The 56,805-nt window shown below is 48.7% G+C and overlaps 2 protein-coding genes across 2 annotated transcripts; one reads left to right on the top strand and one right to left on the bottom strand.

Annotated features, from left to right (window-relative positions):
* Positions 1-18,998: 18,998 nt before the first annotated feature.
* Positions 18,999-48,989, bottom strand: CEP250 (centrosomal protein 250). Its single transcript, XM_030963585.1, is given in 25 exon segments — positions 18,999-19,602; positions 19,604-19,731; positions 20,756-20,806; positions 20,968-21,081; positions 21,473-21,628; positions 23,281-25,797; positions 26,744-26,898; positions 27,515-27,635; positions 27,899-28,026; positions 28,454-28,766; positions 29,333-29,492; positions 30,913-31,193; positions 31,656-31,799; positions 32,075-32,209; positions 34,346-34,478; positions 34,937-35,127; positions 37,589-37,687; positions 38,168-38,264; positions 38,850-39,077; positions 40,773-40,879; positions 42,245-42,410; positions 42,978-43,060; positions 43,766-43,822; positions 44,413-44,677; positions 48,985-48,989. Coding segments are annotated over 25 exon segments (5,994 nt in total). The 3' UTR covers positions 18,999-19,442.
* Positions 48,990-49,068: 79 nt separating this feature from the next.
* Positions 49,069-53,558, top strand: GDF5 (growth differentiation factor 5). Its single transcript, XM_030963145.1, has 2 exons — positions 49,069-49,965; positions 51,479-53,558. The coding sequence occupies exons 1-2, from the start codon at positions 49,332-49,334 to the stop codon at positions 52,345-52,347; spliced, it is 1,503 nt and encodes a 500-aa protein (XP_030819005.1). The 5' UTR covers positions 49,069-49,331; the 3' UTR covers positions 52,348-53,558.
* The last annotated feature ends 3,247 nt before the right edge of the window (positions 53,559-56,805 follow it).

The following is a 56,805-nucleotide window of genomic DNA, read 5'->3' as shown; positions in this document are numbered from 1 at the left end:
ACATCTCTCTGCTGCCTTCCTGATCTCCCCTGCCCTGGCTTCTGCTGCTCCTGTCTGCTCTTCTTATGAATGTTTTGATCAAATAGTCAGATAATATAAAAGGGTTATAAGTAGACAATTGTGAAATATAAGGTATAGAAATATCAGGAGTGCTGTGTTTGGAATGTAACTATAGAAACCTCCCCAGGAAGTTACTGGCCCCTTCTGTTGCAGTCATGCTTACCAGTAACACTGCTTGGAAATCACTATCCTTCCCATCTACATTTTAATATTAAGGATTCCAGTCAGTAGACCTCAGGAGAGATGACCAATGATTTTAAGAATATTGATGACTTAATAATAAGTACAATGATTGTTTTAGAATAAGAATATTGATGAACGTCTTTTATTAACTATATTTTTTATACTAGTGTTAATGAACCAGATCAATGTAAACTTCATTGGTTAAATTTAAGTAAGCCGGTATCTTAATATGCATTATATGTAAAACAGCAACAGTGCTTTACGATAAGTTTGTTATTTCACACTGAACTAGATGCTTTTAAAAAGTATATAAAAAGGATGATTCATGTGGGTTTTGTTTGTTAAGTGGAACACATTTCCAGAGGAGTTATCTCTGTGTTCCCAGCACCTGAATAAAGAAGTATCTGCTTGTTCACATGAAATTGGTATTCGATAAGTTTCTTTTTTCCTGTTTGGTGACACTCTCACTTCCTACCCCTTCTTGGCTGGATTTGGTGAGATCTCTGGTGCCCATTCCTCCAGCCTGTCTGCTTCCTCGGGGCAGCTTTTACACTGCAGAGCCCTGCCAGCCTCGCTCTTTGCACAAAGGCAGGAGACAGGCAGAGCAATCTGTTGGAGGTGCAGTGATTGATCACCACGGGGCTCTTGGGAAACAGCAAGGGACGCAGCCGTTCTTGGGCTCCCAAAGCCATTTCTGCCACACGCTCCAGCTGCAGCTCTTCTCCATCTTGGCCAGGGGAGGAGCAGCATCGGCTGTGCCCCAGCTTCCCTGTGCCCCAAGTCCTGCTCAGCCCCCGGGGCCGTGAGCCCCGCAGCGTGTTCACAGCACCTGCACCTGGGGCAGGGCTCAGGCAGCTCCAGCAGCTCCAGCGTGCGGAGTAGGAGGCCCTGTGTGCAGTTCCTCAGCAGCTGCAAAGCACAGGTGCTGAGGAATACACCTGGTGCAGGTAGCTCAGGGTGCAGCTGCACTGCCAGCTCCAGCCTGAGCTCTGGCTGGCAGGAGCCCGAGGGAAGAGCCCATGACCTGCTGACCCTTGGCAGGACAAAGAGCCCGAGGACCTGTGGCACAGCCAGGTCAGTGGCCACTCAGAGACACGGCAGATGCCAAGCCCTGGGAGGAAGAGCTGAGACTTTGCTGTGCTCAGACTGTGGAGGCATAACAGCCCAGGGGTTCAAAGTCCCTCACTGGAGGCACCGGGCAAGTGGTTTTAGGGTTTTTGTCTGGGAAAGGAAATTTTTTGTGGAAGGAAACACGGCCCGTTTTTTTTTTGTGTTTTCACCGGAAATATTTTTTTTGGGGAAAACCTTGAGACTCTGTTGTAGTGTGTTCCTTTATTTGTTCTAAGTTATCTGTTATATCAGTTTTATGCTCAATGTAATTTACAGTTGGTTGTTTTTTCACTCCCAAATGTATTCTGCTTTTTTATGTCAATCCTTTGCCCCTCCTTTGTTGCTATGGATTCACCCAAGCCCCTCCAGTTCCTTGGTGACTCTTGGTTCTCTCCTCCAGGTGGCCATCCTGGTCCAGCCAGCCTTGTCTTGGGGTGGGACGTGACTTGGGATCAGGGACTGGAACCCTCCCACCTGCGGTTTCCACTGGTTTTTTTTTTTAAGAGTTCTTACACCTTCCCTTTATAATCTCAGTGCACCCTTTGCTCAGTGCAGTTGCCTGCTTGCTCCTCCCTTGGTTATAACAATCAAACTCTGCAGCGGACTTCTGCCTGTCTCTGCATTTCTGTCGGCCAGTTGGGGCTTCTTCAGCTCATGTCCAAGGGCGACGCCTCCCCACCTCCAGCCGTGGGAGGTTGCCCTAGGTGGCAGCCTTGGCGAGCCAGCCTTGGATCCAGAGCAGACGCTCCTGCCTGCAGGCTGCCACCCCACTGACTGCTGGCTTGTGCTGTCAGCTAGCCTGGGCTTCAGCAAAGCACCCCAGATGTTGCTGGCGCCCAACGTGAGGCCCCTCGTGCCAAAAGTTGGACTCCATTGGACCCCCGGACGAAGCTGAAGAGCTTCACGGCTGCTGCAACACCCCTGTTGTAGCAGATCCCCATTTTAGGGGATTGCATTCCAGGGGACCGGGACCGGGAGCCCCTGGCACCAAGGGGTTGGTCTCACCAACAGGATCTTGTCGTGCGTGGTGTTTTTGTTCTTCTTGTCCCAGTCTGGTGAGTTTCTTTTTCTTTCAACGCCCTGCCTTTTTAATCCAAACTTTTCTCACCGTCGGAACTCTGGGGTGGTAGAGGGGGCATTTTTCTCTTTAAGTTGTTGCGTGGCATTTCTGGCAGGGGCTGGGGTGGGAAACCCTTTTCCCTTCTTAGTGCTCAGCACTTTTTATTTTATGGGTACAGCAAGTTGTTTTGGGCTGCAGTTTAACATCAGTACGGAATGGGTGCCAGTCTGTCAGTAGCTCAGAAGGAGACACTATACCAAGTTGTGGGCATCCTTGTTGGGGGGGGTTTCTCAGTTAATAAAAGAGTTAAAAAAGCTTGTGAAATGGGTCTCCTCGCAGTTCCCAAACGCGTCCCCTGAAAGTTACAGAGACCTCCACTTTTGGGAGAGAGTCTTGATCAAATTGGAAAATTTGGCCAAGGCAGGGGAGGCATTTCTTACTGAACACCTGTGTTGGGTGCTCCAAATTGAATTGGCTTTACAGAAGAAAAAGAAAGAACTGCAAGGATGCCCCAAGGTTCCTTGTTCAATCCCCAGTTCTTCCCACCCCTCCACTCCCAAACCCCATTCCCCTCCCTCTATTCCTAGAAGACCAGGAATTCTGAGAGGGGCAGCCCCTGACAGCACCAGGCAGGGTGTCCACCAGTCCCCTGGCCCCTCTCAGAGACCCAAATCCCCCTGCCGCAAGGGTCCAAGGGCCTGGACGCCCGCAGACTCGTCCCCGTCCCCCTCTTCCCCATTCCCCATTGCCCGAGTTAAAAAATCCCCAAGTTTTAAGTTGAAAGTCCGCTTTGTGCTCCCTCCACAAGATGGCTCCCATAGAGCCCAAGTTGGAGGTGAGCACATGACAGAGCGGCGGGAAAACCCGTCTCTTTCCCACAATCCTTTTGTTCCCTCCACCAGCCCCTTCCTCTTTCCCGGCTCCACCCTGTTTCCTCCTGTCCCACCCTTTCCCACAGCTCCTCCCTCCGCTCCGCCTTGTTATTCTGTACCGCCCCCAGACTCCCCCCACTGGGCAGAGACTGTTCCAACCTCCAACCCCACCCTGTCAGTCCTCCAGCTTCCCGGCCACACCCCCGCTCTTCCTGGTTCCCCCGCTCCCACTTCCCGTTCCCACAGTCCGGGTTCTGGTTCCCACACTTTGGGATCCGGATCCCAGGGCCCAGGACTGGGAGAAAGGGGGAAAACCAGGAACCGGAGCCTGCCCATAACATCTCAGCGGCTCCAGTCTGTTGCTTTCCAGCCATCGAAGGGGGGGGTCGCTGCCCAGTGGAATCCCATTGCTCATTCTACAGTGAAAGAGCTTTGTAAGGCTCAAAAGGAGGTCTCAAGGGAGAATGAATATTTTCGAGGGCTCCTGAAGGCTGCGATTGTAGAAGCGGTTGTTACTCCCTCAGATCTCTGCTCTCTTTTCACATGCCCACTCAACCCAACAGAGTTTTCTATTTGGGAATGGGCATGGGAAAAGAGAGTGATGGAAGCCCTCCCGAACATCTGGAGGGATCCATCGGCTGTTAAGGATCTGAGGGGAGAGACAATCTCAAAACAACACCTAATGGGGCAAAACAGATGGTCAGATGAGCATGTAGCTGCTCAGGAAATTCCATTTGCAGTGTTGCAACAGACAGCTAAAGCTGCTGAGGCAGCTTTTCTCGGGCTGTGGTCAGCAGCCCCAACAACTAAATATTCCAGAATTTTCCAGGGGGAGAACGAGCCCTTTTCATCATTTGCCAAAAGGCTGAGGCGGGCAGTTGAGCAGCAGGTGTTGGAAGAAGGTGTCCGTGCTGAGTTAATAAAGGAGATAGCCTCGTTGAATGCCAACACTGCCTGCAAGGCTGTCATCCTCAGTCTGCCAGTCCATCCCCCACCCATGCTCCAAGACATGCTTGAAGCATGCGCCCTCAAGGTCCCTCTTACCACCGAGGGACCTGACCCGAGGGCAAAGCCATCGCTCCAGAGGGTCGCAGTCCTGGAATCAAGTGGGGACACCCTGGAAGCCCTGGAAGCTGCCGCAGCTGCACCAGCCTCGACGCCCGGACCTGCTAGGAGGACGCCTGCGCCATGCCACCTGTGTGGGCAGGTTGGGCACTGGATGCCCGACTGCCCACTGCTCAAGGAATTTTATTAATTTAAGCAAGGGAGGGGACAAGGGGGTTCATATCAACAGCAACAACATCAGGCAAAAAACTAAATAAAAAGCGCAGCCCCCCTCATGCCAGAACATAAATGTGGCAGGGAGAATGTCATCTAAAAGCAGGGAAGGGGAGACAGAGTAATTCCTGCCGCCAGCAGAGCTCGTTCCATCTCCAGCTGAGCTCTGCCCATTGGCTACTGATTTCGACGACCTTTTACTGAACGTGACAGATCTAAGCTTCTATAAGACAGAACCAATCATAACGACCTTTTCTCGCAATTCTCCCTACAGGTTGCAGCTCACCCGTGCCCTCCATCTATGGGACTCTTACCACCACTTTGTCTCAGTGTGCCCAGAGTGCCCAGGTAACTGGGAAAGTTTCGACCTTCAGTACATCGTCACTGGGGACACCAAGTTCACACCTCTTGACTTACATATTGTACCAATGCTTGTGTCATCCGACTAAGAGCATTTCATGATGGGTCTGTATTGTGTCCGCCCCCTGCTCTTCCTCCCTAGAGGTAAGATCATTGCCCAGGCTATTCCAGTCCCAGAGACTGATGATGTCAAAGCTGAGAAATGGGACCCAGATTCACCCCGAGAATGCTCTGCTTTACCGCGTTTCCGTTTAAGATGGCAATCAGCACAGAGCACCATGCCTTCTGTGGCCTGGGCACAAACTTTGGGAAGTAATAAATCTCGTCTTACCTGCAGGTTATCCAAAGGGCGGGAGAACTTCACCATTAGGGGGTTGCTGGACACCGGGGCAGACGTGACAATCATCCCCTCTTGAGAATGGCCGTCACAGTGGGAATTGCAAAGCGTGTCTGGACACATACAAGGTGTTGGGGGTGTCCAATTGGCAAAACAGAGCAAGAGCATCGTGCAAATTGAGGGGCTGGATGGGCAATTGGCCTCAGTACACCCATTCGTTTTAGATTACACAGAGCCCCTGTGGGGAAGAGACTCTCTTGCCCAGTGGGGAGCCAAAATTGACCCCCCGGCTCCCCAGGTTTATCGGGCTGCGGTCACTGAAAAGCGCCCCACTTGGAAACTTAATTGGCTATCAGACAAACCTATATGAGTGGAACAGTGGCTGCTCAAAAACCAAAAATTAAAGGCACTGAACGAACTCGCAGAGGAGCAGCTGCAAAAGGGCAACCTGGTGGAGTCCATGTCAGAGTGGAACTCCCCAGTGTTTGTCATCAAGAAGCCCAACAAGGATAAGTGGCAGCTCCTCCACGACCTTCGTCGAATGAATGAAGTTATTCAAGAAATGGGGTCTCTTCAACCAGGGACGCCATCCACTACGATGCTCCCCCAAAATTGGAATCTGGCCGTGATTGACATCAAAGATTGCTTTTTTCAAATTCCCCTCCACCCTGATGATGCCCCGCGATTTGCCTTCACGGTGCCCACCTTAAACCGTGAAGCCCCAAGGAAGCGGTATCACTGGCAAGTTCTCCCACAGGGAATGAAGAACAGCCCAGTTATCTGCCAGTGGTATGTCGCTTCCTTGCTGTCCCCAATATGGGCCCAATTTGAAAACGTCGTCATCCATCATTATAAGGATGACATGCTGGTGTGTGCCCCCAGTGATGATCTGCTGACACACGTGCTTGGATGTGTAACAGATTCATTAATTGTTGCAGGATTCGAGCTCCAGAGCAACAAGATTCAGTGGATGCCACCCTGGAAGTCCCTGGGTCTGGAAATAACAAAGAGAACCATTGTGCCTCAAAAATTGGCTATTCAACCGCATATCAAGACCTTGGCGGACGTCCGCCAGCTGTGTGGGGTGTTGAATTGGGTGAGACCTTGGCTAGGAATCACTACCAAAGACCTAGCCCCCCTTTTCAATCTTTTGAAAGGGGGAGAGAAGCTCAGTTCTCCTAAGGAGCTCACCCCAGAGGCTGCGACAGCGCTTGAGAAAATTCAGAAATCTATAGAGGCAAGGCAAGCCCACCGCTACATCCCAGGTTTGCCTTTCAAATTTATCATCCTTGGGAACTTGCCACACCTCCACAGGATGATTTTTCAGTGGGACAAGCCCCTCAAGACCCAACGACCACCCAAGGGTAAGAACGGGAAGGATCGCGGCTTGAGTGACCCCCTCTTAATCATAGAGTGGGTGTTCCTCAGCTACCACCGATCCAAAAGAATGACAAGGCCACAGGAGTTGGTAGCGGAACTGATCCGCAAAGAAAGATCGCAGATCAGGGAGTTGGCAGATTGTGACTTCTCGTGCATTCACATCCCAGTCGATCTCAAATCTGGTAAACTTAAAATCAAAACATTCAATGAACTCCTATCGGAGAATGAGATGTTACAATTTGCCCTTGACAGCTACACCGGACGCATTGATGTTGAGCAACCAGCTCACAAACTTTTCAATCAAGGTGTCCAATTCAAATTATCACTAAAAAGAATTCAAAGTTGGGTCCCTCTCAATGCCATGACAGTTTTTACAGATGCGTCCAGAGGGTCTCAAAAGTCAGTGATGACTTGGAAAGACCCTCAGACTCAGCAGTGGGAGACAGAAGTTACAAATGTTGAGGTTTCCCCTCAAATTGCTGAGTTGGACGCCATCGTCAGGGCATTTGAGAAATTCAAGGATAGACCCTTCAATCTGGTCACCAATTCGGCTTACGTAGCAGGTGTAGCATCTAAAGCAGAAAATGCCATTCTCCAGGAGGTTCAAAATTTGGCCCTTTTCAACTTGGTCTCGAGACTTGTTACACTTGTCTCCCACCAAGAGCAACCATATTATGTGATGCACGTGAGGTCGCACACCGACCTGCCAGGGTTCATCGCTGAGGGCAACCACAGGGCCAATGCCCTTGCAGCCCCTGCTCAGATGGCCCCACTCCCGGACGTGTTCTGCCAAGCTAAGATCAGCCACCAACTCCATCACCAAAATGTGCCTGGCTTGGTTCACCAGTTCCACCTGACCCACGACCAGGCCAAGGCGATTGTGGCCACATGTCCCCAGTGCCAGCGGAACCAGCTTCCATCTCTGCCCGCTGGTGCTAAACCCCGTGGATTGTCCAGCTGCGAGGTGTGGCAGTCAGATGTCACTCATGTTCCCCAATTCGGCCGCCTCACATATGTCCACGTTTCGGTGGACACTTTCTCGGGTGCCGTCTACGCCTCTGCCCACACAGGAGAGAAAGCCGTGGATGTTCAGAACCATCTCATCCAGGTTTTCTCTGTGTTGGGCATCCCCAAGGTCATCAAAACAGACAACGACCCAGTGTACAAGTCCAGGGAGCTCAGGGGCTTCCTGTAACAATGGGGAATTGAACACAAAAGTGGCATCCCTCATTCCCCAAGAGGTCAAGCCGTGGTTGAGAGGACCCATCAGAGCCTGAAGAAAATTTTAGAACACCAGAAGATGGCCGTGAAGGTGGAGTCCCCTCATTCTCGGTTATCTCGGGCACTGTTCACCATTAATTTTCTTAACTGTTCTTTTGAAAATTTAAACCCTCCTATCATAAGACATTTTGGCCACCACAAAGAGCTGCACCTGAGGGCCAAGCCTCTGGTCCTTGTCAGGGATCTGGAGACTTGGAAACTGGAAGGGCCTTTTGACCTGGTGACCTGGGGGCGTGGATACGCTTGCGTGTCCACTCCTTCAGGTCTCAGGTGGATACCATCTAAGTGGGTCAGGCCCTTCCTCCCCAAGGTCGAGAAAAAGGTCACGGCAGTTCCACAGGTAAAAGTGGCAAGCTGGCGGTGGAAGCCAAAACCCTTTGAGTTCAATCTTGATATCCGTTCATTCCCCTGAGGCAGAACCTGCTTTTATCCTTGACTCATGTTGTTTTACCTCTTTATTATTTTAGAAAACCTGGACCCATGGCCCTGACCAGCAACGCCTTCATTACCATCGCCTTGATCCTCGGAGTCGGTGTTCTGTCCATCGGCCCGTGGATCGTCCCCCAGCCCCGCGCAAACATATGGAAAGTCCTCGCGTCTTCCTTGGGCCAGGATCACATCTGCCTGGATGTCCAATCTGCAGAGAGCCCCCTTGCCGCATGCCTCGTGGGCATCCCTCTCCCCTCTGAAAACCTACCCGAACCCCTAGGCTCTGCATTTGTTCCTCTCATGCCAAATCATGGTGCCCCCTCTTTTGGTCATTTTCCCCACACAGCCTGGGTGGCCGGAGTCAAGAAACTAAAACCGCTTGACTCTGAGCCACAAGATTTAGAGCTGCTCGGTTCCCAAAATGCTTCCCTATGCTTTCAGTTCTCCCTGCCCTGGTAGATAGATCCCGCAAACACTTCCTTCCTGGTTATAAAACAATCAAGGAAAGAATACCAGGCTGCACAATGGTGCAAGTCTGTGGTTCTAATTAACACTCCCTCCTCCCTTACTGGTCCCGCCCATCAACTTCCTCGAGGCTTGTTTTTTATTTGTGGGAACTGAGTGTGGGCCAGCATCCCCTCTCGTTACGTCGGAGGGCCCTGTACTTTTGGGCAGTTGACCCTGTTAGCCCCCAGTAAAACACAAATCACCAATTGGATTCTGAAAAATTATACCTTGAATTTGGCCCGCACCAAAAGGGATCTGAGGGATCTCAGTCCTGATTGTGATTCTGAAATTTCGCATTGAGGAAGGTCAAGAACAATTGCCATGACCCTGTTTTTACCCTGGGCATCGGCAGCAAAGGCACTCAGAGAATTGGCAGAGCTCGAGTGCTGGGTGGCTAAACAGGCGGACTTTACATCAACTGCCCTAGCGGACCTCCTCTTGGATGAGGAAATCACGAGGCATGCAACTCTTCAAAAAAGGGCAGCAATAGACTTTCTATTGCTGTTGAGTCATCACACCTGTGAGGAGTTTGAGGGGCTCTGTTGCTTCAATTTGTCATCAAAAACTGAAGACGCGAGGATTGCTGTTCGGAAGATAAAGGACATGGTTCATCAAATCAAAGAAGAATCTTCCGACTGGCTGGGGGACTTGTTTTCAAACATGGGACTGTCAGGCTGGGCCAGGTCAATTTTATGTTCAATTTTAACAGTACCCCTTATTCTACTAGCCATTTTGTTCAGATTTATTATTGTTCAGACTCTGATCAAAAAACTTTTGTGGAAGCTCACAGCAGTCCCATCTGCCAATCAAGTGACTTTGCCAGGATCCCAGCAGCAGATGGATGATGAAACTTACGTCGAGATGGAAGCTGTTGTTGTACATGAAGAGGACCCATTTCCAATGGACCTCCCTTTCCAAGGAATCCCTCCAATGAACGTAGATGACAGTGACTTTCAATCAGAGGCCTCAGTTTAATTTTGAGTTATCTCCCTTCATTTTTTTAATGTAAAGAAGGGGGAGTTGTTTTAGTGTGTTCCTTTATTTGTTCTAAGTTATCCGTTATATCAGTTTTATGCTCAATGTAATTTACAGTTGGTTTGTTCCATCCCCCTGTTTTAAGTCGAAATGGTTCTGCCTAGGGCTCCCATTCCTGCCTTTGCTGTTCCAGTTATATGCTAATCAGTTATCCCCGCCTCCGTTGCTATGGTTTCTCCTGCCACTCCTGTATCTACTTTTATGTCAATCCTTTGTCCCCTCCTTTGTTGCTATGGATTCACCCAAACCCCTCCCCGATCTCCTTGATGACAGTTATGTTCTCTCCTCCCAGTGCCCCGTCCATCACTCTCTGTCCTTGCTCCTTCCCTAGAAGCTTCTACCCAGGACAGAGGGTGATTGGATCAGGGACTGGAACCCCTCCCCACCTGGGTTTCCACTGGTCCTTGCATTTGTCTATCATTTTCCCTGGTAATTTGATTTGTCCATGGAAGGGTTCAACCTTCCCTTTATAATCTCAGTGCACCCTTTGCTCAGTGCAGTTGCCTGCTTGCTCCTCCCTTGGTTAATACACCGAAACTCTGCAGCGGACTTCTGCCTGTCTCTGCGTTTCTGTCGGCCAGTTGGGGCTTCTTCAGCTCATGTCCAAGGGCGACGCCTCCCCACCTCCAGCCATGGGAGGTTGCCCTAGGTGGCAGCCTTGGCGAGCCAGCCTGGGATCCAGAGCGGACGCTCCTGCCTGCAGGCTGCCACCCCACCGACTGCTGGCTTGTGCTGTCAGGTAGCCTGACCTTTGGGAAAGCACCCCAGCTTTCCCTCTGCTGTAGGAAACCTGGTCTGACTGTGTGAGAGTGGGGGGAGTGCAGGGAGTCAGTGGGGGCCCCTTTCAGCTCACCTGAGCCACCCACTGCAAAGGGGATTTGGTCCCCGCAGGAACGGTCTGGTGGTGGGAGTGTGACTGCCAGATTGCCTCGGGGATGCTCAGACAGGGAAGTTTCCTTAACAACAGGGCTGCCTGAGAGCTGGAGCAGAGTCCAGGCCGTGCACCGGCTGGGCTCTGCTTGTAAGAAACTGGGCAAGGTGCCGCAGGGTGCCCTGGGAAGGTCGGTAGGCAGAAAAGGAAATGGAAGAAGTTAAGCCACATCCCCAGTTTTGTCAGACTGCTCTGTCTGCGCGCTCATCCTCTTGGACTTGACCTCAGTGTTTGAGTGGGTGCAGAGCGTTGGGAAAGGGAGGGCAAGGATTTGTCTCATGGCTTAGCGAGAAAAAAAAAAAAAAAAATTTGGGTTTTTTCGGAGGGCCTCGGAAGAAGGGGGGGGAGGGGAGAGGGGGGGCGCGCGCGGGGCCCGAAAAAGAGGAACCCCCAGAGCCAGGGAGGATGAATTCCCACGAGACCACACAGACCACGAAGGGTTTTATAAAATGCACCTGTGAGCGCACGGGCAGGAACCACGAGAGCAAACTGTGACCCACAGCTATTAAATAAATACGAGAGATGCTTACAACTTTGCTTTAACACACTCTGCTCAGATCTCAACTCATTGTGCCCCAAAGAGAGGACTGTTGTGGTTTAACCCCAGCCGGGAACTCCGTCCCACACAGCCACTCGCTGCTCTGGTGAGATGGAGGAGAGAATCCAGAAAAGGTAAAACCCATGAGTGGAGATAAGAATAGTTATATAACTGAAACAAGACTAAATTAATTGATATTACTGCTGCTACTACTATTAAGAATAGTAATGGGAAGGAGAGAGAACGGAATAAAACACAATAGAAACCAGCAGTGCCCAGTAGTTGCTCATCACCCACTGACCAATGCCCAGCCCATTCCCCAGTAGCAATCGGTGGCTCCCAGCCCCCTCCCAGTTTCTGTACTGGGCAGGAGGTTCTGTGGTCCGGAATATCCCCCTGGCCAGTTGGGGTCGGGTCTCCTGGCCATGCTCCCCCCTGCTGGCAGAGCATGGGGCACTGAAAAGTCCTTGGAGTGAGCTCGACAGGGCTCCAACTCAGCGTGTCACCAGCGTTGTTCTCACTTTGAATACCAAAAACAGCGCTGGAGCAGCTTCTGGGGAGAAAATTCTCTCTCTCCCAGTCAAAACCAAGACATGCAGCAGCCCCTGAAAACCCCTCCCTGTGAGCCCTGAGCGCTGCAGTCCCCACCTCCCTCAGTCACCCTTCAGTTCTCCCCAGCACCCCTTGAGCCCCTGCCCCACCAACAGCCCCCGTGACCCCCAGAATGCTCCAGCCATGCCCTGTGTCCCCCCACAAACCCCCAGTGATGCCCCCAGACCCACTCACGCCTTTGGCTGCTTGAGGGCCATGGTGGGCACGGGGGCCCCGGGGGGGGGGGGCGGGGGGGGGGGGCGCGGGGCCTCCCCACACGGGGGCCCCCGCCCCCCGCCCCACAAAAAACAACCTCCCCACAAAAAAAAAAAAAGGGGAAGGTGGAAAAAAAAAAAGGGAAGGGGGGGGGGAGGGGAAAGAGGGGAGGGGGGGGGGGGGGGGGGGGGGGGGGGGGGGGGGGGAGGGGGGAAAGGGGGGGGGGGGGGGGGGGGGGGGGGGGGGGGGGGGGGGGGGGGGGGGGGGGGGGGGGGGAGGGGAGGGGGGGGAGGGGGGGGGGGGGGGGGGGGGGGGGGGTCTTTTTTTGAGGGGCAAAAAACCCCCAGGGAAAAAAAAAAAAAAAAAAAACAATTTTTTTTTTTTTACATAAAGAGGAGGGGGTTTTTTTTTTTTTTTTTTTGGGGGGGAGAGGTGGGGACCATCTTCACCTCTGCCTGAGCCAGTTGGTGGCTTCACAGAGATCCTGGTGCTCCTGGCACCACGTCAAAGCCCTCTGCACCTTCTCATTCCCTCTCCTGTCCCCCCAGAGCTCCGCCTGCCCAGACCCGACCTCTCTGTCCTGCCTGGGCACGAGGTGGCGGTGGGAGCTGAGGTGATGTTCCGCTGCACCATCACACAGCCCAGCACCGGCTGCTTCCTGTACCTGGAGGGCCAGATCCAAGCCCAGCTGTTCCCCAGGGAACAAGGGAGCTACAACTTCTCCCTCGTGCAGAAAGGTGACAGAGGCCGCTACAGCTGCCAGTGCTTCACCGTGAATGCTTCAAGAGAATGGTCTGCTGTCAGCAACACCCTGGACCTGGTGGTGAGAGGTGAGACATCGCCCCAGCCACATCCTGCTCCACTCTTCCTCCCTGCAATCTGTCACATCCTGGGGGAACTAGAAAAGAGGATTTAGGGCAGGAAAGCAGCTGTATGAGGGCACCAAGCAGGGGGTTCCAGCTTCCTTCACCTGTGTTTGAGCCTGGCCAGCTCCTCAGAGACCCTGTAGATGATCCAGAGACCAGGGTTGCTGGGCTGACAAATAAGCTAAGAGGATAAGATAAGAGTCTGACAGGATAAGAGTCAGAGGACACCTCTCCCTGCACTGGTCCAGAAAGTACCCATGTCCTGGGCTGCATTCCCAGCAATGTGGGCAGCATAGGAAGGAGGAGATTCAGCCGCTGTGGAGAGCAGCTCCCCCTGCCCAGTGAATCATGATTTTAAAGGGTTAAGATTTTAGCTGAGGGTTAGAACCAATTCATATTGAAGTCAGATATACCAACGATAGGTTAAATATTATTAGATGCTAAAGCTAATTGTTATATTATGAGCTATGGTAGAAAGGCAATCCCCTGGCAAGGAGTAATGTGCTCTGACTCCATGATTCAGAATGCTGAACAATTGCTTTATTAAGCTATACTGTATTACACTAATACTATATTAAATTACATACAAAAAAATACTATACTATACTATACTATACTATACTATACTATACTATACTATACTATACTATACTATACTATACTATACTATACTATACTATACTATACTGTTGTGTCTGTATAAGTTGGACTGTTCTGCTCCCCCCTATCAGGTAAGGGTTCTGCCCTGGTTCTCCTCTCCCTCCCTTGTGCTGCCAGTTACCCCAACTCCTCCCCAGTTGCCTTGGAGATTAATGTATTCTTTCTCAAATCCCTCCCCGCTGCCCTGTCCGTCACTCGGCGCTCCCACCCTTCTCTCTAGAACTCTCTAGAAACTTCCAGCTGGAGCGTCGAGTGATTGGCTCAGGGGCTGGGGCCCCACCCTCAAGTTATCCCCATTGGTGTTCTCCCTAAGTCAATCTTTTGTATCCCACTCCCCTCTGGAACCCTGTTTGTCCAAGGACTGACTCCTCCCCTGTTTCCCTCCCTCCTTATAAGCTGTTGCAACCCCTCCCTCTCTCTCTTCGGTTGTCGGTTTCCCGTGGGACTCAATAGACCTGGATTCACCACAGCTGGAGAGCGCTCTCTTATTTCTGCTGACTGTAGCCATAAGCCGAGCCACGTCCTACCACAAGGTAGCGCTGCTGTCATAGCACAGAGCGTTTGCCTTAGGTGCTGTCCCGAACCACGGAGTTCGGGATAGTGCTCCCCTACTGCTAGTGGTGCTGGATAGCTAGCCGGGATGTCCGAGAAGGACAATCAATCTTTCTCCAGCTGGACCACTTCAGTTTTGGCGCCCAGTGGACCCTATTCCCCCACCATGTTATCAAAGAGCTGTGCAAGGCTCAAAAGGATTTCTCCCAGGAGAGTGAGTATTTCCGGGAAATCCTGAGGGCCATGCTGACAGAATCAGAAGTCACCCCCGCTGACCTGCGGCGTCTTTTTTCATGTCTGTTAAACCCCACGGAATTTGTCATGCGGGAGGCAGCATGGAAAAAGGAGGTGGTGGGAATCCTACCCTCCCTTTGGGACAATCCCCACACTGGTGTTGATTTTGATGGTGAGATCATTTCAAATGACCATCTGTGCAGGATGGGGAATTGGGCGGATGGTCATTCCCAAGTTAGGTCCATTCCCCCGGAGGCATTGAAAGAAACTGCCAGGGCAGCAGAAAGGGCTTTCTTCAGGTTGCGGTCAGCAGCACCTCATGTCACCTATTCTAGAATTTTCCAGCATCCAAATGAATCATTTGTATCCTTTGTTGAGCGCCGTCGCAAGGCAGTTGATTTGCAGGTGCAGAGTGAGGAGGCCAGGACGGAGATTCTCAAGGAGGTAGCATTTGCAAATGCTAACCTGGCTTGCAAGGCTGCCATTTTCAGTTTACCCCTGGACCTTCCTCCTACTCTGCAACACATGCTGGAAGTTTATGTGCACAAAGTCTGGCTGTCACTGGGAGACCTCGACTACAAAACTCGACTGCAACCTTGAAGGATTGCCTCTGCTGACAACACGGACGTCAAACCTGTAGATCCAGCCCTGCCTTTGGCCGATCGTCTACCGTGTCCCCGCACCCCAGGACCATCCCAAAGGAGAACTGCTCCCGGCCATCTCTGCAGGAAGCTGGGACACTGGATGCCTGCCTGCCCCCTGAGACTCCAGCTTTTAGAATTTAGGAAAAGGCAGGGACCTCGGAGAAACCCCCAACAAAAAAACTAGTTTCTGAGCGCAGCCCCCCCTTGCGTGAAGATACAAGTGAGGCGGGTTTAATAACATCTTGTGGGGAGGCAAAAGGAGGAGAGAATTCTAAACTAGGCCTGCCTGTGTCCACAACCAAAACAGACTTTGTTAAACCGGACTCGACTTGTCTAGACTGCATTCAACCTAGACCCATTTTAACCATGCTTTCCAAAACTGTCCCTTTCAGGTTGCAGCTGACTGACCACTCCATCTAAGAGACTCCAACTTCCATCTGGTAACTGTGTGGCCTGAGTGCCCAGGAAACTGGTGACAGATCGGATGTAACTATGTCGTCGTTGGAGACACAAAGTTTACACTGCTTGAAGTAAATATAGTCCTGGGGCTCTTTAACATCAGACCCAGGGAAGTTTTCTATGGGGCTGTACCGTGTCCGCCCTCCCCTCTTCCTGCCTAAAGGCCAGGTTGTAGCTCAGGCCATCCCAGTGCCTGAGCTGACCTGGAGTTCAGAGCTGCCTTGCACACCTCAGCAAGATATCCCTGACATGGCAGCCTGGACCCAGGTTTTGGGGCGAGAAAAACCCCGGATCATCTGCCACCTTTCAAGGGGTGGAGATCACAAATCTCTCCAAGGGTTTTTGGACACAGGGGCAGGTGTGACAATCATTCCTTCTTGGGAATGGCCGTCACATTGGGAGTTGCAAGATGTGGCTGGTCGCATTCAAGGTGTTGGGGGCATGCAATTGGCGAGACAATCCAAGAGTATCGTGCAAATTATGGGGCTGAATGGGCAATTGGCGTCTATATGCCCATTCATTTTGGAATATATGGAACCCCTGTGGAGGAGAGACCTTCTTGTCCAGTGGGGAGCTAGAATTGACCTCCCAGTGGCTCCCCAGGTTTTTCGGGCAGCGGTCACTGAAGAGTGCCCTACCCAGAAGCTGCTTTGGAAATCCGATAAACCAGTATGGGTAGAACAGTGGCCGCTCAATAAACAAAAATTGAAGGCGCTCAATGAGCTCATCCAGGAGTAGCTACTTAAGGGTAATCTGGTAGAAACCATGTCGGAATGGAACTCCCCAGTTTTTGTCATCAAAAAACCCAACAAAGATAAGTGGCGGCTCCTCCACGATCGCCGTCAAATTAATAATGTCGTTAAGGACATGGGTCCTCTCCAATCAGGGATGCTGTCTCCAACGATGCTCCCCCAAAATTGGAATTTGGCAATTGTAGATATAAAAGATTGTTTCTTCCAAATTCCCCTACACCCTGACGACGCCCCACGTTTTACCTTCACGGTCCCCACCATCAACCGTGAAGCCCCAAGGAAGCGCTACTATTGGCATGTTTTACCACAGGGAATGATAAACAGCCCTGTTATCTGCCAGTGGTACATAGCTTCCTTGCTGTCCCCAGTACGTAAAGCCGTGAAAGATGCTGTAATTTTCCATTATATGGACGATATACTCATTTGTGCTCTGACAGATGACATACTTACTCACATGCTTGACCTGACGATCAATGCATTGATTGCTGCAGGGTTCGAGCTTCAGCAGGACAAAATTCAGTGGATGCCACCCTGGAAGTACCTGGGCTTGGATATTAGCAGGTGGACCATTGTGGTGCAAAAATTGGTTATAAAGACTAATGTTAAGACCTTGGCAGATGTCCACCACTTGTGTGGGTCTTTGAATCGGGTAAGGCCTTGGCTAGGAATTCCAACTGACAACCTAGCCCCCCTTTTCAATTTATTGAAAGGGGGAGAGAAGCTCAGTTCTCCTAGGTCACTTACCCAGGAGGCACAGACAGCACTGGAGAAAATCCAAGAGTCCATTTCAGCCAGGCAGGCCCACAGATATCGTCAGGTCTGCCATTCGAATTTATTAGGATCCCTACCCTGTGGTGTGTTTTTGGTTTGCGGAGATCGAGCACGGGCAGGCATCCCCTCTCGCCTTACTGGAGGCCCTTGCACTTTTGGATGGCTGTCGCTGTTTACCCCCAACAGTACCCAAATTAATAATTGGATATTAAAAAATGTCACACTGAATTCAGCCTGTTCCAAAAGAGATCTTGGAAATCTTGACCCAGACTGTGACTCAGAAATTATTCATTGGTCTAAACCCAAAGGAGTTGTGATTACCGTGTTTTTGCCCTGGGTATCCGCAGCCAAGGCTCTAGGCAAATTGGCCCACCTAGAATGTTGGGTGGCTAAACAAGCCAATCTTACATCAGCCGCATTATCGGACCTCCTATCAGACGAGGAAATTACAAGGAAGGCAACATTGCAAAATAGGGCGGCCCTCGACTTTCTGTTCCTCCTTTACAACCACCAGTGCGAAGAATTCGAGGGCCTCTGCTGCCTCAATTTATCATCAAAGGCCGAGGACGCGAGAAGTGCTATCAAGAAGATGCGAAACATGGTCAATGACATTAAGAAAGAAACATCGGACTGGCTGGGGGACATTTTCTCAGGATGGGGCCTTTCAGATTGGGTGGGGTCGATTTTAAGGTCTGTGCTTTTAGTTCTTTTAATTTTAGTTGTAGTTTTAATAGTCTCCTCCATCATTTGGAGATTACCTTTCATTATTTTTTTTTAAACAAAAAAGGGGGACTATGCTATACTACTAAAGAAAAACCCGTGACTGTCTGAGACAGCCAGGACACAGCTTTGAGTGATTGGCTAATCACTTAAAACAACTTTCACCAGTGTCCAATTAACTAAATCACTTTTGGTAAACAATCTCCATAACACATTCCATATGTGCAAAAACAACAGGAGCAGTGACTAGAGATAAGAATTGTTTTCTCTTCTTCTCTGCGGTTCTCACTGCCTTCCTCAGGAAAAATCCTTGGGAAGTTGTGCCTGCTGCTCTCTGTGAAGAGAGCTGCGGCCACAATGAACTCATTTGCAGAAGGAAGTGGAGCAGGGGAACCATTATAGGAACCATTATTGAAACCAGTAGAACAATGTCCATCACCTGGACTCTATGTCAATCCATCATGAAGCAAGAGAGCTTGGATCATGCCAGAGAGTCCCAGAGACCTGACAAAGACTTTTCTGACTTCAGCCCTGGGACCACTGACCCAGTCTGAGATCACTGACCCAATTCAAGATGAGAATTGCCCAGGCGTGAAGGACTAATAAACTCATTTAAATACAAAGCAGGGATGAGAGGTGCTGGGGTTATGGTTATGTGTATGTATTATTTTGGGAAATAAATGGAAGGCAAAAGTCCTTGTGTGGCGCAGTCACACATTTTGGGGACGATCCCCATGGTGCCACCCGCTGGTGTAATAAACATAACACTTTCTAACTTTGACAAGTTAGGGAGTCTTTGCCCGTGATTTTCAGTTTAACCATTCACCAGGACACCCTCCCCACACATCTGTGGCCTCAGGCTGTGGCAGGGCTGGAGCTGGGCACTGACAGCCTGTGGAGAGCAGCTGAGCTGTCCCTGGGGCTGCTGCTGGGGCAAAGCCACCAGTGCTTTGGAGGGAAAAAGGGAAGAAAAGGGAGAAGGGAAGGGCAGCCCCATTTCTCAATGAACTTTGATCCCTGCTGTGCACTCTTCACCCCTTTGTTTGATAACACCTCAAACTCTCATTACTTGTTGCAGGGAACACCTCTGCCCTCAAGAAGGGAAATTGTGTAAGAGCTTGCAGTAGCCTCACTGTGCCAGTGAAAATGAGTATAATTTTCTTCTGAAAAACATTTTATTAAAAAAAATTAAAATACCTGTCCCCAGGAGATGCTTGCAAATGCAAACACCGCAAACTGTTACGTTACTTTGTAGTGCACTCTTTGTGTCCTTTTAAGTAGCTGCCCTCAGACAGATGTCACCCACAAGTCTTACTGTTCAAGGATTATTTTTTTTGTTCGGGCTTCCTTCTCCATACATCATTCCTTCTCCTTACCTACGATGTTGTTCTCACATATTCACATTTTTGTCACAGAAATCATCTACTTCATGAAATAATGTTTCGTAGATCCTAATCCTCAACATAAGGTGAGGTTTGACACCAGCCAAATGTGAGACCAAAAGATGGTTAAGGCAGGGAGTAGCCCTGTCCTGAGGAGCTGACCCCATTTCTCACATCCATGAGCTCTTTGTCTTAGGAGAAATTGTTCCATTTAAATGGAGACCAGAGGTGCTGTTACCTCAGGTCATCATTGCTTCTGGCAGGTCTGGCTCTTGGATGCTCCAGCTGTCTCTCCAGAGACTGATGGCCCAGGGATGTCAGTGCCGAGTTAAGGTTCAGAGACTGATCCAGCTTCCGAGTCTCTTCTTCCAGAACAGCAGCTTTGGGCTCCTTGCACAGCTGCAAAGGAGCAGGACAGCTCCTGGTGAAGGTCTGACAGCTCCTGGCTGGTTCTTGCACAGCTCTCAATGTAGTTCTGACAGTGCTGTCGGTCTTGGGCCAGCTGTGACTGCAGCAGGGACACCTGAAAGAGGCACAAGGCCCAGCTCAGACAAGCCCACGCTGGCAGGAGCACCTGCAGCCCCCCGGTACCGGCTCTCGGGGCAGACACAGCCTCCAACTCCAGCCCTCACCAACACTCTGCCCTTGGGCAAGGGGAAAGGAACAGGCTCCCAGACACAACAGAGCTCAGATCACCAACAAGTCCACTTCAAGGCTGCCAAACCCTTCCCACGTACATCCCTCAGCCACCACAGGTCTATTACAGAGACTTCCAACGGGATTTAGGAACCCAACTCTGCTTTCCAAGGCACACATTAGGGCCACCAACTCCCTTCTCCACAGGCTGTGCCTCAGCACGAGGGCTGCTGCTTCCCTGAGCTCCTGGAAGACTCTTCTACTTGAGCTGCTGGACAGGCAGCTGAGGAACAGAGAGCAAACTCTCCCTCTCCCCAACTTCAGAGCATTCCACACAGGAGCAGAGCACAATGTGGACAACCAAGACCAGTGGAATAATAAACCTCTGGTATTGCCTAAGGTCCCTGGATTTCTGCTAAAATGCAAGCTCCACTGTTACAGAGTCAAGGGAAAATGGAAACAGGCAACAAAGGAGAACATCCTGGTCCAGACTGCCCAGGGAAGTAGTGGAATCACTGTCCCTGGAAGTGTTCAGAAAACATGTGGCTGTGGCACTTCGGGCCATGGTTTAGTGTTGGGATTAACAATCTGGCTTAATAGTTGGATTAGATTATCTGACAGGGCTTTTCCAACCTTAAGCATTTTATGATTCTATGATTCTGATATTTTCAGGTGACTTCCAGTGTTCTGAATTTCATCCCATCTGTCTCCCCCACTGCCTGATCTAGACAAGTCAGAGACAAGACCAAGGTAAAGGATGTTTGGTTGTTGCCAACAGGTGCACAACTGACAACACCTGCTGTACTCACTTCCTAAAAGACCAAACACAACTCAGGCTGTAGCAGCAGGCAGAGCTGTGCCCATCAGTAGAGCCACAGCAGCCTTTGGAGGAAAGTTTTCCTACTCCTCACCTGGTTCTGTAACTCAGCTAAGCGCTGACTGCAGTGAGCATGAGACTCCTCCTGTGAAGAAAAGGAAAGGATCTTCTTTCAGTCTGTTTGGTCACAACCACAGGCAGTATCTGACTTCTATTAGGTCTCTGGAGGGCTGCTGCCACTGGGATTTCTCATCATTCCTCCGTATGACCAAAGCTTCCTTGTACCAAGGAAAATATTGTTCTCACCTGTCTGGAAGTGGGCAACTTGCACTGGTCAGACTCAGAGAGAGAAAATCCAGAGGCATCTGGGAGTAACCGACCTCTAAAACATCTCTTCAGTCTCCTCCGTTCGTGTTCCACCTGCACATTGGATGGGAGAGAGGGTCACAGAAACCTGCCAGCAAACATGGAGCAAAAGGACCTCTGGACATCAAGGCAAGGAGATCCCTGCTCTGAGACCCTGAACTGCACCAGACAACACTGGGGGCAAAAAGCTCTCGCTGGAGGCTGTGCAAGAGAGGCCAGTGTGTGTGTGCAGGGACACGGGGCCAGGGAGGGAGGCAGCGCAGTGAAGGTGCCCTTGTGAAAGCCATGGGCTGCCACAAGAGAGAGAACCAACAAAGGGGTGTGCCACAGCAGGGACAGGGAGAGGCAAGGGAACAAGCAGAGGTCTCCAAAGCACTGCCTGGCCTAAGGTGCCAAGTTACAGAGGAGCCTGAGGCTCTGCAGAGACAGTGAAAGCCCAATTTACCTGCTCAAGAGTTCTCCTGAGTTCAGTGTTTTGTTGCCTGAGCTCCATCTTTTCATCTTCCAGCTTTGCAACTGCTTGCTGCAGACATTCCAGGCTCTGCAACATGAGTCTCTTCTCTGACAGCCATGACAGCTGCTCCCCTTCAGCAACAGCCTGCTGGGCATTCAGAAAGGAGATTCCATGAGCTGGTGCCACATAAAGGTTAGAAGGGTGTCAGAATCGATACACTGGGGAGAGTGACCACAGCAGGAATGGACAGTGCTAAGGTCCTTCATCTTCTCCTTGTCCACAGGCCAAAACAACACACCCTCTCTCTAGGGACCCTCCTGCAAATCCCCTTGGAGAATTGAGTACTTTCTCCTGGATCTTCTGGATTTGCTTCCTGCTAGTTTTTTTTTAGTGTTCCCCGTTCTTGTTTTCAGACACTGGAAGCATTAATTTCCTATCCAGCCATTTCATGGTTTTACAAAGCTCTGTAGTGTCTCCACCTCTCTCTCTCTCTCAGCCATTTCTTCTCAGTAGTGAATACTTAAACATTTACTCCCCTTGGGGAAGTTAATTACCATCTCTGGTCATCCTTTTTGATCATCACTGTAAATTCTCTTACCTACAGTTCTGCTCTCTGTCCTTAGACAACCAAATGTGCAAGATATGGGTAAAGCATGCATTTCTGCAGTGATAAAACAGTACAGGTTTTTTTTCTCTATTCTCTTTACCTGTTACATCCTCATACAGAACTGCTCTTTGAAAATACCAGGTTATCAATCAGGCCATAAGCATTGCTTGTAACTTAGGAGCCACTTCCTCCTTCTCCTTTGTGCCTTTCTTCACAACTGCTCCTTGGACCACCTATAAATGCAGTCTTGGTATCAGCAGTAAACCAATCTGTGTGGATGCCACTGCATTACCTGACTGAATGTTCTTGCATACCTGGCCTACATGGATGTAACCGAAATCTCATGTTCTTCTCACATTTCTTGCCCTTGTCACATCTTTACTTCCCATCGACAGATCTCAATACTTGTCAGCATCCTGGATAAGGCTGCAAGTAATATTTCTCAGGTCATAAGTAAATGTATAATGCATAAATATAGTGTTTTCTTAGTAGCACTTTTTACATGCCAATATACTAATGGACACCAGAATACAGGCAAATTCTTGCCAAAGCTGCAGCACAGGCCATTGCAACTGTTCCACTAGCAGGATCTGAACAAGTCCACTTTGGAAAAATACACACAAATTAGCCTCTGTGATTTTTGGATTGCAGTACAAACATGTCCTGAATGCATAATTAAGCATTTAATCTGACTAGGCAATAAAAGAAATCCCATTCTTTTAACACACAGGAAAAGCTGTCCCTCAGAAATCTCCATCTCAGGCAGCATCCTCAAAGCACCAGCAGTGCAGTTGCTGTTCAGCCCTCTCGGTACAAAACTCTGCTCAGTTTAGTCCATTCCCCAGCTCACCTGCTCCATTCCTTCCCACACCCAATCCAAACCCCCATGTGTTGCCTCCCCTTTGTGGGCACAGGAGAAGCAGCTCCCCATGCCCAGCTTTTGGCCTGGAGCTGATTTGAACAGCAAGCTCCAGAGCTGGATCAGTCATTCCAGGGGTGCCAGGAATCAATCTGGCAGTCAATGGTCTCTGGCTGGAGCCAGGCAGGCAGACAAGGCTGCCTGCTGCAGCCCAGGCTGCTTTACCCAAGCAGGCCTGCACTGACAGGGATAGAGACCCACCTCTTCATGGGAAATATCACTGGAATAATTCAGGGACACTGGAGTGGACTGAAACTCAATCCCAGTGCCTACCTGTTGACGAAATCGATCTGTGTCTCTCTCTGAAATCATTCTCTGCAGGATGGTTATTTCCTTCTTCAGATTCCCATTGGCCATTTCACTCTTGCTCAATGCAGCACTCAGGACTTGGGCATTTTCTCTCCATTTATGTTCTCTGCTTTCTCTCTGCTTCAAAGCAGCAGCCACACACTCCAGGTCTTTGCCATTGGCTTCCCTCTCCGCTTCTAACTGTTGGGTAATTTCCTTCTGCTTTTGCAAGAGATAGTCTCTCTCCTGAAGAATTTTCCTCTTCTCTACTTCCTCTTCCTCCCATTTTTGGAGTTTTTGGATTTGTTTCTTTAGGGTTTCCCCTTCATCTTTCCATCGCAAAGCCAATGTTAATTCTTTCAGGAGTTCACTCTGTCTCCTAAGCTCTTGTTCTCTCTCTATCAGAGTCTTCTTTAAATACTTGACTTTGTCTGTCTGGTACTTGATCTCTTTATCCTTCTTTGTCAGAGTCTCCTGAACATGCTGGAGATCTTCCCGAAGAGCTCTTATTTCCACTTCTATCTGCTTTCGCTCACTTTGAGCCTTGATCTCTCCTTCTCTCTCAGGGAAGGTTTCTTTCAGGAACTCTTGCTCTCCATCATGTCTAACCTCTTCATTCTTCTCAGTTAGCCTAAGCTGGAGATTCTGCAAAGTCTTCACTTCTTCTTCTACATGCTGGAGTTTTTGCCTAAGAGCATCATTGTCCTCATCTTTCTTCCTCACCACTTCCTCAAGTAGAGTCACTTGTTTCTTGCATGATGTTAGTGCTACTTTCATGCTTTCTTCACGAAGCTGGAATGTGTTCATTTGCTCTGTCTGCTTGAGGAACTCCAAATGGTTCTTCTTCAACATCTGGCTTGCTTTGTCTAGATCCTGCTCTAGACTTTTGGCCTGCTTGCCTACCACCTCCTTCTGCTCTTGAAGGTCCTGGACATGCTCTTGCAAAGACACTATCTCCTGATGTCTAGCTTCAAGAGAAGATTCAGCATATTCTAGTTTTTGCAGTATGGCTTTAGCCTGCACCGCTGTCTCTTCCTTCTGCTGTTGAAGCTTTGTGATGGTGTCCTCCAGAACACAAATCTTGTCTTCTTTTTCTTTCAGAGTCAATGTTGTTGCAAGGAAATTGCTTTGCTCAGCTTCATGCTTTTCCTCCTTTTCCTTGCATGCCTCACATTGCTTCCTAAGGCACAAAATTTCCTGCTCTTTTTCCTTTAGTTCCATTTGAAGACAATGCAGAATTTGCTTCTGCTGTTCCGAGTCTTGCTTTTGTTTTTGGAAGGTCTCAATCAGTTCCTTCTGAGATTCAATCATTAAATCCTTTTCTTTCAATATTGTTCTAGAGTATTCTAAGTCTCTGTGCAAGACATTAATCTGTTCCTCTTTTTTTTCCTCATAGCTCCTTGTTTGTTGCTTTTGGGTGTCCATAAGTCTGTCTCTTTCTTTTAAGGTTGCTAAGGCCTGCTCCAGTTGGTCACGGACAGTCTTTAACTGCATTTCCATGACTTCTTCAACTTCCTGCATTTGCTTTTGCTGTGACTCAAGCTCTTGCTCTTTTTTAGATAAAGAAAGTGTCATGATTTCTGCTTTATCAAGAAGCTCTTGCAGATGCCTGTCTTGCTGTTCCTTGTGCTGCTGCAAGAGCCTTAACTCTTCCCTTTGAGCATCACACTCACTCTCTCTGTCCTTAAGAACAGTTCTCAGGCGTTCAAGGCTAGCATTTAGAGATTTCACATCTTCTCTCTCCTTTTCCAGTTCTTGAATCTGTTGAGTCAGAGAAAGAAGCTCCAACCTTTTCTCCTTCAGGTCTCCTTTCATATCATCAAGATCCACAAGCAGATTTCTGACTTGTACTGCACCATGCTGTTCTAGAATCATTATTTTCTCCTCCTGGAATTTGATCTCCAGGTGTCTCTCCTCCAGCTCTTTGCTCACCCTGCTGACAGCAGAGTTCTGCAATTCTAACTGCTTCTCCAGCTCCCTTATCACTTCTTGCTGGGATCTGATCTCTTGGTCCTTCTCTTCCAGCTCTTGGCTCATTTTGCTTAAAACAATCCTTTGCTTTTCTTGCTGCTTCTCCAGCTCCTGTATCTGTTCCTGTTGGGATTCTGTCTTCTGTTCTTTCTCTGTTATGTCCTTAATAACCTGATTAAGAGCAGTTTTATGCATTTCTTTCTGCTTTTCCAACATTCTCATCTGCTCTTGGTACAACTTCATTTCTCCCTCCCTCTCTGACAAGATGGCAGTCACACGAGTGAGATGCTCCTGCAAAGCTTTGGTCTCTGCTACCTCTTTCTGAAGAATCTCCATTTTCTTCCCCTGGTTTTGCACTTCCTCATTTTTAATTTTTAACATGGACAGGGCAGTTTGAAGTTCTTGTTCAAGGGAGTGATTTTTGTCTACTGCTGTATTTGCTCGGGTTTCAGAGGCTGTGACTGATACCTCCAGAAGTTTTATCTCACACTCCAGTTTTTCTTTATCTGCCTGCAGCCTGTCCTGTTCATGCTGCCAAAACAGGGAGAAAAAGGGTCACTCATTCCCTCTCACACTTTGCTTTTCATACCAGATCTGGACTCCTGCAGCAGGGGCAGGCACAGGTTGCCCCTCTCTCTCTGCCCCTTGGGATGCTGCAGAGCTTTGCTGGGTCCCCCATTAATGCTGCACCTTTCCCAGCTCACTCAGCCCGTCCCAGCTTCCCTTCTGCCCTTCCCTGACCTCCTGCAGCTCCACTCCAGTGCTCCTTTGGGGAGGAGCTGCCAGAACTGCAGCCAGGATTTCAAGTGCACGCTAAGCAGGATTCAGGCAGTGCCACGAGGATGTGCTCTCCATCAGGGAGGAAGGGAAGAGCAAACAGCCCCAGCCTTTCATTCCCTGCCGTTGGGCTGACAGCAGTGGTTTCCCCTCTCCTGTGTAGAGTTTCCATGGTTCCATCCCCCAGAGCCCCACTGCCCTCTCTGGGAGCAGCAATGGCCAGATCAGTCTGTCATTCTCTGCTGCCACTCAGGACGAGTTCTCCCCTTGCAGGCACACGTCCTGCTGGGGATCAGCACTTGGCTGTCCTCTCCTCTCTCCCCACTGGCTGCTCTCCGATAGCCAAGGACAAACACCTTTCTATTAACAGCAAACTTGGGACTCTCCCCTTCATTCCAGATCCAGATATTTAGAAATCTGAACATGGGATTGGACACCAGAAATTCCCCAAACCATGCAATGTCAATAGGGACAGTGTGGACATTGAGAACCAAAGGTTCTAGGGCACAGAAGCCCAGCATGGAGGAAAATCAGCAGCCTCAGCATTAACTGCCTTTGCCATGACTACAACATCATCTCCTCCTAATTCAGAAGAATGCAATTAGAAAAATTAAATTGGAAAAACGTGCTCCTTAGACCTATGAACACAAGGTCCAAACATAGCAAGGAAATGGCACTTTGTGGCATCTGCCAATCTCACCAGCACATCTTTCCTTTCCTTCTCCAGCGTTTCCAATTTCTTCTGCAGAGATGCCACCTCCTGGCGAAGAGTCACAGCCTCTTCCTTCAGGGCAATGGTCTCTTCCTTCAAGGCACTTTCTAGAGAGGTCTTCTGGTGTTCTGCCCTCAACACTGCTGCAGGAAGGAAGGGGAAGGAGGAGGGGAAAAGCAAAGCAAGGCCAAACTGATGTGCACCCTGCAGAGACAACAGCACAGTCTTCTCTACCTGCCTGTGTTTGCCAGGCCCTAAGCCCACAAAGGCTCCAAAGCTGACAGAAATGAAGGAAACTTCCAGGCACAGAAAATGGCAGGAATGAAAGGGGCAAGGTTCAGCAGGGTAGGAAAGTGTGTTTGCTCTTGGCCTTGTGCAGAGTGGGAAGCCAAGAGAGACAAAGGAGAGGGGATGCCTGTGCAGCCCTGCTCCAGAGAGGCCAATAGCCCGGAGGCTCTGGCAGGGCCTGGAGTTTGGGGGGAATGGAGCTGAGGCATCCAGCTACAGCTCCTTAGCACAGACACGGCACCTGAGAGGCACCAGCTGTGCACGGGATCAGCCCTAGCACAGCCAGATGGCACTGCCAGCCACAGCATCTTTCTCAAGAGAAAGCTTTCACTGGCACTGGGATGGAGAAATCTCCTGCTGGCTGTTTTTCCCCTCTGCCATCTCTGGGCATTGCCTTTTTCTCTGTGTGGCATCAAAGAACCCCACAGGAGAGACAGGATGGGGCAGTGGGTGGGAGAGGAGAAGCTGTACCTGCCCGACTTTCATCCAACTGTATCTGCAGCTCCTGATTGCTGGCTCTGAGATTGTCCATCTGATCCTGCCCTGTGCCCAGCTCCAGCTCCAAGGCCTGTATCTTCTTCCTTGCATCATTCTGGAAGGGACAAGAGGAGCAGAATCACTTGTCATTGCCACTGCTGGCAAGAGACAAAGGGCTACAAACACTAAAGCAGAAATAGCCCATGTGGGAGAGGGCAGCTAGACAGTACTGGTAGATGTGATTGTGATCCTCCTTCCTCCCCATGCCAGCGAACCAACCCCCCTACAAGGACTGACAGCCATCCTGGCCTTGGCACGGTGCTTGTCCAGCAGCCCAACAGCAAGACAGGATTTCTGGGTGCACTGGGCACACATTACCAGATCTTTCTGGGAATGGTCCAGGTGCTGCTGCAGGTCTTGCAGAGCTGCTGCCACTCTGTCCACTGTGAGCTCTGTGGGGACATCCTCAGCCTGAGAAGCAGTTAGGCCCATGACATGATCCTCTTCTGAAAAGAGAAGACATTCTGTTTCAAGATTTAATCCAGTGGCCTCCAACAAACAAGGCCTCTCTACCTAGGAGGAGGTGCCTTTGTCATTGTCCTAGAGCTCGCCTCGCAGCAGGATGTGTGTCACAGGCTGACATTATTCTGACAACCACTAATGTCAGCACTAATCACCAGAGACAACTGCATGGGCCCTGGGATTGACATGGACTTGGCCCTTGCATGGGCTTGACAGGACTTGGTCCCTTCTCCCTTCTGACTCTGATCATTTCTCTACGTACAAACATGGACTTGTGTCTCTGCAGGGAAGTCAAGCTGTCAAGACTTCCCAAGGCCTGAGTCAGCCTAAACTGACAGGGTGAGTGTGTGACACCAGGGTGACCAGGAACACCCCCTCACTCCACCTGCTCACCCAGCCTCCCACACTTGCCTGAGCTCCAAGTGACCAAGTCTCTGCTGTCCCTGATCATGTGGTGGAGAACTAAGAGCAGTTTGTCCAGCTGGGATTGAGTTTCCTGGTGGGCACCACTGGCCTGTTGACACTCTGTGGCCAAGGCCTCTGCTCTGTCATCAGAGCTCTGGAGCTTCACACGCAGCTCAGACACCTCAGCCTCCAGCACGTGCACAGAGTCCCTCAAAGAGCGTTCTCCTGCTCGAGACTCCTCCAGCTCCTTCAGCAGCTGCTTCTGTCGAGTTTCCTGGGAAGCCTCCATCTGCAGCACTGCGTCCTGCAGGGCCCGGATCTGGAAGAGGGATGCACACAGCCTCAGGGACAGGGCTGCTCCTGAGGCAGCAGAGTGGGCCGCAGGGAGAGCAACGAAGGAGAAATGACTTCACAGCCAAAACCAGAAGGCACAGAAGCAAGGATTGCAATGGAGACAAATGGAGAGAAAACAGGGAAAGGGAGGCAATGGGCATCCTTGGGCTGCAGCTCTGAACAGCGGCTGAACTGGCTGTGCTGGAAGTGCCCTGCCCAGCCTGCCACAGCCACCTCTGTGCCCCCACATTGCTCAGTGCCCGGCACAGGCACCAACTCTGTCTGGGACAACACTGCTAACAGAGGGACAGAGAAGCTCCAGAGGAGTCTGCTGCTGCTTCTCCTCCCACATTTCCTGCTGGGACCCGGGAGAGAATGGGGGACAACTTCTGCAGCAGCCACCAGATCCAGCCTCAGCCTCAGGGTGCAGCAGCAGCCCCGGGCAGAACACGGCAGCTGTGGATGCTGCTGGGAGGGGAAAGAGGTTGGGGCCTCCAAGCCAAAGGTGCTGTTGTGTGTCCCTGGAGAAGAGGATGCCACTGCACAGCTTACCTGGTCATTCAGCTCCTGCACTTCTCTTCTGTGCTCTGAGTGGAGCTCCTCGGCCTGGGTAAGGGCAGAACGAAGCTGAGACACCTGATTGATCTGGGTCAGGTTGTTTTCTTCCAGGGTTCTGAGGCTCAGATCCTTTTCTTCTAGAGACAGAGTCAGCCTGTAGAACAAGGCAACAGATGGCCATGAGAGACATTTATATCATATGCTTGGGTGCCTCAGAAGGGGTGTTGGAGTTGACCACTATGTGAGCAACACTTGGAATGTGTCAAGCTTTGTCTGGGGTAGATGATGAGCGAGTCCAGGGCTTATGGGTCAGTATAAAAGGACAGACAAGTAAGGGTGACATTGCTGTGGGTGTTTGCTAGAGGCCACCTGAACAGAAGTAGATGAGGCTTTCTACAGGCAAAATAAAGCAATCTCAAAGTCACAAGCCCTGGTTCTTGTGGGGAATTTTAGCTTCCCTGCCATCAGCTGGAGAAGCCACACAGTGCAGCATGTTTCTGGAAAGCACTGATGACAACTTGCTGCCACAAGCAGTGGAGGATCCCACAAGGAACAGCATGCTGCTCAACCTTAGCCTAAGCATCAGGGAAGGCCTTGTTGGAGATGTGAAGCCTGAGGTCAGCCTTGGCTGCGCTGCCTATGAATGAGACTGTGGAGTTCAGCTGGGGGTGAAGAAAAAGCAGGGCAGCAAGTAAGATTACAACCACAGACCTCATGAGAGCTAACTTTAGCCCCTTCAGGGACCTTCCTGAAAGAAGCAGATGGGAACAGGTCCTGCAGGGTAAAGGGGTCCAAGCTGATATTCAAGGATCACTTCCTCCAGGCTCAACAACAATGCATCCTAGTGAGCAAGAAACTGGGCAAAGGGGGCAAGAGACCTGAGTGGATAAGCAAAGAACTTCTGTCATTCCTCAAGTGCAAGCAGGACATACACAGGAGATGGAAGCAGGCTCAGGCCACTTGGAATGAATATAGAGACAGTGTTGGAATAAGTAGAAATGAGAAAAAGAAGACGGCCAAGGACCACCTTGGAATTAAATCTGGGCAAGGACATCAAGAAGGGCATTTTAAAATACATCAGCAACAAAAGGAAAACCAAGGATGATGCGTCTCTGTCTGTTCCTAAATGGAGGGGAGACCCTGGTAACAGAGGATGCAGAGAAGGCAGAGTTCCTGAGTGCCGTTATTTGCATTGGTCTGTACTGGACAAGACCAGCCCTCAGGGATCTGTGGCCCAGGACACCAGGCTGACAGAATGTTGAAGGAAAGGTGGAGCTGATGGATGTATCCAGCTCCTTACAGTGCAGCTCGGGCAGTGTCAACACACCCACCTAACAACACAATACCCCCTAGAGGGAAAGGGCTGCCCCAAAAGCCTTTGTCTTCAGAAAAACTCTATCTGAAGGCTTAAAAGAAAAGAAAATGAAAGACAACATCCAGAAAATGAGACGTGTCTGCACAGAGAGTTCAGAATCTGCCACTTAGGAAATGCTGCCAGAGCCCCTGGCAGGTGCAAAGATGGCAAAGAGGGAATCCATTCACCACAATGCAGAGTCCCACAGGCTTTCCTTTACCTGGCTTTTTCCTTCTCTAGGGCATTGACGGAAGCCTGCAATTCTGAAGTTTGCTGTGCCACTTCTTCCCACTGAATCCATTCCCTCTCCAAGTTCTGCAGATGCACTTGCAGCTCCTTTTTCTGATGTTTTGCCTCCTCCAGCATCTTCTGGATCTGCTCAATCTCCAACAGCTTCTGCCTGGACTCTTCCTGGGCCTCCCTCCCATCTTGCTGGGCTCTCTGCGCAGTCCTTTCCTGGCACTCTCGGGAGGCTGCCAGCTGAGATGTCAACTCTGCCACCTCCAGGCAAACAGAACAAAGCAGTCAGAGGCTACAGCCACAGCTTCTCACACTCAGCCACAGCACAGGCTGTGAGCAAAGGTAAAGGACAGCTTCCCACTTCTCCCTGTCCTGAGAGCACCAGATTCACAAAGGATATGGACAACTTGTTTCAGTCTCTAAGTGGCCCACCACCAAGGGCACCTGAGAAAGCACCTGCCAAAGCAAGGCTAGCAAGAAGAGGCCAGCAGGAATCCATGCTGCTGCTTGCTGGCCAACAGCACAGAGGACTAGCCCAGCTGTCCAGAGCAGCAGCTGACATTCAGCAGAGCACTGAGTGTCCTTTGGAGCAGCTGCCATGGAGCCCCCAGAGCACGAGACAGCCCCAGGGCTCACCCCAGCAGCTGCTGCTCTGCCATGGAAAAGCAAGAAGGCCACAGACCCCTCGCTGCATGACTGCAGTGCCACTGCTCTTTCACTCACCTGCTTTTGTAGAGCCTCCTTCTGCTCAAGGAGGAGATTCATTTCCTCTTTGAGGCCTTGTAGCTCTTCCTCATGCCTCCTCTGCGCTGCCTGGGCTTCACTGTGAGCTTCCTGCAGCTCATCTTGCAGATTTGCCTTGATGGTCTGGCAACAAAATGCAGAGCAACTTCCTGGGACTGCCCTCAGCCTCAGCTTTTTGCAACTGCTACCACAAAATCCCATTCCCTCAGCTGCTTCTTTTGGCTTCTCGACCCAGCTCTGCTTCCACTGCAAGCCTTCCTTCCTGGGGCTGAGCTCTGGAGCTTACCAGGCTCTGTGCTCCCAGGGCCTGAAGCAGCCCTTGCTTCCTCAGTCCCAGGAGCTGCCTTTTGTGCCCTGGTCACTGCCCTGCCCTCTGTTGCCTGCCTACTCACACTTACCTGCCCCTTCTCTTGCTGCTCTGCCACCTCCTGCCTGAGCTGCTGGACCTGCTGGCGGGCTTGGCTGAGCTCTGCCTGAGTTTGGAGCAGTGCCTCTGATAAAGCACTCTTCTCCTTCTGCTCTTCCAGCAGGACCTGCACAGGAGGAAAGAGCAGAGGGCTTCACACTCCTCCTGCAACATCCGTGTGGCAAGGGGCAAAGACTGATGGGCTCACGTGCTCTCAGAGCACTTGGCTGCTGCTCCCCTGGGCCACTGCCTGCCCTGGGGGAGACACAGCTTCCCAGGAAGTGACTTAAAACACAGCCCAGAAGACATCTCTGCGTTACTGTTCAGAAATACTTCAGGCAAGCCTTTAAAAAGATTTTTCTCTTGTCAGCGTTCCTGCTGCATCCTCCCCATGCCCACAAAAGAAAAGTCCTACAAGCTCACCTTGGCCATGAACATCTAGCAGTACACACCAAAAGGGGAGCGGAAGGAGAACAGTGAAGATACCCTGAGGTGCATCTTAGAACAACAGAGCACAAGAGCAGCACAAAAATCTCAGCTGACAGCTGATGTTTCTGCCTGGCTTCCTATGAGAGGGCTCATTCCTGGGGCCAAAGACAGCCCCGTTCAGCTTTCACCTCCCCTAATTCAATGCAGAAGCCACGGAGGGCATGCTCCACACAGCCCCATATCCTGTCATCTCCCACAGCTCCAGCCTTGCAAAAAATCACACCAGTTTCCTTACAATCATTATCTCTTGGCTTTTAAATTTGTTCTTTTTGAATATTAAAATTTTTGTTCTTTTCATTGTCCAGGTTCCTGCATCTCTGCAGGTCCTTCCTGTATTGTAGGGGAGAAATTTGCAAGATGAGCCAGCAGTGTAATGTTACCCCAATAAGACAACAGATTTTCTGATCAGAAACTGTGTCCTGTAGGAATTAAAGGACTCAGCAGGTAAAATCACAGTTGTGATCTTTTGTGAAAGATTCCAAGCACTGAGTAAGACTCAGAAGAGAGTACCTTCCTCTCTGATGCCCCAGTCGCAAGGACTGAAGGACCAGACAAGGGGCCTGTTTTGCTTCCAGCCCAGAGCTAATCCCTCTGTCCACCATGGAAGCACAGCAAGAAAGGAACCGAGTTCCCACGCCTGCAGCCACCAGGACCGCTGGCATCTGCTCCACGTTGGCATCTGCTCCACTTCTCCACCTATTTCCACGTGGTTTCACGTTGGCATCTGCTCCAGCCTGGCATCTGCTCCATGCTGGCATCTGCTCTGTGGCAGGTGGGACTCGGGGATGATCCTGCCCTGGGCTGCCACGCTTTGGGTGGGCACTGCCCAACCTGCTCTGGAACTCCTCTTACACCCTCACTGAAGCCATGGCTGCATTTACTGTCCCAGCACCATCCTGAGGGCCTTCACACTCCTCCAAGTCTCAGCTGCTGGCTCTGCTGCCCGGCCCAGCAGCGGGAGGCCTCTGGCAGAGGATTGCTGCCCTTTTCCTGGTCATCTCCAGCTGAGCCATCTGCTGCTGAGCAGCAAACAGCCTGGACTGCAGGCTCTCCTTTGCTGACCTACAAGTTGCAAATATGGACAGACATGAGTTGCTTGCTCCAGACACCCACAGCCGGTTATTCCAGGACGACGTGGCTCAAGATCCCCACGCCTGAGGATGGAAAATGGGTCACCTGGAAACTCGTCCAGACAAGGCACATCTGGGCCATTTCCAGAGCAGAGCAGGGCCTCTGAGGGACTGCCCAGGCCTTCCTTATGGCCTGGCATAGCACAGACTGCCCAGCCCAACTTGGCCTCAACAGCCAAACCTTCACTTGCTGTTCCTGACCTATGACTCTGGGTAGCTGTGCCCAAACAGGCTGGAGTGAGGAGCAAAAGCCCAGCCCCTGCTCACAGCCCTTCTCTCATCAGCACTTCCAAGCTGCTCTGCAGGGGGACAGAACAGACTCTTGTCCTGGCTGACTCCTGACGTTTTAATGCTCTTGATAATGGACATAAAGGTACATCATCTTCCAGACACCCAGTATTTAACAAGGCTTCAGAACTTCTTTGCAGATACAGTAAAATCTCATGGTCATGGCAGCACTTGTAAATACATCAGAACAGCCTTTTGTCCAAATTACAACTACCTGAATGCAGAGACTGCAGTTTCAACTCTTGCAAGGTCCAGGAGTAGACTTGCTGCCTTTATTTTAGTGTTGCTGAACAAGCAGGCAGTAGCCCAAGGGACTTGTCCTTCCTTACACAGTGAGAGGGACCATCCTAAGGGACCTTGGCAGGTTTGGCAGCTGGGTGCCCATCAACAATCAGCAAGAATGCCCAGAGGCTGCTGAGAATTCCAAAGAGCTTTCCCTGCTGCTCTCTAACCAGCTCTACATCCTGTCCCACACTTCTCAAGAGTGTGCTTGGAAGCAGAAAGGCCTCAAGATTGTCAGCAGGAGCCTCTGGCTTCACCCTGAATGGCAGCCTGCTACTCCCAATGTGCCAAGGTAAGAGCCTGGAATGCTGAAGATGAAGCTTCCTGGTCTGAAGATCAGGATCATGTCAAGCTACTCGGAAAGGAATGAGGGGATGTTCAATGCCCAGAACAAGGAACCAAACCCAAGAGAAACTTGAGGTTTCACTCAGCATCTGCATGGTTTAAGTGCTACTCAGTTCAGGGCTGGGTGCATGGCTTTTGACATCCCACAGGAGTGTGCTCGGCGGCACAAACAGGAGCCCAAGGCTCACGAGAGCTTTGCTGGCTTTACATGCCAGAAAAATAACCTTCACATCGTGGCTTTTTTTTTCTTTTTGAGACTCTTCCATATTCTGTCCATGGAATGTAAAAACATCTGAAAGGTTTCAACTCCCTGCCTTTACCTGGTCTCTGCCAGCTGCCTGGCAAGGTCTTGTCGCAGCCACTCGGTGGCTGCCAGTCGGCCCTCAAGGTCAGCCTTCTGGGCCAGCAGCTCCTCCTCTCGCCAAACCTGGGCCACTTCATGCCCTTGGCCAGAGGATTCCTGGCTCAGCTGCTCCACACACCAGCTCGATGACTCTTGCTCCTGGGAAACCTGCAAGTGGGACAAGGCACAGCTGGAGCCCTTCCTGGGGAGCCCTGTGCAGAGCCAGCCAGTGCCACCTCACAGGCAGCCAGAGGACAAGGAGCACCTGTGCTCTGGGCTCAAAGTGTCACAGCGTCTGCCCTATGCAGCTCTGATAGCCTGGCCTGCCAAAAGCCTCTGGCACTGTTACCCTGGAAGTGCTGTGTCAGGCCCTGCTGCCTTGTCTGGCACCAGACAGCTCCTTCCCAACAAACATCCCTCCTCCAAACTCTGTGTTGGCTCTCAAAAACACTGCATCTTCCACAGCTGCCAGTTGGCTAACAAAATTGCTGTCTGGATCTCTTTCAGTGCTGGACATTTTCAGAAAGGCTTGGGGAAAACAAATTTATCAGCTGAATCAAGGGAAAATATACAGGATTTCCCCTTTCAAGAACAAAACCCACATCAAAGTGTCCCCTCCTCACTGATTCCAAGCAACTCTCTGCAACAAGAGGATGCTTGGCAGGGAAATGGCTCTTGTGCTAAGCAGACATTTAGTGACTGATGGATGTCTGGCTGATGTGGCCAAAGCAAAACCTCTGCTGTGCATTTGCCAAACCTACCACATTCCCCAGAACTGAGACTGTCTGACAGAGACCCTCTGAAACACAGCCTTCTCTTGCAGCTATCCTGTAACATCCAATCCACACCTCCCCTGCCACAGCTTGGGGCTGTTTCCTCTTTTCCTGTCCCTTGTTCCCTGGGAGCAGAGCCTGACCCTCACCTGGCTGCAGCTTCCTGTCACAGGGAGTTGTAGAGAGCAAGAAGGTGCCCCTGAGCTCCTTCAGTGAGTCTCGTCACCCTGTGCCAGACCCTTCCCCAGCTCCATTCCCTGTTTTAGAGGCTCTGTGGCTGCCCAAAGCAATACATTTTGCAGAAGCATGCAACACTTTGCTCATGAACATGCATGTCCCTGGCTAAGAAATGTATGTGCCCTCTTGAGCCAGGAGTGCACAGCAGTGTGCCTGTATTCTACTGCCAGAAAGAGCATCTGGGCTGATCTGGCTGCCACAACTCCCACTCCCACAGGTGCTGCCTAGCAATAAGGTGTTCAGAGCCCTGCTAACATCATCCCTCTCTTGCTCCAGCACATCCCTCTGAAGCTGCAATTCCTCCAATGTCTGCCTCTTGACTTCCAGCTGCCTCTGCAAGGATGGCTCTTCTCCCTCGAGTGCAGCCAACTCCTCCACTGTACAAGAAGGGGCAAGACGAGTTTTCAAGGGAAAACCAGTCTCATTTCCAAAACCAACCTTCATCATCTCCTGCTGCTCTGCCTTTTCTGCCTGGGCTGAACCTTCCTTCCACTGCTTGGTGTTCTTCTGATGCAGACAAAAGGCTCCTGGCTCCAGGATTCCAGTGCATTGCAGCAGCATTTCCTTGGACTTCTCAAACTTTGCACAGTCACTGCAGAGACAAGGCTCAGTCAGAAGAAGCAAGAGGCCTGAAGAGTCAGCAATGGCATTTTCAGCACTCCAGGATGGAGCTGGGGGCAGTGGGCTAAGGAAGACCTTGCTCTTTCCCTCCCAAGGAAATCCTCCAGAGGCAAAGGGAAAGGAAGGCAGGATTTTGCCTTCCTTCAGTGAGAAGCAGTGGCTGGGCAGGGGCACGCAAATAATAGAATTCAGGGAAGCAGCACGGCAAGAAGAAGGAGTCTTCTGTTCCAACATGGCTCTGCATCTCCCAGACAGCCTTGGGAGTCACAGTAGAGCATGAAAAACCCAGACGGGACAATGCTCGAGAGCCACACTGAGGCTTTACCTACATTAGAAACTCAATTTTCTCATTTCTTCAGTCCACAAAGGTTTGTCTCTGTGGCTACACGTACTCCTGGAATTTCTGAATACAGCTACTCTTCACAAGTGTGAAGTGGCTGGAGGCTGCCTGAACACTCACTTTCTTGCAGCTGTGTAAAACAACTGACAACTAAACCCTTCTCTATTACGAGAACTTTAGGCCTAAGTTAAGGTTACTCCTGAAAGTTGTGATTCTGGGGAGATTATAATGGTCAGTGAACACTGAGGGAAGGAGCAGAGCAGGCAAGTGCATTGACTGAGTCAGTGACCTTTCATAAAGATGGGAAGAACAACAGACTCATTGCTCAAAGAGGGTGAGGGAATTGCCCAAGAAACACAGGAACACAAATGTCAAGTAGCACACTCCAAAAACACAGTCTAAGAGAGACCTTAGTGGGGTGGTGAAGGCAAAGGTACTGAAACTTCTAATGGCTCCCTGAATTGCCACAGCACAGCAACTCACAAGCTAGAACAGGTTCTGTGTCAGAAAAGTGGTCTAAAAATTAAACAGGCAATAGCAGTTAACACAGATAATACACAATATGTATCTCTAATCCTCAGGCCAGTCTGTTGCCTTTCTCAAATACTTCAAAATCAAATTTACAGGGATGTGGTCTCTGTACGAGGTCTGTACTCACCTCAGTGATATTTTTAATGAGCTTTTGAAGGAAAAGATTCTCTTCTTTGGCACTGTTAGTCAATGAAGCTGCAAATTCTTTCTCTACCCAACTTGATTCCTGAGAACAGAATAAAGAAAGGGTGAGCATGGAAGAGCTGCTCCCATCTGCAGCATTCCCATCCTCAGTAGAGTCACACTGCTAAGTCTCAGCTCTAGTGATTCCAGTATATTCCTGTGCATATCTATTCCATTTCTTCTCTACTAAAACTACAAGGAAGACCAAAAGCTAGATTTATAGACTGCTATTAAATGGTCAGTTCCAAGGAACTCTGATCCCCAGAGACCTAAAGTCATAGGCAGAAGAGCACTGGTGCAACCCCTCAGAGGAAGACACCTGAACTGTCTGCAGTTCCTCTGGCACTGCCTGCACCTGGACTGACTCCACATCTGCTGAACACACAAGGAATATTTTGACAAGGTGCCTGATGTTCCCATACACTGAGCATCTTTACCACTGTTTCTCCTGAGGAAGCCACACCTCTGTGTTCAGGCTGGAGAGCAAACACTGGGCTATCTCCCAGGTAAAGGTAAAACATACTAGAATCTCCACTGTGTCGTTAAGTGTTTTCATGGTCTTCTCCTTCTCCTCGTTCTGCTTCTGAGACTGTACAAGCAAGGCTGAGAGCTCCATCACCCTGAGAAGAGAAGGTCTACGTGCCATTCCAAAAGCTTTGCACACCAGCACCTGTTAAAAGAGCCAAGCAGCTCCCCAAAGCATAGCATAGCAAAGTTCAACCCAGGAAACACAGAAAGGCAGCATTCATCTCTACAGGTTAATAGGCTTGATGTTGCACAATGGCGCTTCTTTCCCCAAAGGCCTCTGCACTCAGTCTTGCAAGGAACTGTCAGCACAGAGGTGCTGCAGGGCTTATGGTGGCCCCGGGCAAATTCTTCTCAATTCCTTCAGAATAGTCCTGAGAAGTAAAAAGTCTGTACAAGAAACACAACTCTCTTTATGCTGAAATCAGGTTTTCACCAAGAATCACTTAGCAGCAAAAGCACTATCAGAGGCTATCTCTTTTTTTCAGTCTTGTCTTACTTGGAAGAATTTCTGTCAGGCAAATACTTTTCTCCATCCTTTCTGTTGAAGGCAAGAGTTTGACTGGGGACAGACACAGGGCTGTGCAGGGCTGTTCTAAATGTGAGCACAGCCCATCTGTGAACCCAGTAAGCTGCCACAAAAGATAATGCTGGTAATAGCAAAGTTAAAACACCTTTACCTGTCCTGAAGCTCTTTCTTCTCCATGTCACACCTGACTTGTAGGGCTATCACTTCCTGAGCTGTCTGGTTTATTTTTGGTTCCACTTGCTGCTCTGCCTGATCCTTCAGGACAGGTTTACCCAGAGGGATGGACTCCCTGAGCTGCACACAGGAGTTCAGGCGAGAGCAGTTCACAAGAATAGATCCAGAAAGCCTCATCTGTTCCGCCTTCAGCTCTGACAAATCTCTGAAGAGGAAGCAAGAAAGAGCCAATGTTCACTCCACCATCTTTATCAGCTGATTCACTTCTAAAGCATGCAATCATGCATCAGGAAGAGCTGGCAGGCAAGGTCTGGGGGACAAGTCATTCATCTGACACTTGGGGACCAGGACACATCTTTACAGCTGAACAATGACTTTACCAGGTAGCCAAGTGTGGAGTCTGTTTTCTTCTCAGATATAAGAAGTAAGATATGGCACAGGCCAGAAGGACCTGTGCCATAAGTAGCACAGGCCAGAAGGACCTGTGCAAGAAGTAAGATATGGCACAGGACCTCTAATTACTCTTGTTAACATACTGTAATTATCATTAGATAATTACTGTATTATCAGTAGATATTAGGAATTTTACCAAGATACCCAGTTTTTACATACTCTGCTCTTGAGTGCTCTGTTATCCCCACTTGGACTGCTAAGAAGCTCAAGACTATACCTATATAATAAAACATTTCAGAAAGGTGGTGTAAGAATCAGCCTGAAATGCTGTAACATAAAAGCACAAACAACACAAGGACTAAATAGCAGGTCAGGCAGACTCTACACAATAGGGAAGACTTATAATCAATTAAGACAAATGGCTTACAGTAACCCAGAGTTTGAAAGTGCATGTTGACACCAGAAGGTACTATTATGGCTACACTATTTTTCTTGGGAGAAAAGAACTTCAGAGAGCCCAAGAACAAGAAAACAATCATAAAAAGAAGTATCAAACGAAACAAAACAAATTGAACAAATGCAGTAACAGGGCAGAGAAGCTATTCTTTCTCTCAATAATGCTGGAAGACGAGTAAGTGGATACAAACTGACCAGAATAAATGTATCCTGGAAATGAAAAGGAAAAAATTTGCATTAATCATCTTTCTCTTAGAAGCAGTGGGAAAAGAAATCTGGTAAGATTTTTTAAAGGCTGGTTTTTATAATTTCATAAAAGGGACCACTCTATATGCTGCATGCACAGCTTCAGTGAGTCTCTTCCCAGGTGTCCATGCCTGTGTTCACATACCCACACATCACCACAGTCATTGCCTGCTCACAGCCTCTGCTGTCCTTATGGCCCAAGCCCTCCAGCTTTATCTGAAGAATGTGGTGGTGTTCACAGGTGGTGGTCCCAGGATGAGAGAAGAGATGAGAATCTTGACTCCATGTATCAGAAGGCTGATTTATTATTTTATGGTATATATTATATTAAAAGAAAATTATATATTACAACTATACTAAAAGAACAGAAGAAAGGATTTCATCAGAAGGCTAGCAAGGAACAGAAAGGAAGGAATGATAATAAAATCTTGTGACTGACCAGAGAGTCCGAGACAGCTGGACTGTGATTGGCAATTAATTAAAAACAACCACATGTGACCAGTCAAAGATGCACCCGTTGCATTCCACAGCAGTAGATAATTATTGTTCACTTTTCGTTTCTGAGGCCTCTCAGCTTCTCAAAGATCCTAACAAAAGGATTTTTCATAAAATATGTCTGACAGAAGACCAGCAGCCAACAATTCCTCTGAGACCAGCCCAAAGCTGAATGGCATTGCTTCTGACTGCCAAAGGAGCAATCCTACCTCTGCTGTAACTAATGCAACATGGAGGTTCAAAAGGCAGGACCCGAAAGCAAGCAAGGCACTCGTTTGCTGCAGGAGATGTCGCCCCAGCCCCCACTCACCGGTCGGTGGCAGTTTTCATCTCCAGGAAGAGGCGGCGCAAGGTCACCACCTGCCGCCACAGCCCCAGCAGGCGGGCGTGCTCCCCCCTTACGTAGCTGTCATAATGCTAAACGTGCAAAGACAAAAAGAAATGCCAATTCAGCCTTCACTGTCAGTGTAACATCTCTCAGACAGGAGAGAGTAAATCACCATCACCAGGTGCCTTTTAGTAACTACTGCACCAGGGGCATCAGGGACTGAAGAGGCACCACAGAGGTCCACAGAAGGGAACCACCTGCCCAGAAGGGAGCACCCACAGTTCTCCCACGGCAGTGGGTAGCAGCAGCAAGCTGATGGTGATTCACCACCTCAAGGTCCCAGCAGAGGAACACAAACACAAACTCCTTCAAGGCCAGTGCCAGGTTGGCTTACAACAGGCAGTCAGTACAAGAGGCCTGTCTTGCTCCTATGCTGGCCACTTTGACTCTGAACACACACAGACCTCTCTGGTCTCAATTGCTCAAAACAAGGATTAAGGAACTATTAAAGAGACAGGTGTTCCTGTGACTGCCCTACAGTGCCCAGCTCTATCTTCTCGACCAAGCAGTGCAGCCACAGAAAGTGGGCATTCCCCCCAGCACCCTCTGCTGACACTCCTCCCTCCCACATCCCTGTCCAGCACCAGTACATCCTCAGCAGAGCCACAGCCTCCACATAGCAAGTTCTCCATGCCAGGAACTGTGGAAACCCAGGGCACCAGGAATATTTCCCTGTCTGCTCTGGGGTGCCCTGACCCCCAGGAGAACACTGACTTTGACCCTCATTCATGGAGAAAGTTTCCTAAACTCCAGAACAGACTGGAATCCACTAGGGTGTGAAGTAGATTGTAGAGAGTAGTGTAGGTGTATCACATAGGTGGGAAATTTTAGGATTTTTAGTATGTAGTGGATGGAAGCAAGATGGAGGGCACAGGGTGTCATCCTGGGCTTCTTCATGCTTCTTCTTCCTCCTTCTTCATGGGTTTGGGTGGCATTTTGTACTTGGGTGGAGAAGTCCACATTACTGGGTTAATAACTAATAATATCAGTTATTAACCCAATAACTGATCCGCATTGGGATCAGTTATTGGGTTAAAAGGGAAAATAATCTAGGTGTCAGTTCTTAATTGGGTAGTTTAGCTTTAAAAGACCTTGTAACAAAATACTGTTAGCCATTTTTGTGGTGCTTTTCCAGTGCACTGAGCCTGGTGTGGACGGCATGCAAAACTCTAGATAAGATAACAATAAACAAGAACCTGAAGACCCAAAAGATCGGGTGTATCTCTCTTTCCTGACACAGAACCACCCCAGGAGGGCCTCCCCCAACAGGGGAGCCCCCTGGGAGGGCCCAGCCAGAGTCCCAGAAGTCGGAGAATTGGCAACAGGTACCAGACAAGGAACAAAAGGTATTCCCATTCCCATTCCCCTCTGGCACTCCCTCAGCCCATCCTCACCTCCCGTTCACTGCGCCATTCACTCTCCTTCAGCTCCAGCTCCTCCCGGGCCCTCATCCAATCCACCGTCAGCTTCCCAACATCTTCCTTGAGGGCGGAATTAACCTCGCTGGCTTTATTGAGGTGCTCCCGCAGGAGAGTGTTCACTTCTGCCAGATTCTCACACCTTGGAAAGAGAGAGAGAGTCAACAATGAGGTCACTGAACAACAGCTCTCCAGCATCCCCGTGATTTTCCAGCTCCCTTAACACTGACTTTGTTGTCTAAGAAGCAGTAAAATCACTTTACAGGGTTAACTAAGATCTCTCTGTGATGAAAACCTCCTTTGTTTCTCTGTGCCTTGAACCTTCAATTTCCATCCATGATTTTGGTTTCCTCTTCAACCCTGACGATGCCCACAAGTAACAATTTGCCCCCTCTTCATGCTGATGGTCACTGGATGTATCACTTTTCTATAGCACTGTCCAGAGCTGTTCACCTGCTGAACCACAGAATAATTTTGGCTGGAAAGGGACCTTTCAGCAGAATACACACCCCAATTCCCCACTCAAAGCAGAGCCACTCAGCACACAGCACTATTACTGCACCACAGAAAGCAGATTGTGGACCTTTCTCCTGTCAAAGCAGCTTGCCCAACCGCTTCCCTTGGGGAGACCAGGTAGCACCGACAGGTTTTCCCTCACTTCCATGAGCATCCAGGATACCAAGTATGAAGAAATGCTTCTTCCTTGTACCTTTGCTGCTCCTCTTCCACCTGAAGCAGGGCTTTCTCCAGGCTGTGGTCTGCTGTGGCTTCCCACCTGCCTGGAAGGGATCCCTTTAAGAAGAAAGGAAATGTTTAGTCAAATGATAGTGTTTCCTTCACCACTGTAAGCATCCATCATTTTCCCATCCATTTGCTGGGTATCTCAGGAGGTCATGGCTTCTTCCAGGTGTAACAGTGCTGTGACTACAGGGAGGAAGGGAAGGGAAGGGTGTTAGTGTGAGTAGCTCTCCTTACTCTCCCACTGCTATGTGTCCTCACTTCATGACCTCAAGCGCTGATTTGGACTTGAAGCCTGGGAATGCTCTCCTATTCTTCCACCCTTTGGCTTCTAGGTTTACTTTAGCTATGAAGCAGAAAGAAATGCACAAATCCAGTTCTGTATGTTGACCACCAGCCTTCCTGACTTCCAAAAAGCTGTTTCAACTGGTTCTTTCTCCAGGACAGCTGTATCATGTATCATGTAACATGCAGAATAGTCCTCTCCTGAGATCCAGGAGAAATGTCATTCGAATGAAGCACACTTTCACAAAATTAAAATCCTTAACTGGGTTTTCTGGACATGCATTTCTGGGACTACTGACTGCTCTAAGAACAGCCAACGGACAGAACACTGATGGGAAAATTCACAGTCTTTCTCTAAACCCTCAGACAGTAAACATCTGCTTTCTTGTAATTGGATTGTAGAGGGTTTTTATTGGTCTACATTTGGGAACATTAGATACACCCTTTTTAGTTCACAACCTGCAGCACACTCACCCCTCCAGCTTTCACTTGCTGCTCCAACTCTCGACACCAGGTCTGGTACTGCAGTACCTGAATGGAATGAAGATGAGAGAAGCAGCTTGTTATAGACTCCACTCACCCCACATTAACTTTTCTCTGCCTCTGTCCAAGAGTGATTCTGATACGCTCCACAAGAAGTCACTGCAATATAGCAAGTTTCACTGTAATACGACAGAGATTGGGGCGGGGTTTCTTTCAGGCGTAGCAGTGTCTGCTCACCTGAGACAGCGGCAGCAAGCGGAACGATGGGACAGCTGCGGGCAGCTCTACCTGACCTACGGCCCCCGCGTACCCTGAGCCAATATTTGGCTGTTCAAGGGGGTCCTTGAAGCGACCGCAATGAGTTTTCAAACTTGCTCTGCAAGCAAACCCCCCCGAGTCCTGCCCTGGACAACCCCGCTAACGGGGCCGAAGAGCGGCGATGCTGCAAGCACCGAGATCAGGAGGGGCTCGGCAGCGAGACCGCGGCGGGACGGGCGCTCCCGGGGCCTCCCCGCCCCGAGCTCCGAGCTCGGCGCCGCCCGCCCGGGGAGGCCCCGCGGGCTCCCCGCCGAGTCCCCACCGGGCAGCGGGGGCGGCCCCGCTCCCCCTCCCGCCGCCGGGCACCGCCCGCTCCTCACCTCGTCCTGCAGCTGCCGCACCAGCCCCGCCTGCCGCTGCTGCGCCTCCTCCGCGCTCCGCAGCCGCCGCCGCAGCGAGCCCGGGCTGAGCTCCCCCACGGCCCGCGCTACCCGCCATGGCCGGCCCAGCCCAGCCCAGCCCGGGTCGCCGCCCAGCCCGGGGCCCAGCCCGGCCCGCCCCGAGGGTCCCGCCCCAGCGGCCGCGGGCGGAGCGGCTCCCCGGGCCGGCCGGAGGCAGCGCAGGCTCCGTGAGGGGCGGCGCGGCCTGTCCGTGGCGGGCCCAGCGCGGGCCGCTGTGGGCGCTTCCGCTCCGGCAGGGAATGTAATCAGAAAACACAGTGATAGTGAACCCTCTGCATTTCATCGGGAATTGTTCTGGGAGTTAGTTAGGTGTGAGAAACGCTAATCACTTGTTTTTAAAATCTTAAAAGTTTAATAGTAATAAAATGGTTATAAAAATAGTAATAGAATTAGAGTAATAATAATTTGGACAATTTGAATTAGGACAATATGAGACAATAGAAACAAAGTTACGGACGTCCGGGTACCTTTTTCTGAGCAGCACGAACCCCAAAAAGGACCCACCTTAACAGAGGATTAACCCTTAAAAGCAACAGCCTGTTGCATATTCATACATCTCATACATGATGCATAAATTCCATTCAAACACAGGATTCTGTCTCTGACACAGGTCAGTGTCAGCTTCTTCCTCTGAATCCTAACAGCGCCTTCGAGGTGGGAAGAAGTTCGATTCTTCTGATAAGAGGGCAATAAATTCTTTTTCTCTGAAAGATTTAGGTGTCCTGTGGCTGCTATCTCGCTGCGAGTCCTTTCTTTTAAAAAAGTATCCTACATAGCATAGTTTCTATTTTAACATTTTTTTAAAAACCTAAAACTATATTTAACACACTACTTAAGAGAATTAACACAGCATTACTTTCTAACACAAGACATATAATATTCATTTTAATATTTGCAAAAAGCCAATCATAAAATACATGCATTTTTCACATTGAGTTAACCCCATTGCTGAAAATATGTTTCATTTGGTATTTGGCTGCTGAATGACACTGGCTTGTTTTCAGTCCCTGCTTTTTCCCGTGACAGTGAATGCTTCATCACTGACATTCTGTTGGGGTTTTTTTGGGTTTTTTTTTAAGAGGTGGAATAAATGAATTGCCACCAAAATCTCTTTGGTCAGTGAAGTAATTTGGGATTTTGGGATCTCTCTCTCAAGTCTTGAATCATTTAAACATGCTTCTATTGCAAAGATGAACAATACCTATCAAAGGCAAGTCAGGCTAATTAATATTGTATACCAAATGCAGGGAGTCTGTTAGTGAATAGGCTTGAAGAAGCTTGAAACAAACCCTGAATTTCTCTAACTGGTAACAGGCAGAGGTACCAAAAATAAGAAAAAAAAATTTCCACTTAATTTAGAGTTGGGGGAATTAGGTACATCTGTGGAATCAAGAAAGAAGAATAACACTCCCACTCAGGATATTCCATGTTTCTATGATTCTGTGCTTTGTAGTTCACTACTGTGTGCAGATGTAGCCAAGTTTATTGATAACCAATGACACAATTATTTCTTTGGATTTCCAACTTTTTATTTAACAGCACAACATTGTTTTAAATTATGCCACCTTCACATGGAAGTGGAAATATCATTACATTTGTTTTGCTCTGCTCCAAGACAAGCAAGTTTTAATTATAACATCTGTAGGTTTTGTGCAATTCTCTCCTTCTGAAAAGTACAGAGCTGTTAAGTTCCTTCCTAAATTATAACTTCACACTTTTAAAAAGCAGTTGCTCAAGAGCTATGGTGCAGAGGTCTAAATCCTCACAGAAACAGAATGATAATTCGTTTCAATAAGCAAAACGATGTGACAGCAAATGGCCTAATATATGGAGTTAACTCAATCTTGTAAGTCCTTTCTGGAAATTAGTGCACCAGGGAAAGGGCAATGAATTTCCTGATAGATCACTCTAAAGACTTCATGTGCAGCTTCAACTGCAAGTTTGCAGCAGAGAGCAAATTCTAACTCTTGGCATCACATATCCAATGGAGCTGCTCATCCTCAGGGAATGGCAGTGTTTTCAACACCGTGAAGTCTTCCTCTGGCTCCCCAGAGTGATCCCTTCCTCTAGACCATGCTGGACATCCAGAAGGGCTGAGATTGTCTGAGAAGGCACCACAGCTCATGTAGGCATAATGTCAGCATCTGGAGAACAGGAGGCAGGGCGCTTCAGGGAGCAGGGACACCGGTGCCCCTCCCTTTTCAAATCCCCACCCAGACCGTGTGAGGGAGGAGCTGCTGTCACAGAACAGGCTCAGAAGGACAGGTGGGCTACCTGAACCCGGCCACTCGAGGGTGCACAGAAATGTGGCTGGTGGTGAGCAGTGAGAGGCTTGGAACACCACTGCTATTGTGCCCTGTATCCAGAGCCTTGCCAGCAGGAGGGTTTCCAGCTACATACTGAACTCCTGCAGTGGAGTTTGAGTTTAGCCAGCTGGAATGACTCCACTTTGGTGTAGGGATCATAGGAACCCCCCAGTCTGTGGGTCTTGTTCAGGGTCAGCATTCCACTCTGGGGTCTGTGGGGCTCAGTGCACTCCACAGCATCTGTGCTCCCGTGGTTCCAAGCACTGGGATGGTGTTTGCTTCAAGAGAGCCTCTTTCAAAGAGAGAGATTAGTTTGCACACCTTGTTTTGCTTGCTTTTCCTTTTTCCTTCTGTCTAGCTCTGTCCAGCCCACTAGGATTTTTTAATCTCAGACATGTAAATGTTCTTTGAACATATCAATGATCATGCTTTAATTTGATTAACTAAGACAAGGCCCATGTAATCACATTGTCCAACCTCCTGCTCTTTCATGTCCCATCTCTTAAATAATTTGTAAATCTGTTTCCAAATCTCTGCCAAGTTTGATAGAGCAAACAACCTTTTAAAGATATTAAATTTTTACAAGCAATGTGAAAACTGGAAGCTGGATAGATTAAAAGTGGGAATTCAACATTTAGCCACTTTTGTGGCTTACTGGCAAGCTGATCAATACCCCCACGGGGCAGAACCAGACACAGCACACCACCCAGCAGAAAGGTGGGCAGTACGGGAAGGATAAAGTGGCTGGGAGGGCCTTGGGATGGTGTGGAGTGAATGGGGAATGGTTTCACCAGAGGTAACTCCTAGGAGAAGCTGCTTTATCTTGTAGGGAAATATGAAAAGCACAACTGACATCAGAGGAAGGGCCATTAGATCAAAATCAGGAGGATCATGATTTGAATCTACCTTATTTGTGACATCTGTAAAATCACTGAACTCTTCTACCCTTCAGTTCCTCCATCAAAACAAATGAAGCATTCAGAACTCCTCATGTCATGCGGGTTGTTATTTATGAAAGCAGTTCACTGCTTCTGATACTGGTCAGGGTGGGTGGGGAATGCTACAGCACACACAGAACAAGCTAAAAGGTGATGTACCTTTTTCCTTTCATCTTAACTCAAAAAGAAAAGCAATTGCAGAAGGACTGGGCTTAGCATCAGTGCAAGATGAGAGATGGGTCCCAGTAATCCCTGCTGAGTCCAGCCCAGTGCCTCCTTTCCTGAAGGCTCCTTTAGAACAACAGTTCATTTGTGCAGGTTATCAAAGACACTCGGCTGAAAGCTGCAGGACAGCCCGGAGAGTGAGGAACGCTGGTTTTGACCTGCAGCCTTCTTGGGGCCCCGGGATCAGCAGCTCTTGGGCATTTTGCATCTAAAATTAAAACAAAGGCTGGTGTTCAGCAGTCTCGAGAGGAAAGACGGGGTTCGGCCTGCCTCCAGCTCCCGAGTGGCTCTGCAGAAGAAGAGGAGGAGGAGGATGGCTGCCTGCAGGGTGCACTGCTGCCCCGCTGCACCGCGCCCCGCGGGGCATCCCCTCCGGCAGGAGCTGCTTCTCCAGCTGCGCTGACACGGGGTTTTTTAAGCACAGCAATAAATAAGCCAAAATACACGGACTGCGGGCACGGCCCTGTTGAGTTTGTGTAAAATTAAATGTTACCCTCGTTAAGCGCCTGCGTTACAGCACAGCCCTTCAGTCACAGGGGGACGGAGTGAAGGCACTGTTAGAAGTTCTCTGGAAAAAGAGCTACATGAGTTATTTCTAAATTAGTTTATGTATGTGTCCAGTGGACTGTGTGACAGCTCTCAGTTGTTGATCTTGCAGTTTGTCCTGTCTAAACGTGAAGTTCATCGAGGGCTGAGGCAGAGGTCATACTGCCACTTGAAAAGGCATCCTCTGGAGTTTTGAGCCTGTGGAACTGTTTCACATGAGGCAGAGTATGACTCATGCTAATGAAAAGGGTAAAGAAGATTTTTTTTAAGAAATATATCGCAGTTAAATTAGTTTAGACAGCATGACATCAGAGAGTAATTAAATAGGTTTGTTGGAATTCCGTTTCCAATTCCAGAGTTCAGGTTTGTAAAAGATTTCTGAGCACCTGCAGGCCTCTGTGTGTGAAATATTTTCACTGGAAAGGATTCAAAACTCAAAACTTTAAAAAAACCTTTTAACACAGAGGCAGCATTACGCCATTCTTCCTTCTTGGAAAAAAAAAAAAACCTTGGATTTAAACAAGACTCCTTCAAGTTTTCAGTCAGTTTTACAGAAGAAAACGAGGTGGTAAACTTTCTCTTTTCAAGAACAAGTTCTTTATAGCTGCTAACTGAAGTCAGGGGAGATCATATCTGAGTACATGAGCATTTCCACTATGGGACTGGATACAAGTATTGAACAACAATATCTGAAATGTTTTAATCTCAAACGAAAATCATTTTTGCTAACTTTGGTTTTTAATTTCTTTCATGTTTTCTTCTGCCAAACTGGAGGAACCTTTTCTGAGTTTTTCTTTAGTGGCATTCAGAGGAAGACCAGAGGATGAAAATCCTGCATTTTCTCACTTTACTGCTTTGGCATTTGACTTGGCTGTCTCTGGATCTAGTTCCTGGAGCGCTGAGTAATTCTGAAGCAGGCCAGGGTAATCCAGGATCTAAACTAGGTTTTTTGAAAGCAGAAGGAAAGGAGAGGAATCCCTCTGCACGGGCAGGTACATTGAGGACTGCAAGCCATGGATACAGTGCTGGGACCTCAAAGGCCAGGACTAAAAGCAGTGCTGTTCAGGCTGGAGCTCTGCTGGCCAAGAACGATGACTCAAAGAAGGTTCCCTCAAGAACAGCAGCCACGGAGGGCAAGGTAGGACATCTCCCCAGCAGACCTTCTGGAGTAAGGACAGTGACTCCAAAGGTTCAAAATTTTAGCAGCAAGGTGGCTTTGAAAAAAACTGGCACAAGCAGTACTGACAGTGATTCTTTCAAAACCAAAAAGACTAAAGAGCCTGTAACCCAGAGGGAAGCTAAGGAAACTTTCCGACATCCCCCGATAACGCCACATGAATACATGCTCTCTTTGTACAGGACTCTCTCAGATGCAGAAAGAAAGGGTGTTAATGGAAGTGTAAAACTGGAGGCTGGACTTGCCAATACAATAACCAGCTTTATAGACAAAGGACAAGGTAAGAAAGGAGCTTGTGTGTGAGTGAGTGTGGACAGAGAGAGATGTCTGAGTGTGCTTATAAATGCAGAGAGTATTGGAAAATAATCATGCTTTGGAAAAGTCAAAGGGCTCTTTTTAATGTAAATGAAATCACACAAGTTTGCTGCAGATTTTGTCCTCCTGACTTATCTTGGAAAACTCATTTACAGGCAGAACTAGATGGTTGTGTGGCAGCCAAAGAAAACATTTAGGAAGTATTTTAGATGCATATTGTTGAAAATCAATCAGTCTTTGCATGCTTAGGTGTTCAAAAACCTTTCGGATTTTTGTCTTATTTTCTTTCTAGCTAGCTGGAATCTAGCTCATGGAAACAGCTAATGTTAGATTGTAGTGTGCCTAAAAACATACAATATGCTAAGAATAGAGCTATTCTGTGAAAAAAAAAAAAAAAACAAAAAAAACCAAAAAGCCCAGTCTGGTTTGTTCAAGGTAGAATTGTGAGGAACTACACTGCAGACCCAGGGGTCATTATCCTGTGGGGGAGTGTATCTCTACTACCTTGAAACTTTCAGGTGGCACCAAGGAGCCCACAGCTCACCACAGGCTACCAACGGTAATAACATCCAGGACTCCAGAACTTGCAGCTCAACATTCCTGTTCCAAACACTTCTGGAAATTTGGGCAAATGTCTGCTTTTACAGGAGAAATAACCAGACCCCCAGTGCATGATGTTCACCTCCCCACCCTGCTTTGGGAGCCCCATCTTGCTTCCAGTGACATTTGTCATATTCTCAAGGAAGCAACACAGCTGGTGAAGGAATTGTGATGAAAGACTCACCAGGACTGGGTTTGTTTGCCATCTCTTCATTAATAGCTTGGCTGCTGGGAAGGGAGGACGCACTGCTCACAAGTGCTGCCTTCAGGCTCCCAGCTTGCCACTGGAAGGCTCTGTTAATGTCACCTCACTGCAATGAATATGGCTCAGCCATATTCTTCACCACCCGAAGCAAGCGAATGTAAAGTCAGGATAAAGAGAAGAATTTTTTTATGCCCAGTTTGAAAAATTGTGAATTATGTGGGGTTTAGTTAATTAGGCAATTATCCTTATGTCTGGCAGTTCCTGGGGAGGCTGGTTTTAAAGGACTAATTTACTATTGCATCATCTAAGGGTAAATTTGCTCATAAGGCCTGGCCACTACTGAAGCTCTCTTTCAGTAATTTAAGTAGAATATAAGTGGTAAATAGGTATTATTTTTCAACTGGCTAATCACAACTTTGAAGGTAGAAAATGCCCACTGGTAATAGAAAGAAGATTTCTACAAGGCAGACTCAGAAACTTATTTCTCTGGTGAGTCCCTGAGTTCTTCTGAATCCCTGCATGGGGCTGATCCCTTAGACAGAAATTGCTCTTTCAGTTCAGTGGGCTAACTTTGAGGCTTATAAGCAAATTTGAGGAAAACCATTAAGAACTGAATAAGTGATATTGCTCTGTGCTTGATATACATTTAAAAATCTGTGTGCTTTTTTTTTAGATGAGCGAGCACCAACTATAAGAAAACAAAAATATATTTTTGACATCAGTGCATTAGAAAAAGATGGTTTGCTGGGAGCAGAGCTTCGAATATTGAGAAAAAAACCTTCTGATACCTGGAAGTCTCATTCTTCTGGAAAAACTTCCCAAGTAAAATTATTTAGTTGCTCTACAAATAGACAAGCCTCAACACTCTTGGACTCTCGGACTGTCAGCATCACCGATACACCCAAGTGGGAAGTGTTTGATATCTGGAAACTTTTCAGAAACTTTAAAAACTTGGTTAACTTGTGTTTTGAACTGGAAACTTTTGACAGGGGGAGAGCTGTTGATCTCAGGAGTGTGGGATTTAATAGAACAGGAAGACAGGTCAATGAAAAGGCTCTGTTCTTGGTGTTTGGGAGGACGAAAAAAAGAGACTTATTCTTCAATGAAATCAAAGCTAGATCCGGCCAAGATGACAAAACTGTTTATGAGTACTTATTCAACCAGAGGCGGAAGAGAAGAGCTCCTCTAGCAACACGGCAAGGCAAGAGGCCCACCAAGAATCTGAAGGCGAGGTGTAGCAGAAAAGCCCTCCACGTGAATTTTAAGGATATGGGCTGGGATGACTGGATAATAGCCCCCCTGGAGTATGAGGCGTATCACTGCGAAGGGCTCTGTGAATTCCCCCTGCGGTCCCACCTGGAGCCCACCAACCATGCAGTTATCCAGACTTTAATGAACTCCATGGACCCTGAGTCCACACCCCCGACTTGCTGTGTCCCAACCCGGCTGAGCCCCATCAGCATCCTTTTCATTGACTCTGCAAACAATGTGGTCTACAAGCAGTACGAGGACATGGTGGTGGAGTCCTGTGGCTGCAGGTAGCAGAGCAGCTGCTCACGTGAATATGTTATGAAAGGTAATTTGACACATTGGCCATAACTTCTTCTCAAACAAGGTTAACTAGATTTCTTACCCCTAGGGCAAGTGTGTTTACAAGGATGCAGCAATAAATCCAGTGTTTCTGTGTCTCTCCATGGACATATTGCAGTAGCATTTGGATGCTGTCACACAGCTGGATTTAAGGCCCTGTGCCGCTGGCAACACAGGACTGACTCTAAGTGAAGTCCATGACAGAGAAGATGATACCTATACACCTTGAGATCTCTTGCTTTTAGCCTCGAGGCAGTGGATAGAGATGATATCAGTGAGCTGTGGATATGACCTGTATGTTCCTTGAACATTGTTCTTGAGAATGAATTTCTATCTGATTCCCATGCGCTTTGTCCATTCATAAATGTGAGAAAAGAGTCCCAATGTTGACAAGACTTGTTGTGTTCTGGTGCGCCCCCATCTTGGTGTAAATAGTTGCACTGTAATATGATTTCCTTCTGATTAGCTCTTGAAACTATGCATATATAAAAAGGGGTCATTAAATATAATATGTTGGCTTAGTTTTAAGTGTTACATAAAGATAGGTGATGCAGGAGGTATTTGTTTCCATGTATGTTTTCCTCCAAGCTACACATCTTTCTTAAGTATCCACCTTTCCATTATTATGTAGCAAAATATATTATTCTGTATAAGGTCCAAGTTGTTCTCAAATGCTCATAGTAAAAGTGTTCAATTATGGCATAAGATGTAATAAATTATTGACATAGTGCTGCATTGTGCCTAGCTGTCCAACTCTGCATAATTATAACACAATTAAGAAATTGTTTTTGTACAATAAATACAAGTGAAAGGGACTTTTCCATGCAGCAGAATACCAGGGGTATGCAAAACATGTCTGTGTATTTTGCTGCCACAGAGAGAAACTGTGGAAACATTGAAAGAAAGATCTGAAAGGAAGGCCTGGTTTGATCTAGTGGGGAATGACACTATGACTTCATGTGTTTGGGGCAAAAATGAGTTATGCAGATGGTTGCAAAAGAGCTTTGGTATCCATTTATTCCAGCCTCCAAGGGCTGTGTGCTTTTATATCCCCTTTATCTGTTACAGACATGGATTATATATGGGATTGCCCCTGTATGTTTCCACCCCCAAAATAGGTACCAAATATTCAGCTACAGATGGATCAGAAAGGTCCTATGAACAAACAGAAATTACTGAAGAAGTTTATCCACAGTACAAAATATAAATGCTAAGGTTTGGTATTTCTTAGACCATCGAGTCATAAGATTTCCTGGCTCTGCACAGCATCACTGGTGTGGTAGAGGCAGGGAGCTGAGTACAGTCCCCAAGGTCTTTCTGCTCAGTACCCCAGTCTGGACATGTTCCAGCTCACACCAGCAGCAAACCATCCTAAATTTCTGATCAATGGCCATAAACAGTGACATAAAGCTCTGCCCTTTCTCCTGCACTCTCTGGGCAGTTCAGCCTTTAACCAGCTTAATGTACCTGGATAAGCAGCCTTGCTGCCAGGGACCTGGGGAATCCCTATGCAGGGGACCTGCCCTGTGCCCTTCCCTGCAGCTCAGGGATGCAGAACAGCCCCGCAGGGAGATTTGGTCTGTGGGATTTGCTCAGTGCCATCATTCCTGCCTGCAGAGACTGACACTGCATGGCTTGGAGGGGCTCACACTGCCTGGTTTTCCTGCCTGCAGGCACTGCCCACCTGCTGCAAACCTGGGGACCAGAAAGCTGCCCCTGCCCCGATGGTGAATGCCCAGCAGGGCAGCAGGCACATAGAAATTCGGGTGTTTTATGGGTCTTTTTGGTGGGTCAGGACTGCCTGCAGGGATTCCCCATCTCCCTTCAGGACTCTCTGTGTCCCTTCCCAGGTCCTGCTCTTCCTCATCCTCATGGAGCCTCAGGCCAGGCACAGCATTACTGGCCCCAGCACTACCTGCCTTTCACCAGCCAGTCTTTCAAAACTACAAGTCTAAGCTTTACTAAACCTGATTTAAATACTGCTGATTTTTACTGTTGCTACAGTAGGAGGGAAAACATTTCCCTGCCAAGTCCAAAGCCAGGAGGGCAGCCCAGGCTTTTTTTTTTTCCTGATCTGTTCAAAGAGTTCTTTTCCAGCTCCTGGCTGTTCTCAGGTGTGTTTGCAGCTTCCTCTAGCACTGGCTCCACCTATCTCCTGGAGAGGTTTGCTCAATGACCATGACAAAGGGTTGTCTCCTTTTTTCCTTAGGCAAGTACTGCTCTCACTCTCTGGGAATGCTGTTTGCACATTCCCAAGGAAATCTCTGCTCTGACCTTTGAGACACAGCTGTGCCATGCCAGTTTCTAACCACACAGGCATGTTCCCTCAATGGCTAAGGGTGATCAGTTTAAAATAGCAAATACCACCTATTTAAATACACTTGAAGCAAATCTAAGCTAAGACAAGTTAACTCCTGGGATTAGGACTGCCTGCACGGGGCAGTTTGCTTCGGTACACCTGGATTCATCAAGTGCTGTAACAAGTGTGGTGGACAGGAGGACTGGTGTTACACATGAGGCATGATAGTTTGGAAATCTGAGGAGGAAAATTCCTGTTCAGTTCACGCTGCAGAGCTGGTGACCAGCCTGAGAGTCCTGGTGAGGCTGGTCGCAATAGAAAGTTTCTAAAACCTAATAGGTATAAACCTCTCTGAGGTTCTTTCTTGCTGTCCTTGTATGAGTTTTTCATTGCATGAATAAAGCAAAATAAAAGCTCAGGTAAATGGTATTTAAATTGAGTATGTATCAGCATCTAAATGGAAAAATATGCCATGGTTTTGCAATTATCCCAAAGCAAACAGTATGATCTGAGGAAAAATGAAAAAAAATACTGTCAAACTAAAGTCTTAACAAACACCCTTTTGGTAATCATTCAAAAGCCTACATTCTGCTTGGTGGAAGTTATACCTAGAAAGGAAAATAAAAAATTAAACCGTCAGTAGGTCTGTAATGTCAGTTTAAACAAATTTGAAGGTACAGACAGTAAAATGCTGGAATCATAATGGATTATTACTGCTTCAAAAATGGCTTTGGCCAAAACAGAAGCAGTTTAAGCCCAAGTGTCCTGGGTTAGGAGGTAACATGACATTCAGTTTGTTTGGCTGATCTCTCAAATATGGTGATATCCAGAAGGGACAGGCCTGGCACTGCTCAAGTTTAGTTCAGCTCAAAGTGAGGAGTTTATAATCGTGGACATAGGAATAAGGTAGGGTTTATTTTACTTTTAGGTCTAAATTTGAGCATTCTTTGTTGATACCATTAGCTATAAACCAATATTGCGATGACCAGTGTGTCCTTTTGCATTTACATTGTGAAATTGTCTGATAAGTCTGGAAATTGCAGTTCTACACTATTTTGTTCTGGAATGCTCTACTGACTTTGCCCATGGTGTAAATGTGTACTAGCCTGTAGGTGCTTTATTGGTACATTGCTGGAGGCATTGGAATCCCCTGGCACGAACTTTTGTCTTCTCACAAATTGTTGCCAATCTTGTCAAGACCTTACCTGGCAGTTTCAGTTTCAGTGACCTGGCATGTGGACAAAGGCATTGAAACTTCCCCGGGTACACGAATGGCATGGATGGGCACAAAAGAAAGACCCAGGCAGGGTTCACTCAATCTTCATTCCCCTCCAAACCCAGGGGTTTAGGAACAAGGCACACCCTGGAGTTGACACGGCACAGAAACTGGAGAGAAACAGGGAACCTGACATTGGCCAAGGAAGTGGAGTCACCCATCCCTGGAAGTTCAGCAAACAAGCAGATGTGACATTTGCTGATGTGGTTTAGTGGAAGTCTTTTCCAACCTGGGTGATTCGGTGATTCTATGACTGCAGGAGTTTGGCACTACTTTCTTAAGCCAGGTCATTATATAATGTGCAAAGATAGACACCCTAAATTATTGTTACGGCTTTCTTCCCATGGGTGAGGTGGTGTGAGCAACTGGATGGCAGAAACCTGAGCTGTAAAGCAATACAGGTTAAAAGTTTAGCTTTCCACCTTTATGATGGCAGGTTTCACTCTCTCACTGAGAATGCCTCATTTGTATTTACTTTTTAGGGTCATTATCTGTCCCACGAGAGTCTTTGTGAAGGTCCAAATTTCAAATAAACAGTACACTATAAGACAGGTATGTGTGGATAATTTTTGTTGTATTTGGCTAAAATATGGGTACTAAGCTCAATAGGTAAACATAAAAGTATGCCATTGAAAACAATGCATTCCCATTAGTGTTTGAATATGTGCCTAAACTCCGTGTACACTTTTACATGGTTATGTCATTTCCTGTGTAAAATGGGCTTGTTTATACAGCAGCCATATGAAAGATGCAGGAACCCACTATGTGGGCTATTTGAAGCTTTCTTTAAGAAACATAAAAACCCCTTGACCCTTGTATAATAAAAGGTGTTAAA

Source organism: Camarhynchus parvulus, chromosome 20, assembly GCF_901933205.1.
Source record: "Camarhynchus parvulus chromosome 20, STF_HiC, whole genome shotgun sequence".
NCBI classification, from domain to species: domain Eukaryota; kingdom Metazoa; phylum Chordata; class Aves; order Passeriformes; family Thraupidae; genus Camarhynchus; species Camarhynchus parvulus.
This window is presented reverse-complemented; position numbering and strand designations above follow the sequence as displayed.

Coding starts and splice junctions, on each gene's coding strand:
- GDF5 (XM_030963145.1), top strand. CDS start 49,332: ATGAAAATCCTGCATTTTCTCACTTTACTGCTTTGGCATTTGACTTGG. Junction 49,966..51,478: donor CTTTATAGACAAAGGACAAG/GTAAGAAAGGAG, acceptor CTTTTTTTTTAG/ATGAGCGAGCACCAACTATA.